At 38.2% G+C, this 55,597-nt stretch overlaps 4 protein-coding genes across 7 annotated transcripts in view; 1 reads left to right on the top strand and 3 right to left on the bottom strand.

Annotated features, from left to right (window-relative positions):
* Nucleotides 1–239: 239 nt before the first annotated feature.
* On the bottom strand, nucleotides 240–42,079 carry LOC125228528. 4 transcript variants are annotated; one of them, XM_048133121.1, is made up of 8 exons: nucleotides 42,026–42,079; nucleotides 34,795–35,271; nucleotides 9,264–9,457; nucleotides 6,326–6,482; nucleotides 5,803–5,968; nucleotides 5,173–5,360; nucleotides 3,597–3,779; nucleotides 240–2,117 (listed from the first exon to the last, which is right to left on the bottom strand). In XM_048133121.1, the coding sequence occupies exons 2-8, from the start codon at nucleotides 34,954–34,956 to the stop codon at nucleotides 1,932–1,934; spliced, it is 1,236 nt and encodes a 411-aa protein (XP_047989078.1). In that variant the 5' UTR covers nucleotides 34,957–35,271; nucleotides 42,026–42,079; the 3' UTR covers nucleotides 240–1,931. The 4 variants fall into 4 exon arrangements, with proteins under 4 accessions (XP_047989078.1, XP_047989079.1, XP_047989081.1 ...); XM_048133122.1 differs by having other exon boundaries at nucleotides 34,795–35,229; nucleotides 42,026–42,073; XM_048133124.1 differs by having other exon boundaries at nucleotides 34,795–35,126; nucleotides 42,026–42,073.
* Nucleotides 21,424–24,960, bottom strand: LOC125228530. The gene is made up of 3 exons (XM_048133125.1): nucleotides 24,086–24,960; nucleotides 22,680–23,201; nucleotides 21,424–21,673 (listed from the first exon to the last, which is right to left on the bottom strand). Exons 1-2 carry the CDS (start codon nucleotides 24,167–24,169, stop codon nucleotides 22,737–22,739), a joined length of 549 nt encoding a protein of 182 aa, XP_047989082.1. The 5' UTR covers nucleotides 24,170–24,960; the 3' UTR covers nucleotides 21,424–21,673; nucleotides 22,680–22,736.
* On the bottom strand, nucleotides 24,974–29,659 carry LOC125228527. Its single transcript, XM_048133120.1, has 3 exons — nucleotides 29,580–29,659; nucleotides 29,390–29,480; nucleotides 24,974–28,336 (listed from the first exon to the last, which is right to left on the bottom strand). The coding sequence occupies exon 3, from the start codon at nucleotides 28,328–28,330 to the stop codon at nucleotides 26,969–26,971; it is 1,362 nt and encodes a 453-aa protein (XP_047989077.1). The 5' UTR covers nucleotides 28,331–28,336; nucleotides 29,390–29,480; nucleotides 29,580–29,659; the 3' UTR covers nucleotides 24,974–26,968.
* Nucleotides 42,080–54,333: 12,254 nt separating the features above from the next.
* Nucleotides 54,334–55,597, top strand: part of LOC125228817 (TNF receptor-associated factor 4-like) — a 12,178-nt gene continuing 10,914 nt past the window's right edge. The window contains exons 1-3 of the mRNA XM_048133503.1: nucleotides 54,334–54,536; nucleotides 54,876–55,021; nucleotides 55,407–55,528. Coding sequence (XP_047989460.1) covers nucleotides 54,495–54,536; nucleotides 54,876–55,021; nucleotides 55,407–55,528 — 310 coding nt within the window. The 5' untranslated portion in view covers nucleotides 54,334–54,494. The remainder of the gene's footprint in view (nucleotides 54,537–54,875; nucleotides 55,022–55,406; nucleotides 55,529–55,597) is intronic.

The following is a 55,597-nucleotide window of genomic DNA, read 5'->3' as shown; positions in this document are numbered from 1 at the left end:
TTTTATTTACCTGCAAACAATCAAAAATTACATATAAAATAAACAAAAATATTAAACTGTATTTCTCGTTTTCACCAGTGTGAAATGAAAGTGGCCAACATGTGCAACCTCTAGATATTCTTCAATTTTCCTGAAAATTGGTTTATTTATCTTTTGTACCAGTGAGACCCAGGGGAACATCAAAGTCACATGAAAATCAAACTTTTGGAAAAATGAAACACCCTAATAGTCCCTAATTTGTAAGCTCTATTTTTGTCACGTTCTTTATTGAATATTGCAGTAATGCGGCTAAAATTATATTGTAGTTATTACCTACGTTTATATAATAATATTGTAATATTTTACAAATTGGTTGAAATTCGTTCTACAATATCAATGTCTACAGACATATTTACAGAAAATCCTAAAAAGATACAAGTATTATGTCGTTCTTCATATACCTATTTAAATAATAGATCCTTGCTTGCTAGGGTTTTTACCCACTGGATCAATATATAAATAATTAAATATAATGCCGCACCACAGTTTTTTTAACTAGGTAATTATAGTCTAAAGAATATTTACCTACAGCATCCTAAACATCAGTCTTGAGAAAGAATACAAATTTAATAAAAATACTATTAGATATTAGACTTATCAGAGTAATGTGGGCATATATATATATACGGGTATTGAAAAAAATGGCGGTACCTCATGGCTCGTACATATACTCGTAAAGCATTGACAAATAGACAAACGAACAAATCTTGATAACATTAACATTGTGTTAGCTTTGTTAGACTGCATATTGAAAGTTATTTAGAATATTTAGAATCTAAAACCATAACATCTCTCTGCCCAAAGATGTAAAGACAAAATGCAGTATTGGACGAGTATCATAATACAACAGCCTGAATAAATACTTATAGCAACAATATACAACAACAAGGAGCCTCTAGAGCCTCTAAAGTCTCTAAAGCCGTTAATACCTAGCAATCATTTTGATAAATTATCTAATACCTAGGAATTATTTTTTAATACCAAACTTCGTCGTTTCGTTTGATTTCTTAAAAACTTTTATCGCCTTGGCCAGACTTTACTTCGATTTTCGATCAGAGATGGGTTAGTCTAGGGAGGATCTTTTTGTACTAATAAAATGCAGCGCCTCTGAACTATGTACCTTAGCATATTGAATGTGAGGTGGCAATTTTAAAAGGTTTATTTCAAATATCTTCTTTACGACTAATTATATTAGCTACTGCTTAGTAAAGATGTACAAATTGTGCTAGTACTTATTAAGTAACACTGCCATAATTTACAACTAAGTCAATGCGTATAGTACTGATATCTACCACGGATCCCTTCTACCAGATGTAGGTTGTAAGGTGTAGATTCTATATCCTGCCTCAAAACGCTGAATCAATTCTTAACAGCCACATAACCAGCCTAGTGTCGGGCCGGCAGTCGGGCGGCACGGCACGTGCTCGGGCCGACGGCGGTGATACGTCACTGACGTGACGTTGACGCGCCTGTCACGGACCAGCTACCAGTTCTACTGACCCTATGTGTGCAGCATGTGTGCCTGCACCGTATAATTGTTATAACTAAGCCTAGCACTAGCAGATCCATATACCGTCAAATACAAGAACCCATCTACAAGATTTACTTTGGAGGACGTAGATTTTACATCCTGCATCAAACACTGGGGCCGGCACGCGGCAGTCTAGCGACAAGTATCCGGGCCGGCAACGACACGTGACGTGGCCGCCACGGACTAACCAATAACCATGAGTTCTGTGGACAAAGACCCAATGTGTGCAGCATGTCATGTCCCGCCGTATAATTGTAATTGAAGTACAATAGCACTGTCAGATCCGTATATCGGTAAATGCACGAACCCATTAGGAGTACTTTTTAGGGGGTAGATTTTACATCCTGCATCAAACAGTGCCTCAACTCTTAACAGCAACTCTTGTGTCGGGCCGGCAGTCTGGCGGCAAGTGTCCGGGCCGGCAACGACACGTGACGCGTCCGTCACGGACCAGCCACGAGTTCTGTGGACACGGGCCCTGTGTGTGCAACATGTGGCATGCGCCACCGTATATGGCGGCGCCTCTTCGCATCCCGCAGGCGTCCATCTGAAACAAATACAGGTTTTTAAGGAGAGTGATTTAGCGTAGGTTGGAAAGGGTGAGTATATGTCCTATTTGCCTTTAAATCTGACGTTAATATGTCAAATTATAAAGGAACACAGCTCATTCTGTCCGACCTCTGATTATTAGCCTGTATGTGTCATGTATTACAGAGTGTATTAGCCCACTCTAGACTGCGCGCGCGAATCACGGCGCGACGCCGCGAACACTAGTGTGAAGCTTTCTGCGTATCGAATCCACACTCTCGTTCGCGGCGTCGCGGCGTGATTCGCGCGCATAGTCTGGAGCGGGCTTATTACGCTCTTGAGATTATAGGATAGAGGTAAAATTTTTACAGAAGTGGACTATTTACAATTGCCACTTATAGGTAACCACTACAGGCCAGAAACAAGTCTGATACCAAAGTTAAAATAAGCCGGTTGACGAGAATATCATTTACAAGTTTTTACTGTCCCGGCTCAAATATAATTGTTAAAGACTGTTGCTAGGTTAAAACAATTCTAAAAGTGAAGTTCGTTATACCAACTGAGGCGGCATTGTCAAAGTCTAATCCCAATTATATTAATGGTCTGGTTTCTCCTTTGCGCATAAAGCTAATTTTATAGCCACCAACTTCCAGAAAGTTTAAGCTCCGTTAAGAGTTGGAATTAAGAGGTGTGTATCGTGGCTCTGTGGTTAGGTAAGTACACATACTGTTCATGTACTTGTGTGTGTAGTTTTATTAAATAAATTAAATTTAAAATCCTATATGTAGATGTTACGTAATAAATCGAGTTACATATAATAGTTATCTAGGTATCGAGTGCTTACAAAAATCCGCAGTGCACAACCCGGCAGGAACAAAAGACTCAAAATTTACCAGTTAAAAAACAAAGTTACAAGTAAAATAAGACAGTAGGTGCAATGGTTTAAAACCGATGAAGAGCATATCAGGCAATGTTCTTCAGTTACCTACATATCCGAATGCGCACACGCCTTTTGGCTGAGCTCGTTCTGCGCAGGGCGTACGCCGAAGGCCGATAGTCCACTTAGTCCACTATCATATGTTTATCATATAAAAATGTTCATAGGCAACATCCTTTTTTTTCACGTTGGATAAAAAGGGAAGCATACAGACCATATTTCTTTGATGAACATATGATAGTGGACTTTCGGGTCGAATGCTTTGCGCGGAACGAGCTCAGCCAAAAGGCTCCGGCACGCCCGGGCCGGTATCACCGGCGCCGCTCTGGCAGGTACAGCCGCCCCATGCGCGGATCCAGGGGGGGGGGGCATGGGGGTCATGACCCCCCCTGGATCCTAGGCTGACCATACAAATAGACCACGTGACCCCCCCCCCCCCCCCCCGGGGCCTGGACCTTTATACCACGTGACCCCCCCTGGGCACGAAGCTGGATCCGCGCTTAAGCCGCCCGTGGGCGCCACATGTGTTCTGTTACGAGTATATTAGGCATCAATTTCTACCTCCCGCCTGGCACAGTTCCCTCCACCGCACGCGCAAACGCCGTTGTGGCTCAGCCCGTCGAGAGCAGGACGCGCGTCGAAGTCGAACGCAACCACCTCGCCGGCCGGGCATGGCTCCGGCGTGCCGGGTCGGTAGCACCGGCGCCGCTCCGGCACGTACAGTCGCCCGCGGGCGCACGGCACCTGAAACGGACAAAAAAGTATTTTAAGGCACTGGTCCCACCGCGAGCTAGTAACCTATGAGCTATCGGCTATAAAAACGAACAAAAGATAAGCACTCCCGTGCGAATAAAAGAGACACGACGATTTTGTTAGCTCACCGCTGGGCGAGTGACTATAAATAAGCATCGCCGTGTCTCTTATTTGCACGGGTGCGACTATCTTTTGTTCGTTTTTATAGCCGATAGCTCATAGCTTACTAGCTCGCGGTGGGACCAGTGCCTAATGAACAGGGAGCGTACTTTTCATGCCGATGACATCAATTTGACGTCACGCTCCATATAGAATGATCACAAATTGTTTTATTGTAAATTATTAATCATTAGTCATCAATCATTTTAAGTTATGAATTTCTTTGCATGGTAATGAATGCAAGAAGGATGGTGTGCTTTACGTTAGAGAGGAATTCTCTTTTCTACGTATTTATTGTAATGTGTTGTTAACAATATTATTTAATTAAATTTATGTATAAAAACAAATCATATAATTTTATTCAAGTTTCACATTTCAAGTAGGTATTATTTATGCCACATGTAAATGGACTAATGTATTTGAAGTAATTTCTCCACGATTAAAATGATTGACGACTAATGATTAATAATTTACAATAAAACTATTTGGGATCACCCTATATGGAGCGTGAGGTCAGATTGATGTCATCGGCATGAAAAGTACGCTCCCTGCTAATGAACAATATGTGCCTTGCATCATCAATTCATCATATAAATTACTGTCTTCTAAACAACTTCTAAAGCTTCTTTCTGCCGCTTGTACGAAGTCGTTTTATATTTGGACTATCACACATTGGTCCTTCATCGTAAGAAATCTAGCACGTTTAGGCACTGGTCCCACCGCGAGCTAGTAAGCTATGAGCTATCGGCTATAAAAACGAACAAAAGATAGTCGCTCCCGTGCAAATAAGAGACACGGCGATGCTTATAGTCACTCGCCCAGCGGTGAGCTAACAAAGTCGCCGTGTCTCTTTTATTCGCACGGGAGTCCTTATCTTTTGTTCGTTTTTATAGCCGATAGCTCATAGCTTACTAGCTCGCGGTAGGACCAGTGCCTTAAGCGCACGTAGCGACATCTGCGCCATAAAGGCTGATGGGTTTTTAATTTTACGTTTAATAAATTTGGAAACTGGCCAATTAAACATGGGTCAATAATAATACTCGCATAGTGTCAATCCGCTGTCAATCATGTCAATGAATAAGATAATGATTTATGTGAAACGATAACGAGTACCTACCATGCGTATATTTGCGAAAGCTGTAGTAAGTACGAGGAAAGACAGTGATGTAAGTATTGTTTAAGTACCTAGATCTGAACAAACAACTGGTAGAAAAAACCAACTCACTTTAATACACCGTCCACCCCTCGCAATCATCTCATCATTGGCACAAGGCCCTCTGGTGTAGAGCCTGTAGCACGCCCCGTCCGAAGCCCGCGCATGGAACGCCTTGCACTGGCACTCGGCCTTCGAGCCTTGAGGGGAAACCTCGGAGATGGAGAATATGTGACCTTTGGGACACGGGCCGATGGTGTCTGAAAACACAAAGAAATAAATAAAGATAAGGAAATAGTTGAAATTGCTGATCTTATCTGACGATCGACCAGCTTGTAACCAAGTATGAAGTATCGAAGTACGACCGCTGGTCAAGAGTAGCTGCCAGCGTTTGCAGGCTCCGCGCTAGTAATTCACCTAACAGCCATCTTGAGGGCAGCGTAACCACATACATGTCAATATGGTCCCGACGGAAGACCAGCGCTGACCCTCGGGTTAGCATTTTATGCTGAGTCGGGACCATTTCGTTGTAACTTATATGTTTAATTTCTTTTATTTGCTGTTTCTGTTTTCTTACTTGTGTATCACGAATAAATAATTGATTGATTGATTGAATATCTTGTGGTAGTGTGACAAGTGGTTATTGCAGCCGGGTAGGAGCAGCTACCCGCACTCGCATGCCACACTCTATGTGCCACTCACCTAGCTCGTAACACATGGAAGTCACTTTGTGGTAGTGCGGCAAGTGGTCATCGCATCCACACCGGCCGCCAGGCAAGAACAGCTGTCCACGTTCACAGGGACCGCGCGAGTAGTGCGCATAGCAGCCCCCGTCTCCAGCCCAGTAGTGAGGGCCATCGGATGCGCACTGAAATGTGATAAAGATTATGTCATACATTTGGTATAGATCATGTTGACAAGTACAGTGTATGTGACTGCAATGTGGCATGGTAAGCTGTTATGTCAGGAAATTAGCTGACCATCGCTGCAGGGTCTTATCAGCGCAATAGTATGGTAAGCATCCTCAATAGATATCGTCGACTATTTGGGCACCATGTGTAGTTATGTTACAGCCCAAAACAAATATGGACGGGTAACACGGGCTCGGGCTCAGCCGGTAATCAGCAGCGTCCGACCTATATAAAACAGTCTCTTTGACGCACTATCATGGAATGCTTCACGAGATTTACTTCGTTAGACATGCAATAGCGACAAAGAAACTCACCGTGCAGTTAGCAACACCGTCGCTACCCATGTCGAGTATAGAACCCGGGTAGCATGGTCCCTGGCTCAACCGGTAATAGCAGCGCCCGTCAGCAGGCCAATGCAGCAAAGTCTCGTCGGCACATTGTTGCGGACGCACGCACATGCCCTGCCGTTCCCTGGAATGGCCATAAAATCTCTTTAAAAATTAATTATAGGTAACTAAAGGTTGTAAAATGATAGAGGAAAACTGACATAGCGTGACAATTTGTGAGCAATAAATACCTAAGCGACCAGCCACTCGCTTCTAAGGACTCGCCCTGACACTACTTCAGATTTGCAACCACACATGGTCACAACACTTGATCAATATTAAATAGTAGGTGTATCGCGTAGTAAACATGAGGTAAGGTCAACCAATTATCACTAATATCATGTTGTAACGATTTGATATTATTTTTAACCTGTAAGTACAATATATTGGTCGCAAAGTAATCATGTTTTACGATAATCTCTTTGTGAAATATGCCAAGAATTATTCGTTTGGCATCAAGTTTGCAAATGTTTAGCGAATGTCGACCTTCGGATACTAATCCTATCAGAAAAGGACATTACATCAAGATTCAATATACATTCTTATTTCTAGTGCCATTGCCACCTGATTTTATTGGAATATAAATGACGATATTTCAAAGAATTATTGTGTAACATTGGTATAGCATTAGGAAATAATGAAAAAACTGTCAGTAAACAGTTTAAAATAGTTGATGAGCAAGAAAAAGTGCACCTATCAAAATTCTATTAAAAATGCATTAAAGTACAGCTAACTGTACGATCCAAATATGATGACATAACGCAACACCATTTAGATGCAGGTAAACAAAACACGTAGGTACAACTTTATGTGTTTACTAATATGTGCTTCTTAACCTAAAACTCTATTAGGAAAAACGTAATCATAGAGCGGAAATCGAAAACATTACAAAACTTGTAAACTTGTATTCCGGAATTAAAGACTACATAGCGACATCGTCGCCTATAAAAATATCTTCGGATACGATTAATACATACATTTAAATGTCTTCCAATATATTTCCATACGAAACAACTTATACGTATAAGCAACATTCTGTGTACCAAGTCTCTGGTACTGTACACAAATCAGTAATTTCCACTAGATGGTATAAAGATCTACATAAATAATTTAAAACGGGTTAGTTACAATGTAACGGTTTTTTGTACGTAAAATTTTACCTCTAATAGAATTAAAGGACTAATTCCAATAAGACCTAGTTACCCTTCGGGTTGAAAGGTCAGATGGCAGTCGCTTTCGTAAAACTAGTGCCTACGCCAAATCTTGGGATTAGTAGTCAAAACGGACACCAGGCTCCCATGAGCCGTGGTAAATGCCGGGATAACGCAAGGAGGATTAAGATTTTAATAGAATTAAAGTACTCAATATTTATACAGGTATTATAAATCTAACTATCGCAATTCATCGCATCGGTTGTTTAAAGTGGTTCACTTTCCATATTTTTTTTGTACTTCATATAAAATTAAAACAAATGCATGATCTAGCGAGAGATAATCAGTGCATAATACAAATGGGGTATTCCTCGAGTTCGTGTGACGTGTGACCAGTTTAATGGCCAACATTTGTCATTTTCCGCTGACGTAACTCTCTGTTGCAACCATTCGTCGGAAACTGCTTAAAATTCAAGATGAAGGTGATGAGAGAGCGACCGGTATTACTTTACTACGATGTGTACCGTCGGCCACGCTTGCTGGCAATGCGTAAACCTTATGGGAGGTCATGACAATATACCTAACTAATATGTGCATATCTTAGAGGAATAATCCTGCTAGATTGTAATATATAAGTACAGTGCACTACTGATGTACAACTTTCTTAAATCTTAAATAGGTATAGTTTTTCAGAGCAAAGGAATTGTGTTAGCTTATAAGTGGAAACTGTTTTGGCTCATGATTTATTGACTATGTTTAACTTTTTGTATTATTATATTGTTTGTTTCCCAAATAAAGAAAATAAAAAATAAAAAAAAATAAGTAAGGGAAGAGTTGTAACTCAATACATCAGTAGACGCGAGTTATTTGTATAGGCATAGTTATAGTGACATCTAGCGACAATCACGCGTCAAATAGCGTGAATTATCAGTACCACTACTCGATACTAGGTGTCAACAGTGTCTCGTCTGCCAAAAATTTAATATTAGAATAGTTTACAGCTTATATTACAAGCAGAAGGAACTAAAAATTGGTGAACATTAGACTCTTTGTTCGTCGCGACATCTATTGACGTAAGTACTGATAATTTACGCATGTTGCATATGTAATTATGTAGAAGATAGAGGACGAACGATTCTCCAATTCTCCATGTAAATGTAAGCTTAATTTTCCTTGGGTTTTAGATAGATAGCTAGTCCCCTATTCTCTTATTTAACATGTAAAAGACCTGACATAGCTTACCTACCCTTTCTTATTGAAGGATTCCTCCACTGGCGCGAAGTACTCTGCTAGTCTGCAAGGCAGGGGGCCTCGAAGAGACGGTAACAGGTAGTAGAGAGGAGCAACGCAGTGCCCTGTCCTTTTAAGTGGGCCGTAAAAGACCTACATAGCTTACCTAATACCCTCTCTTATTGAAGGATTACTCCACTGGTGCAATGTACTCCCCTGGTCTGCAAGGCCCCCCTCGAAGAGCCAGTAACAGGTGGTGGAGAGAGGCATCTGGGCAGTAGGCTTGTGCCGTTTCGTTCGATAATCGGAGCGCTCCGATCTCGTTCAATCCTGCCTAGTTCGAGACAACTAGTTCGCTCTTTTAGGTCTTTTGCTCATTTAGTTCAGTCAGACCAGCGACCACTATGGTCGGAAAGATCAAAATTAATGGGACCGAATAGTGTCAACATGAATAACATGTAAAAGACCTGACATAGCTTACCTACCCTCTCTTATTGAAGGATTCCTCCACTGGCGCGAAGTACTCTCCTGGTCTGCAAGGCCCCCTCTCGAAGAGGCGGTAGCAGGTGGTGGAGAGGGGCAACTGGGCAGTGCCGGGGGGACACTTGCATTCGGCGATGGTGCGCCCTCCCCAACGGCCGGGGCTTAGCTCTTGCGTGTCTGGACAGGGATGGCCTTTCTGGAAAATACAAGGAGGTGGTGTAAAAAAGACGTATGAAAGGTCATGCATAGATGATATACGTAGCATGCTGTGATGCCCCGAGTTTCCTATGCTAATGGCCCAATACAATACTACTATGTAGTATGTTATATATACTGTAGGTTATACAATACTACACTAACCTAACAACCTTTGTTAAAGGACTACCTACGGTAACGTAACGAGAACGACATGCCTCTATTTCTTACAAGGGATCCCTAATATTATGACAACTATTACGTTTTCAGATTTGTGAATTTGCTATTCCTTATCAGACAGGTAATAAAGTACCTACTTAAAATGCGTAAGAGTGGCTAAACGGGGCATGGCAATAAACAAGTGACACGCGAAGTAGGTACATGTACTTTTTGGCACCTGTTACATCTGTACCATCAATAGTGATGTGCCACCAAGAAATTACGCAGTACTATTGAGCACCGATAAGATAAATGATAATACTCATCAATCTCATCATCATGAAATCATTTATCTACAACATCTACGTGCTATGAAAAACATAACTATGGTATTTTTACCATACGAGGGCCGTTTGTCGCTGCTCGGTACAATGGTTTATTTCAATGCTTAACTTGCACTCTAAACTCTATTAGAAAGTTTAGTATGCCCCTTAATGTTGGTGATAACATCTAGGAGTTACCTCGGAGACTTTTGCACCGCTGGAATACCAATTACGAGCAACAACAGCGATCGTATTTTTATTTATCTTTCACATATCTCTTTCACTTATCTTTCACTTATACAGTCAGCTCAACAGAAAACTAACCCCCCGACATAGAAGTGTGTATGCAAAGGTGCTATAAGAATAAAGAGAGATTTCTCATGTTTTTCTCATTAGACCATCATACTTTATTACGTGAGATATACTGTACCTACTAGTACTATCTCAGCGACACAGTCTTGACTGTCCATCGTCTACACCAGTGGTGGGCAAAGTAGGTACGGCCCTTCGGGCGATATCCCGCCCCCGAAAGGATGTTATCCGGCCCTCCACCGGCCCTTCAAAATAGTGTGTTATATGACCAGGTGCCGTAGCCGAATGGCATTTCTGCGACGCAAAACGAAAACGAAACGCCGCGAAAGGTAATACGCAAGAGCGATAGAGATAGATATCTACGAGCGTTTCGTTTCGTGAGCGTTTCGTGAGCGTTTGTGCCATTCGGCTTCGCACCCAGGAGTAAGAGTGCGTTTTTGATGAAAAGACCCTCCTCTAAAATTCCTTCTTGGTCTTCATACATACACATAGATATGGAAAATCTAAAAGATTGAAAAAATACCACCTTTAATATCAGTATGGGTTCAGGGCTAAGTGACAACCGAGTCAGGAAGTTCATCCATTGGTCGTGTTTAACATTGTTTTGATCGTATTACGGTATTACACAACTTGTGGCATCAGTGAGATAAACGAAGTTTGTACAAGTGTACGGCTCCCCTGCTGGCTGTGATTTTATATTTAAAGATCGTTATCAAGGTGCAGTTTTCGTGGCAAATGGTACGGTTGGCAAAAAAAAACAAATACGTACATTTAAATATTGACTTTTTTCTTAACTACAAAATAAATACTTACCTTCTTAGGATTACCTCTACGGTACAAAGCCTTTTCGCACCAACTATATATTTTTAAAACAATATATATACGTCAAACGATATTAATTGTGTCATAAGAATACATTACGCGAAGTGTATAATTATTATTTTAATCCAAATATTTAAATGCACTCTAGATACGACTATGTTATTCAAGAAGTTGCAGTCAAAAGTAGTGCACGAAGTAAGACGAGCACGGAGGAGTGTAATAAAGTGCACGATTAATCCCAGTATCTTCATTCACAGTATGGATTTGACACAATACCCAGATTTTATAACAACCTTCTTGTAACTTCTGTCAACGTGGAAAGGTCATTTAGTTATTTAAAATGATTTTTTATAATCGACGTGAACGTCTGACAGCCAAATTTGTTGAACAAATTTTAGTTATTTATTCAATGTAATTTGGATAAGTAATTATAAATATGTGTATATTTCATAATTTGTTAAGTAGGTATATATATTGTTTTAAATACTTGTGTATTTGTTTATTTGCCAACTATACTTTGCCACCAATACAGCACGCTGATAACGATCTTTATTTATATTTCATAATAGTACATTACGATACACGTGCGGAAAAAAGGATGAAACGAGTGGTGATAAATTAAAACACGACAGAAGGGAGTATTTTAGATCGACACGAGTTACGAATTTCCTCTTCGCGCGTGTATCGTATAGGAACTGTACTGATTTTTTTTTAATATTAGGGCAATCAATCCGTGGACCATCAGACCAAAATTTTATTTTCTAATAACTAAGTATCCAATATTTAGCGAAAATTTTAAGTACTGCATTTTTTTAATTGTATGAAAACTATACATAGTCGTTTAGTCGTAATTACACAATTTGTTTTACAGCAAGTACCTAGGTAGGTACTTGCTGTAAAACAAATTGTGTAATTACGACTAAACGACTAAGTAGATACTTAGATTGCTGTGAAACAGGTACTTAAATACTTACGTATCAGTAAATTTTATCAAATGCCGTTAGACCGTGAATCACTAACTATGTTAGATACTAACGAACTGTCATAACGTACAATCAAAGACAATCCAATTATAAAGACTGTTAAGTTCGTATTTAAAATCTTATTGAAACTGTACTCCGTCACCTTTCTTGGGAACAAAAACCAAAACTTGAAAGAAAAGAAAAATAATATTTTCTTCGGTTACCGCGATAGTTACTCATGAAATAAAACTATGGAAACTATGGACGCTCATCCGTTTCCATAGTTTTATTTCAAAGACAAATAATTTTGAGTTACCTCCTTGTCCAATGTATTATTTTTATCTTCATGATAATTAGCAATAATTTCACATAATTCAATCAACCATTGGAATTAAAAATACGGGTACCTACTACCTACCTGTTTGTGTTTGGCTCAGTATCATCATCGTCCAGTTCGGTATCAAAAAACCGTATTTCTTTATTATTATCTCAGTATTTATTTTCTTTCTTAGGCTAGGTTTTTTATAATATGATTGTAAATAAAAGTAAAATACAAAACCACATACAAAACAATACAAAATATATAAACTCATTATAAAAAACCTAACCTAGGGTGCCGCCAGCAGCGGGGCAGGGCCCAAGCTGCCGGTGGTTAGAGCTGCAGAGAGAGGAACCGTTATTATTATTATTATTAAAGTATCGTGACAACATTTAATTATAAAACCGGCCAAGAGCGTGTCGGGCCACGCTCAGTGTAGGGTTCCGTAGTTTTTCGTATTTTTCTCAAAAACTACTAAACTTATCAAGTTCAAAATAATTTTCCTAGAAAGTCTTTAGAAAGTTCTACTTTTGTGATTCTTTTCATATTTTTTAAACATATGGTTCAAAAGTTAGAGGGGGGGGACGCACTTTTTTTCCTTTAGGAGCGATTATTTCCGAAAATATGAATATTATCAAAAAACGATCTTAGTAAACCCTTATTCATTTTTAAATACCTATCCAACAATATATCACACGTTGGGGTTGGAATGAAAAAAAATATCAGCCCCCACTTTACATATAGGGGGGGTACTCTAAATTAAACATTGTTTTCCATTTTTTATTTTTTCACTTTGTTGGCGTGATTGATATACATATTCGTACCAAATTTCAGCTTTCTAGTGCTAACGGTTACTGAGATTATCCGCGGACGGACGGAAGGACGGACAGACAGACATGGCGAAACTATAAGGGTTCCTAGTTGACTACGGAACCCTAAAAACGCCCCACAAAACTCTGTAACGAGTTTGGTTGCGGGGTGCGTTAAGGTTTTCTAGACTCTAAAAAGCCAACACTTTTGTGAATCTGTATGGATGGTTCACTATCATCAAATGTTTGAGTGTCAGAGTTTATTTAACCTCGTAAAGCCCAATGTACATACTCGTAGTTGTTACAATTTAATTGGAATCTTTCATGAACCGAATAAATTAGCATTTCTTTTGTTTCATTGGTTTATAAAACAAACGAAAATCTAATCTTACCAATTTACTTGTAGAACATGTTTCAAATTAAAAATAGGAAAACTAACCATGGTGGGCCTTACAAGGTTAATATCTGGGCGACCGAGCTTCGCTCGGTTCTATTTTAATATATCACGTCTTTAGATAAAAAAAAACTCTTATAAATACAAAAACAAAAAAAAGACAAAAAACAAAAACTTAATTTCTGACCGGGATTCGAAACCCTGACACCTACGATCTATCTGCGTACATTAGACCGACCTCGTGCGACTGAGCTAAGCGGAATCGATGCGCGCGCGGCGAAATTAAGGACCATATTTTACGTTTACAAATGCGAAAGAAAAACTCATGAAAACTCGAAAATTCGCGTTTTCCGGGATCTAAGGCTACGCTAGATCGATTTTTCACCCCCGAAAACCCCCACAAAACAAATTTCAGCGAAATCGTTAGAGCGGTTTCCGAGATCGTCGGTATATATAAATAAATAAATAAATAAATAAATAAATAAATAAATAAATATACAAGAATTGCTCGTTTAATAGTATAAGATACTAGTCTTTGGTTTGATCTAAGATTGTTGATTGTAGCCTTACCGTCGCTCTGTAGGAAGTATTCGCATTATCTAATCAGATCCAACCCCATCTAGTGCTCGCTATGAATGCATCTTCTGGAGCATTTTCAACAATTAATGTTTAGCAATGATACAATTTGAATGAGTTACTTAAAACTTATCGTATTTAACCTATCATCATCATCCTCCTTGCGTTATCCCGGCATTTGCCACGGCTCATGTGAGCCTGGGGTCCGCTTTGAGAACTAATCCCAAGATTTGGCGTAGGCACTAGTTTTACGAAAGCGATTGCCATCTGACCTTTCAACCCGAAGGGTAACTAGACCTTATTGGAATTAGTCCGGTTTCCTCACGATGTTTTCCTTCACCGCTTGCCTTCTTGAGCTTACCGTGGGACTCAGTCAATCTGTGTAACAATGTCCTATAATATTTATTTATTATTTATTTATATTATAAATGGGAAAGTGTGTGTGTCTGTTTGTTTGACCGTCTTTCACGGCAAAGCGGAGCGACGAATTGACGCGATTTTTTAAAGTGGAGATAGTTGAAGGGATGGAGAGTGACATAGACTACTGTTTGTCACTTTTTAACGCGAGCGAAGCCGCGGGCAAAAACTAGTATTTCATAAATCGTTGGATTTGATTTAGTTTGATGTTTTTTATAGTTAATACTTTCTTCGCGCGTTCTGCTAAATATTTTCAAGTGATTAAACTAGTTCTACTTCTAGTCATTCTACGCGGGAATGGACATATATTATAGGTGTCTGTCACGTAGATACCTCAGGCTTGTGAAGTGCGGCTCGACTAATTGTGGTAACTCCATAAGTTACAGGCAATTAAACTTCAACCCACCCATTCACACCTCTTTATTACTCATAAGCGACAAACTGCATATCATTTTCTTATTTTATTACACAACTTCAGATAAGCATCGTATGATTTAACTAAATATCATAACGCTTGCTTTCTCCAGAATTAAGTAAAATGTACGCGTAAATGTTCATTAGGTACATTTAGAATATTTAATAGTCGGTAGAGCCTTTACCACTACTGTTTGATGTTTTAGAATATAATACTCGATAGCGTCAACGTTATGGAATATGACATACAAGCAGGGGCGGCTCACTCCGCGATTCTATCGCCGTGCTACAAGTACATGCCGGCGGCCGCGAGTTCGCGGCCTAATCAGGGGTGGCACGCGTTCTCACGGAACGCACGTTCGCACTTTCTATTGTTATTTTACGTCGCGTTTTTTTTTTAAGGTTCATATGCGATGTCCGCTTGTGGAATGGCTAACAGTGCTAAGTTAATAGTATAAGATAGACATCATGAATAAAATATGTACCATAGGACATACTTACACAGATCTACTATTGATTATGATTAAGTCTTACGGAAAAGTTCAATAAGGCTTGTGATGTTGGAACTTAAACCAAAATACCTACCTAGAAAGTACCCAAGACTTAAATATATATAATTTTATCTGAGTAATTAATTCGTTTTAATCCATAGGCAACCCTATCATCCAACGCTGCGCACGTGCGGCTGGTTTCTTTGTAAAAATTTTGTAGGCATTTAAAAAGGCGGCATTTCGTGAACATCAAAGCAGTGGGCCTTCTGTACTTGTACTATTATATATTCTGTGATACAAGTATATTTTACATAGTGGGCCCGGAAAACCCGACCAATGATTTTAGCAATGATCAATGATTTTAGCGCCTAAGGCCCACTTACACCATTGAACTCAGGGTTAGTGGGCTGTCATCTGTCAAATTCCATACAAAATGGGTTAACCCGAGGGTTAACCCTCCATATTCGTTAGTGCAAGTGGCTCTAATAAAGTTATATAACATGTAGTCGAAAAACTCTCAATTTAAGAGATTTTTTTTTTAAACAAATCACATATAAAAAAATCAAGTATAGAGAAAATTAACAGCGGCCTTAAACAGTTACTAGACTAGAACCAAAGATTGCATACATTTTGCTTGACATTTAGGCCTGATTTTGACGGCGTGAAAACTCGCATGCGATTTTAGTTACATTGCGGGCTGTTGAGGTTACAAACAATTTTGCACAGCCATATAATATCGCAATCTAATAATAATAAAACTCGTATGCGAGTTCTCGAACCGTCTAAATGGGCCCTAACTCTATCGAGTAGGTAACGTAATGAACAACTTTGTCAAACAACTCATGGTTTGTCAAAAAAGTAAAAAGAATCAAAAATATTTGGATATATTGGGTTGGCACAAAAGTAATGACACACTCTACAAAACTCTATACATTTCCTTTCTTAAGTTAATTGTTTTCGATAATATTCTAGTAATGTGAGGGTATATAAAGCCGCCCTCGTGATTGGTTTAGTTAGATTGAAATAAAATGGACGAGCGACAAGTTCGAACACTTTACTTATACGAGTACTTGTTAGGCCACAGTGCGCGGGCTGCGGCTGACAATATCAACACTGCATTGGGCGCTGGAAGTACAAGCCATGCCACGGTGTCCAGATGGTTTGACCGTTTTAAATCAGGAGACAGGAGCCTTGAAAGTCAGTCACGCTCAGGGCGACCACCTGCATTCAATGATGACGATTTACGCCGCGAACTACAGTCGAATCCTGATGCTACTACTCATGAATTAGCGGAAGCACTTAACTGCAGTCACCACGCTGTGGAATACCATCTGCATGAGCTTGGGTATCGAAAAGTTTTGGCTCGATGGGTACCGCACATCCTTACCGACGCCAGTCGTGCAGTCCGTGTCGCCATCTGTCAATCACTTTTGCTGCGACCCCGACGTAAAGAGTTTTTGACTGATCTGGTTACGGGAGATGAATCATGGATTTATTATGAGAACGATACACGTCGTACTTTTTGGCTGCCTCGAGAAGAAACGCCACCAACTCAACCGAAGCTGAGTCAAAAGAACCGCTAAAAAGTTTTGCTTTGTTCTTTCTGGGACTCGCAAGGCATGCTGTTTCATGAACTATTACACAATGAAACTGTAAACGCTAACAAATATTCAACACAGCTCACCAAACTATCTTCTGCTATCAAGAAAAAATCCGGCCAAGAGCGTGTCGGACCACGCTCAGTGTAGGGTTCCGTAGTTTTCCGTATTTTTCTCAAAAACTACTGAACCTATCAAGTTCAAAACAATTTTCCTAGAAAGTCGTTATAAAGTTCTACTTTTGTAATTTTTTTCATATTTTTTAAACATATAGTTCAAAAGTTAGAGGGGGGGGGACGCACTTTTTTTTCCTTTAGGAGCGATTATTTCCGAAAATATTAATATTATCAAAAAACCATCTTAGTAAACCCTTATTTATTTTTAAATACCTATCCAACAATATATCACACGTTGGGGTTGGAATGAAAAAAAAAATCAGCCCCCACTTTACATGTAGGGGGGGTACCCTAATAAAACATTTTTTTCCATTTTTTATTTTTGCACTTTGTTGGCGTGATTGATATACATATTGGTACCAAATTTCAGCTTTCTAGTGCTAACGGTTACTGAGATTAACCGCGGACGGACGGACGGACGGACGGACGGACGGACGGACAGACAGACATGGCGAAACTATAAGGGTTCCTAGTTGACTACGGAACCCTAAAAACGACGAAGACGAGCCACTGTAATTTTACTACATGATAACGCTCGACCTCATGTCGCATCTACCGTTCGCCAACAGCTGCAGAACTTGAGCTGGGAGACGATACCCCACCCACCTTATTCTCCAGACCTCGCACCATCAGACTTTCATTTGTTTAGAGTCCTGAAACGACATTTTCGGGGTAAACAATTCAATGATTTCCATGATGTACAGGTGGAGTTGAAAAACTTTTTCGAGGCACAGCCATCAGAGTTCTGGGCGAAAGGCATCCAAACTTTGCCGGATCGTTGGCAAGAAGTCATAGATGCTAATGGTGATTACATCATCGACTAAGCTTTTTGTATTGTAATAATAATAAAAAATATAAAACGTAAACCAAGTTTCTCATTACTTTTGTGCCAACCCAATAGTACCTATGTTGTAAGGAAAATTATGGATATTAGATACGTTTATTACCTTCGATATTATTACACTAACCTTATGCTGCGGTCATCCGTGTCACGGTCGTGTCAATGACATGGTCATGAGGATATTTCTAAATTTCTCAGTTTTCTGTATAGTGTTATGATAAGTTATGCAAGATTCTAGTGAACAATACCTATAAGAAATGGAATAAATAGACTTTAACTTTCATTTTTCTACTCTTCGACTTTAATCTATCAATTAGGACACCACAGACTAAACTTTGACACTTAGGCAACTATAATATTTCATTACACTTCACTTTAGTTAACTGAAAAAATTTCAAAAATAGAACTTCATACAAGTTCTATACTAATTTGCGATACCTGGCAAATTTTTCTGCATCTGAAACACATTTTTTTTATATGTCGCGTTATCGACCAATCGATGGTAATTCGATGTTGATACAACGGTGGGTGAACGACGCTATTAACATTTATTTTAACTTGAATGATGATATTTTTCGTCCATTGATGATGAAAATGATGACTCATAGAAAAAGTATTGTATACAATAGTGATATAATTAAGCTTTTCACTCTCGTACCGTACTATTAGGCCACTCAGCTAGCTTCGTGGCCTAAACATGGTATTCGACTGAAAAGCTTTGTATTATATCACGATTGTATAAAATACTATTTTCTCCTCGGACCCTTAAACTTATATGCATTTTATAGCCGTTTATTTCTTAAAATCTTTTACAAAAAAGACCCCAGTTTTCGTGGACGTTTTTGGCCTGTGGATTTGTAACCTTGTTTATTATACATGTGCCATACACGTCAATACTCGTATTACCCGGCAAGGATGTATCAACGACACACCGGTTTTGCAAATTCAGGTTTTTAAAATACTGAGTCAACAATCAACATTTAAGAGCATAATGAACTTGACCGCATTTCACACAGGCAAAGTTACGAACAAAATACATAATATTATGTATGTGAATAATATAGACATGACCTTAATATTACAAAGCTAGATAGTACGCAAGTGTTGAACTTAAATTTTGTAGAGTATTATAATAATTAATGGCAGTCTTCTTTTGGTTGCCTGTTACTATACAGTCCATTAACTTGATTCTCATGGGCTTATTAAAACTAAAGATTTTAAGGTATCGCAGAAAAAGAAACCCATGTTACTTAGCACAGGCTTACCTACGAATATGTTTGACGTTCAGCTAAATTATACATTAACAATCTACCTACCAAAACAATAGATAAATACTACGGTACGATAATATGTTGACACTTCACAGCTCTTTTCAAATACCTACTTAATTTATCAAAACTTAACTCATCTTTATCATAATATCATAAAAACTGCACCATAAAGCTATAAAGCAGTAAGCGGTTAACGAAATTTAGCCCAAATTGAACCGTAACGTAAAAACTAAAGGTTATGTGACATGAATTATCTTCTAGTTAAATTTAATACCTAAACATGCTATAGACTGCGCTGGAAAAAAGGGATCGTGTGTTACATTCCACTATTCACTTTCCGCACAAACTTTTTAAAAATCTGCAAATGTTCATGTTATTTGACCTACCCAGTGCCAGCTAGTAATAAATCATTATCATTATCAATAGCTAGATCTTTAAAAAGTAAACAGAGCAGATGAAATATTATCTGTGTAACTAAGCGGTAACAACTTCAATGTTACCTAATTGTTACAATGAGACTTGCACGCAATGTTTGATCTTCATTTTTTGGGTACAACTCAATGAAACGTGGCTGAAATACAGTCACGGACATCTTCTCCAATACGAACATTGTGGATCAAGTTAGCACTGTGAATGTTAACTATGTAGGAATACTGACTAACCACAGTACCTAATCACTAAGTATACCTATAACATTTAGTAATGACAAGTAAAGCTAGTAAAATACGAATCTTCAAATGAAGAAACTCATATAATTTCGATCGAACTTCACTTCAAGAAGTTCGTTTGATCATAAATTGCTATCGAATTGATCCCGATCTGCCTGCAGGTGTTTTTAAACCAACCGATGTATTTAGATTCAAAGTAAGCTTATTTGACAGAGAAATTGATAAAGCAGACTTTCCACGTGGTAAGTATTCATGCATAATTTCATAGGAGTTTAAAATAAACTTTGCAGTCTATGTTTTCAGCCTAGCTTGGTCTGATGTTCATGCGGTCAAATTCAAAGTTTTTAAAAATATTTGCTCAAATGACGTTTTGAGGTTCGTGACCTAACTACTCGTACGCAGAATCTTTGTTCATTGGCGTGACATTTGAACACAATGGTTAATGGATGCCTTAGTCAACTGAGAGCTGACGAAATATTCAGTGAAAGCTAATGTGATGAAGACGAGTTTGACCGTGGTGTAATTTTGTTATAATTTCAGTATCAACTACGGTGGGTATAGATTTTGTAATCGTCGTTGTGAATTGCGAACGTGGCTTCAAACAAAAGATTGAAAACGAAAGATAATATAGATTGATCGACAACTTCGTCCGTGTTTGTGCTTATTAACTTTTTATGCTCGGCCTTGACCTGTCTGACTGATACGGGAATTAAACGATATAGAATAGAGAAGAACCTTCCTGAAACCTGGAACACAGTATCCTGGAGTACAAGTGAAAATTATGAGAATAATTGTGTATCAACCGTTCTTATTTTCCTTATGAAAATATTAAGATAAAAACCGCATTAAATTCGGCCAATCTCGTATCTCTTACATAGAAACATACGGATCAGATTAGGAACCTCCAGTTTTGAGATAAGTAGGTTAAAAACTCCGACAATTGTCATGTCTACGAACGTTAAACTTAGTGAGTTTATATGAAGTAACCGATTATCCAATATGAAGCCCTTAGAAGGGCACCGCACCGGTATAGTTCCCGAGGTGAGTGACATCGATTGCGCAAGCGCGTCAGGTTCTGCGGGACGACTCGTCTTGTCCAACAAGGAGGCCCAACAGCTTGAGTGTAGGCGAGTTTTGAGCTATATGAACCAATATAGGCACGTATGTCGGCGGTCGATCGTAAGATACGGAAGATCGTGAAATACTTCGGCATATCGTTTTATTGTTCCGACTAATACTTATCAAGAATAAAATTGAGATTTTTTTTTTCGCCACTTTTATGAAATGTGATATTTTTGAAAAAAAAATGCTATTTCTACTCAGAATCACTAGCTATTTCAATCCTAGTAGTAAAATGGTCCCATACGATTGTTTCTTATTTTGTTACATTTTCCGTACATGTTGTGTGGCCCATGTCGCCACCCCTCTCCTAGCCGCCTACGGTACATTTACGAGTCCGTAAAGGAGAAGGATGGCAACTTATTTGTGTGTGTGTGGTCAATATATATACTGACCACCAAACAGAATGCATGGTATACATACCTGACATTTCTATAGATGATTCCTCATCCACGCTCACGCTGTCCCAACCTTCTCGGGGCCAGGTGAGCCTCTGATCTGCTTCGCTTGCTTTTATGTTACGGCGGCTGATTGTCACTCCGTGATCTGTGGGTTTTAAGTGCTCATGAATATGGTATTCTCCTAACAACCGTCCCTTAGAACATACATCATCGTCATACTACTCATACTAAGGATTGATCTTATTCAACCAGACAGGGTACACCAAATACATCTTCCTCGGACGCCTACACGCCCAAGTGGATAGTCGAGACGTACCGCCACACTACGGCACGTCTGTCTGGAGCTCGGCGGGTGTGAGGACGTGCTGAACTGTCAACACCCTCGTACCTATCATACCGACTCTTCTGGAGAACTCGTCTTCCAGGATTGATAACAGTGAGGGCCGTCGGCGTACCTCTCGACCCCCGGCGACCTCGACCCCCGGGCTGAGCCAGGTACGCCGCCGACGTGCCCCTCGACCCCCGGCGACCTCGACCCCCGGGCTGAGCCGAGCACGCCGTGGACTTGCACCTCACCCTCTGGCGATCTAGTCTTACCAGGATTGAGAACAGTGAGCCGTCGACGTACCTCTCGACCCCCGGCGACCTCGACCCCGGGCTGAGCCAGGTACGCCGCCGACGTGCCCCTCGACCCCCGGCGACCTCGACCCCCGGGCTGAGCCGAGCACGCCGCGGTCTCACCATGATTGAGCATGCATGCTTATTCTAAGTGTGTCTACCTGTCACTTACCGGCACCTTTAGCGTGCCTTGTCTGCTGCGCCTCTGGAGAACTAGTCTTCCAGGATTGAGTACCATACTTACTATTTAGATAGACAACTCGGCACCTAGTGGCACCTTTAGTGCGCCTTGTCTGTTACTAAGATAATCGAGGTAATAGCCTTTAGTTAGATATGGAAACAATTGTAAGAGATACCATTACACCACTGTGAGCCACCAAGTATAAATAAATACTTAGCTTTAGTCGTCTCTGCAATATCTGGATAGCACGTGGATCACTTCACTGTGTGTTACACTTTTAAGTACTGGCGCGTTTCTCGCGCCTCGTGGAATGTCTACGTGGCACGTAGTTTGACAACTTTGAGATACTTACTATGGCTCCACCCAGAGGGCGCCGCCAGTGTTGCCGCAGGGGAATATTCTTGGGGCTCTATAGTTTCGCGTTGGTCGCGACACTCCCCACTACAGGCAGCAAAACTGCGACTAAGTTGCTGGTCCACTCCTTAATCTTCTCAAGAGCACGAAGCGCCGCTGCTCTCTTAGGTCTGGACTCGTCGTGATGTTCAGCCGACGCGATGTTCTCTAGGTGGTGCGTTTCAGGATCAGTGTTCTCGCAGAACGTCATGTCTTTGACTGCGAGTGGGTCTGGTTCGGGTATGGACTTAGGCTCAGGCTCGTGTAACTGACTAGATGCAGGCTCTAATAAGACTGAATCAGACGGTATTTCTTCTGACTCGTTTAATTCTGTTAATTGATAAGATTTCTGCTCAGAAGTCTTAAGAACGTCGTTAGTGGATTCTTTCATCACGTCGTCCCTTCTTGTTGGATGTGGGACGTCAGGAACCTGTACAGATTCTTCTACGCTTTCTTCATGTGACGTTTGTTTACACTGTTCCTCTCCATCTTCGATCTCTAACGGGTAGAGATGCGCGATAGATCTTGTATATATTGTATCTCCTACTTGGACCGTGGCTACTCTACATAAACCATCGGCGCCTTCCTTTAAAGATACTATTTTCCCAACTTTCCAATTGATCCTATTCTTCGTGTCGCCTTTTATTTGCACTATCTGACCTATTTTTGGCGTTAATTTTGAAGTCACTCTAGGCTCCTTAGGATGATGGGAGTATCTTTCTCTCAAATTTAGGAGATACCTGTTCTCAAACATCTCTTTGAATTCTCGTAGAATGATGAGCGCTTTCTTCCAACCTTTAATTAGATTGTCTTTGGTTACTGTCCCATGTGACGTAATAGGATCCATGCTCGACGTTTCCATTACGATACATTTTCCCATGGTAAGAAAGTCTGAGGGTTTTAATACGTGGTCAGGTTCTGAATCCACGTAGGTTAAAGGTCTTGTGTTAAGTACTGCTTCTATTTCCTTAACTGTTGTTGCCAGCTGGCTGTCATTCAATAAGTGTTTTTGTAAGGTTTTCTTCATACAATTCTTGGTTAAGCCAATCAACCTTTCGTAAAATCCTCCATGCCATGGGGCTAATTGCGGTATGAATTTCCATTTAATCTCCTTTTCTATGCAATATGGGTCTTGAAGAATTTCAGAAAGTAACTTGTAATGAGCTGCGTTGTCAGATGTAATTAAGGTAGGCACGCCTCTCGCTGATATCATCCTTTTTAAGGCCAGAAGACCTTCTTCCGCTGTTAGATCCTTTACCACTTCCAGGTGAATGGCTCTTACCGCTAAACATGTATAAAGGCTAATCCATCTTTTACAACTGCCATTCCCGTTGTTAACTAGAAGTGGTCCCAGGTAGTCTGTTCCAACGTACGTAAAAGGAGAGCTGTAATTGACTCTCTCTTTAGGAAGAGCAGGGGTTTCTGGTAGTCTATAAGGTCCTCCATCATGTTTCATACATTCAGGGCATCCCTTTAATATCCGTTGGACTTTACTTCTTCCTTGAGGAATCCAATACATTTCTCTTATTTTATCAAGCGTGTGGCTGACACCTACATGTTTGTTCTCTTGATGAGTTTTCATTATAATTTCCTTCGTGAAATCTGACTCTTTTGGTATGAGTATAGGGTATCGTTTGTCGAACGACCAGTTTGCGTTTTTCATACGACCTTTGCATCTCAATAGGTCATCAATGTCCTTGAATACTCCTAAGTTTCGACTTAGATTGGTTTCTTTTCCTTCTACCTCTAGAGGAAAATATTTAGCTTGAATTTCTTTTAATTTATGAAGCTTGTCGTCTGTTGACTGATTATTTCCTATCACTTCATTTGGTGTTATAATTTCCTCCGTTTTCATCGGGTTGACATTAACAACTGGATCTTCTTTATCGACCATCTCTATGTCTTCTTGGAACCCAAGACCCTCCCCTGTCAGAAGAGAACTGGTTGGCTCACTGCCGGATGTGGTTGGCCATTTCTGTGGATCTTCTGTTATAAACTGCGGACCATTCAGCCATTTCTCCTTATCCTCCTCTGCACGAAGGGGTCTTGTGCCTACATCTGCTGGGTTCAAGCTTGATGGTAGATATCTTATCTCCAGGTCTTTGTTTGTCTTGATTTCTTCTACTCGTCTGGCAACGAAGGGAGGAAGTAGTTTGTTAGACTTACACCATTCGATGACAATCTGACTATCGGTCCATAAGACTTGTCTTACTATTTTCTGTTGCAGAAACTTAAGGACGAACTTCGTCAGTCTACAGCCTATCAGTACTCCCAGAAGTTCTAGACGGGGTATCTTGAGGTTATCTTGATCCTTGGTTGGTATCAGACGGGATTTACCCATGATAAAGCTTTTCTTCGAGCCACAGACTAGAAACACCGATGCTGCGTAGGCTTGTAGTGAAGCATCTGTGAAGCAGTGCAGTTGGTAATTCGCTTCCGTTGGTGTCTTCATGTAACATCTATCCACCGATACCTTTCCTATGACTTCTAGGTTCTGTCGGATGATGTTCCACTCTTCTGTTAGCTCGCTTGATAATGGTGAGTCCCAAGATACTCCGGCCTTCCAAAGTCCTTGCAGAAAAAGTTTAGCTGATAATGTATGAGGTGCCGCGTAACCGCACGGGTCATAAATTGATGCGATAGTCTTCAGTATTCCTCTTTTTGTGACTGCTTCCTCTTGGAGGTTGGGCTTCAGTTGGAGGGTGTCCTTTTTTATGTCCCACTCTAAGCCAAGTACTTTTATCTTGTTTTCTTTACATGTATCAGGGACCATCTTCATGAATTCTTCGGAGTTAGAACTCCAATCCCTGAGTGACATTGAAATATCTTGAAAAGATCCTTTTAAACTTTTGTAAAGCTCTATTGCTTCAGCTGTAGTACTACAGCCTGAAACAAAGTTGTCTACGTATATGTCATTCGCTTTCTGCCTGACATGCTGATCTTCTGCATTATTTAAATGTTCTTTAATAGTCGCATTCAGTAGAAACGGTGAAGATATCACGCCGAATGGAACTCTGCAGAATCTTAGGTAAAGTAGGTTATCCTGAGATACTGGTTTAGAGGTATCTTTAAGCCATAAGAATCTGGTAACGTCACGATCCTTCTCGTGTAATGCCATCTGTAAAAACGCCTTTTCTATGTCGGACGTCAATCCTATGTGATGTGTCCTGAATTTGATGAGTAACCCTGTAAGGTCTTCAAGCATGAGTGGTCCTCTGTATAAGCACTCGTTCAGACTCTTGGTGTTCTTGTTACTCTTGGAACTAGCATCATACACGATTCGCATAGGTTTTCCTCGATGACGTACTCCATGGAAGGGTAGGTAGTGAATAGCGTTACCAGTTGACGTTCCTGATGTGGGTACGACTTCTATTATACCCTTAGCTAATTGTTGTTTAAATGTATCGTCGTATGACATTAAGGTTTCTTGGTCCATGCGCTTCAGTAAACTTGACAGACGCCCAAAGGCGATTCCAAAGTTATTAGGTAAGTCAGGCGGATAAGTTATCCATGGCCAGCTTACCGTGTATCTATTGTTAATTTTTACTGTAGTTTCATTAAAATTTTTAATAGCTTCTTCTTCTCTTGTTGCTTTAGGTGAATCACAAATTCCTATACATTCCAATTCCCAAAGGTTTTTAATGTCTCCATCACAAAGAGGTGAATCTGGTTGATGAAGCTTCGTTTCAATACAAGTTTGAGCATAAGTCACTACATATGATTCCTCTTCAAGCTGTGGTTCCGTCTTGCCACTGACTATCCATCCAAGGGCAGAATCCACTAGAAACAAGTTACTATCTAGTTGTATCTTAGTTTCATAAATAATGTTAAAGTAGTAGTCGTTTCCGATTAGAATCTGCACCTGTCCGCTTACAGAACCATCATCCGCCAGTACATAAGACTCGGGTACGCCCCGTAACTTGACATTTGGGATGAATCCTCTTGAAATGCGTTGGACACAGTTAGCTTGTATAACTATCTTCTTATTTGTTCTAGTTACTAACTGTAGAATCACTATAGGACTATGTATTTCCTTCGGAGGATCTTCACCGAAGGTGAAAATTGTCAAGAGACTTTCTTCTTCGACTGGAAGCTTCAACTCCTTGGCCGCTTGAAATGTGACATAAGAACGTTGAGACCCTGGGTCTAAAATTAAACGGTATTTACACAATACATTATTCTTATCACCTAAGGGGTTAGCATAAACAACAGCTGTCTGTAGAGTGGTGATTCCTCTTTCTGAAATAGTCAAGACTGTTTCTTTGTTTTGGGATCCTTTGGAAAATTTGAAGGGCATAAGGCCATGTTGTGCCTTTCCTTTCCTGGGCAAAGTCTACAAGTCCAGTTTTCCTTACAGTCCTTTACAAGATGATTCTTCCTAAAGCATATAAAGCATCTTCCGGTCAACCGCTTCTTTCTTTCCTCTAAAGTAGAAGCGTCCTGGCACGTATAATTGCGGTGTTTGCCGTTGCAGAATATACAACCTAAGATTTTCCCTTTTTCCTTTGGGTTAACAGTTGCAGATCTGTTAGCAGATGTTGCAACATTAGATACGCTCGGTTTGCTTCCTTTTTTGGGTTCATTGGCCCTTTGAAATTTTCCTTTTCTATTTAGTCCTTTTCTATTAGTACTTCCTTGATAATGTTGAGTATTTGAGGTATTATTTCCCTGTTGGAAATGATGCATTCTCTTCGCACGCTTTGCGTTCACATGCAGGGTACCGACAGTGCTGTCATCTACCTCATGTGATCGTTTCCTTCCAGCAATTCTCTCTGCATCTTCCTTTGCAGTGATAATTTTATTCAATTGTTCCCGGAGTTCTTGTGTGGACTCATTCTGAATTTTCAACTTTATTTCGTATATTAAATCCGAAGGAAATTTCTCCAAAATCATGAAACGAAGATGGTTGTGGTTGGTGTTTTCGCCAAGAGACTCTAGGATTTTAAGATTGCGCTCCACCTCGTTGAAAGTTCTTCTACAATCTTCTGCGCTGCTTTTTGCCGCTTCGATTTTGTATAATGTAGCATAGTGGGCATCAATCAGATGAGCTTTCTTGCCAAAACGTTCCTTTAGTAGAGTGACCGCTATCTTATAGTTTCCGTTAGTGGTAGGCAGGCCATCAATAGCTTTCTTAGCATCACCCGTCACTGAAGTTTTAAGATAAGACAGCTTGTCTACATCAGGTAAGTTTCTTGAGTCGATATTGCTGCTAAAACTATCCCAAAATTCGCACCAGGAAAGCACATCCCCGTTATAAACCTGTAGTTGGAGTTTCGGTAGTCGACAAGAGGAATTCACTTCAGGCGGCTTTTCCTGGGTCTCACGGGATACGGTGACTTGGTCGATCTTCGCCTTGAGTTCTGCTAAAGTCTCTTCTGCTAAAAGCTGCTGGCCACTAATCAAGAAAATTTCATCTGATGCAGGAGTTGTAGCTAAACGAAAGTATTCTGATAAATTAGCGTTGAGCCTATTCACTGCAGCTTGCAGTCTGTTATAGACGACCTGAGCCTGTCCTATGTTTTCTGACCGAACCGTACTGGGTATTGTTTCCAATTCAGCACCAATTTTTTCACTGGTGATTCGAAGTCTGATTAAGAGAATCTCGTCCATCTTGTCCTGGAAGGTACAGAAATATATACTATAAACTAGTATCTTTTATTAAAACTCTTATTGGGAAAAGTCTATTTAATTATCCTTCACAAGGATAGGTTTCTGACATTTTCTTTAATTATTTTAGAATGCTACTAGAAATGAGGAATTGTTTATTTTTTATTAATCTATTCTTATTATGGAAAACAACACTCAATAGTTAAAAGTAACAAAAGATTAAAATTTAATTTAATTTATGAGGACTCTTATTTGAAACTTTAATACTTTCACTTTAAAATTAATTTAATTAATGAGTTCTTTTATTTCCAAATTTAAATTATTTCACTTTAAATTGAATATCACTAAAGAAAATTGGAATATCTGTAAACATAACATACACACAGACATGTTATTGAACTCAAATTTATGTTAAGACTTATCACTTCTTATCAGTGCTTGTCAGTAACGTTGACGTTTACACGCAGGTAACTATAATATAACTTTGCACTGTCACTTTCACTCATTCAGCTTACTCATTTGTTTTATTTTTGTATTTAATTTGTATGACGTATTTTAACGAACACTATTGACACAAATTCACTTCTTATACTAAACCTGTAAAGAAGATGTTAATTCACATATACACACAATCAACATAAAAAAAAAACTTTCTCAAAGTTCTTTAAGGAATAAGTAAACAACATTGTGAGTTCAGGAAAAATATGCGAGATATGCATAACATAATATCTCACGATGTTAAAAGCTTCTCTAAACTTTTAAAGAATACTAGAATTCGCCATTTTGACTCCGCTGCAAATACATTTCTTCATCCAAGTTAATCTTCGCCAATAACAAGTACAATGTCAAAATATTCAAGATATCTCTAATAAAACGTAATACGGATGTTAAAACTTGAATATTGACTGTAATATTATTTCTACTTTAGAACTTTAAACACGCCATGTTTCTTTGCCAAAACCACGAAGGTCGTTTTCGCTAACTTTACGGCAAATTAGCTGACGATTGGTTTTTCTTTGAACAAACTTCATGTGATGACGAAGTAGTTATTTAAAAACTTACCGAGGAATTTCTTTTCTCTTTTCTCGTCTAATCCGGTGGTATGTGTCGAGTCCGTGATGGTTCACGGAGGCCGGTTCGTGTTTTTGTCTTCCTATGACGTAAAATACACATATTTTCAATAATCGTACTCATTCACCAATTTAATTCTTCTATAAAGCACTTGAAATTGTACAAAACAACTGCATCTTACCTATAAACTGGATGCAAACTTCTTGGGAACCAGCGCTGTTGCAGCTTCTCCGTAAACAAAGTTTCAAAGTAAAGCGTATTCTCTTCGGGAATTAGTGTTGCCAGCCTTAGTCAGAACTCCCTGATTTCTGACATATTTAACGAATAAACTAACCGTAACTTGTTTCTTCTTCGGTCCTTTTAGATGCATCGTTATTACTTTTATACAAATACTTAATACTAAAATCTTAATTCTAATTAAGTTTAACACACATGTATCAAGTAAAATTCAAAGCGGAAAATTCCTCTGCCCCTTCTTATTTTACGCTTGTCTTATAAGACTTATAAGATATACCTGCAGTATACCATAGGCTAGTGCTTCTCTTCTTATCCCTGAAAAGATCTTCTAGCTTATATACTAATCAATCCAATATAATTACGAACACAAAGACAAAATTCTTACCGACTTATATCTATACACAGTTCAGTATGACCGTTTGACTTAATTACACATTCATCTTATAAGAAAATTCTCATTACTGCCTTCCAAGTCGAATCCGTTTGTAAAATAATTTCTTCTCTTCACTGAAGTTATCCGGTTAATCCTTTCGAGTCGTAATTTTCTCCCGACATTTCGGGTAATCTTCTTACTGTAACTGTAGCAACACTACTTCGTGCTATGGCCGCCGCGATGGCGCGATGGCCGCCATGTTTCGCTTTTGGCCAATCAGAGACGTATTCGTGACGTATCCCGGAAGCAACTGAAGCAACTTTGTTCAATAACATGACCTTTTATTTTTGAATAATGAATTTTTAATTTCATAAATTCGGACGAATACTGAAATCTTCATACTTTTATTTTTTAAACATTATTTATAACAATTGAGCCTTTTTTCTTATACGGGGAATAAAATGTATCTTATAAGTAAGTAAACCATCCTTTAGCCGAGAGAGTACGCCATGATGTATTTTCTCATATCCTGCCGTATTACACAGTCAATGAAATTACTTTATTCTTAAAAGTCTTCACTTATTGAGCTCTTGAAGTAACTTTCATAACTAAATGAGCCAAAATTGATGTTGAACCAGACCCTGTAATTATATGATTCCGCACGTGTACTTAAAGTACAAATCTTGCAATTTTTGTTACTATTGACACACACATGTTATTTTTCTTAGAATAATACGTTTAATGTTAGGATAGTATACCTTGCATTCATTTTAGGTTATGCCTTGATTCTATATCTGTTCAATCCCAGCACTAACCACCATTGTCGCCACCCCTCTCCTAGCCGCCTACGGTACATTTACGAGTCCGTAAAGGAGAAGGATGGCAACTTATTTGTGTGTGTGTGGTCAATATATATACTGACCACCAAACAGAATGCATGGTATACATACCTGACATTTCTATAGATGATTCCTCATCCACGCTCACGCTGTCCCAACCTTCTCGGGGCCAGGTGAGCCTCTGATCTGCTTCGCTTGCTTTTATGTTACGGCGGCTGATTGTCACTCCGTGATCTGTGGGTTTTAAGTGCTCATGAATATGGTATTCTCCTAACAACCGTCCCTTAGAACATACATCATCGTCATACTACTCATACTAAGGATTGATCTTATTCAACCAGACAGGGTACACCAAATACATCTTCCTCGGACGCCTACACGCCCAAGTGGATAGTCGAGACGTACCGCCACACTACGGCACGTCTGTCTGGAGCTCGGCGGGTGTGAGGACGTGCTGAACTGTCAACACCCTCGTACCTATCATACCGACTCTTCTGGAGAACTCGTCTTCCAGGATTGATAACAGTGAGGGCCGTCGGCGTACCTCTCGACCCCCGGCGACCTCGACCCCCGGGCTGAGCCAGGTACGCCGCCGACGTGCCCCTCGACCCCCGGCGACCTCGACCCCCGGGCTGAGCCGAGCACGCCGTGGACTTGCACCTCACCCTCTGGCGATCTAGTCTTACCAGGATTGAGAACAGTGAGCCGTCGACGTACCTCTCGACCCCCGGCGACCTCGACCCCCGGGCTGAGCCAGGTACGCCGCCGACGTGCCCCTCGACCCCGGCGACCTCGACCCCCGGGCTGAGCCGAGCACGCCGCGGTCTCACCATGATTGAGCATGCATGCTTATTCTAAGTGTGTCTACCTGTCACTTACCGGCACCTTTAGCGTGCCTTGTCTGCTGCGCCTCTGGAGAACTAGTCTTCCAGGATTGAGTACCATACTTACTATTTAGATAGACAACTCGGCACCTAGTGGCACCTTTAGTGCGCCTTGTCTGTTACTAAGATAATCGAGGTAATAGCCTTTAGTTAGATATGGAAACAATTGTAAGAGATACCATTACACCACTGTGAGCCACCAAGTATAAATAAATACTTAGCTTTAGTCGTCTCTGCAATATCTGGATAGCACGTGGATCACTTCACTGTGTGTTACACTTTTAAGTACTGGCGCGTTTCTCGCGCCTCGTGGAATGTCTACGTGGCACGTAGTTTGACAACTTTGAGATACTTACTATGGCTCCACCCAGAGGGCGCCGCCAGTGTTGCCGCAGGGGAATATTCTTGGGGCTCTATAGTTTCGCGTTGGTCGCGACAGCCCACACAGTGTGGGGTAACAAAAGAGGAAAGTAACAAAAATGTATGGAAATTCTGGGACACTCTTTGTCTCCCAGTGAGATTGAAAGTACTCGTGATTCTGAGTACAACTGACCTAAAATTCCCTAAAAAATCAAAATAAAAAAATGGCAAAGAAAATAAGAAATGCTCACTTACACACTACATAATTATGGCAAAAAACAGCCATTAAACTCAAAATAATAAATATATAGGTAGGTACCATTCCAAATATCTCATCATAATTTTGTATCACACTATGGATCGAAGACAGTGATACCAATCAGCATATTCATTTACCCATAATACCTGTATATTAATAATTAAGAAATATCCATTGTTGTTGGTTCCCACAGATAAAAAACCGACGTAATTGATGAAAGGCAATGGATCATGGTTAAGAAACCACGATTTCATACAGGTGTACCTTGCTCTATATTGAGTTGTGCAAAAGTAAGTAGAAGAAATGACAGCTTGCCAAAGGTTAGATATGTACCTACATTAACATTCTGATTTACATACGACATTCGACTTACTCTATTGCCAAATAATAAGCTACTTTTTTAGATATTTTCATCTAAAATACGTCGTTAGTTTCAAACAATCACCTGCAATTTACAATAATACAAAATATGATAGTAAGAAAAGATTTTTCCCCTCACTAGCTCGGAAACACGTGTTTTGTCCTTTAATACCAGCGGGTAAAAACACATTTTATCCACTAGTGGGTAAAGTAATTTGACCTTGAATAAAGTCAAATTAACTGCTTTAGACCTGATTTAGAGGGCGTGCGAACTCGCATACGATTTTAGTTACATTGCGGGATGTTGAGGGTACATACAATTTTGCACAGCCATCAAATACCGCAATGTAATAAACGTAGGTGAATCTAGTAATGAAGATGATTTACCACCTGTGGAATTACTGGAAGTAGTGATAAACGCATTTTTTGCGTTGTAGTTTTCTCGCTATAGTGAGGGGAAAAGTTTTGTGTTACACTCGGGTGCAAATGTATTTTACTTCTCGTGTGTTAAATACAACTTTGCCCCCTTGTATAACAAATAACTATTATTTAGGTATCTTTTTTAACCCCCGACGCAAAAACGACGGGGTGTTACAAGTTTGACGGGTCTGTCTGTCTGTTTGTCTGTCTATCTATCTGTCTGTCTGACTGTGTGTGTGTCTGTCTGTGGCATCGTAGCGAATGAACCGGTTTAGATTTAGTTTTTTTTTGTTTGAATGCTGAGTTAGTCGGGAGTGTTCTTAGCCATGTTTCATGAAAATCGGTCCACTATGTCGGGGATTTTTTTTAAATTTAATTTTGTTATTAGGTTATTCAGCTTAGGTATACACCGCTACCTCCACATACATTTCTCGGATGGCCGACCAGCTTGGGCACTTCCCACGATCTTAGCATTCCGGACACACTAATGGAGGCCCAAACACAATCTTAATAAAATTGGACATCTAAAGCAAGACAAATTAGGAAAAAAATACGACGTAAATAAAAAATAGGTATGTCTCAACTTTTTCTTCTACTTATAGGTTTGTTTATCTTGTAGCAAACGGAAAAAATCTGTAGTGGAAAGGATAAAGGGATTTCGTCACTGACGATGTCACCCCTGGCTACAAGATGTGTACTTAATTGTAATGCTCACATTACATCGTCCTTTCTTAATAATAGTGGGTCAGTGGGTAGATCGATCGGTCACGGTCTCTCGTGCCTCCGAATGCACAACTGGTTACGTTGGTATTGAAATCGACACGCAATATTCACTTAGCTCACTAGTGCTTATTGCATTTGGACCTGAGCGCAAGAAAAAAGAAAAAAAAAGAAAAAAGAAAGAAGAAAAAGTAAGTAATATGGCTCTCGTAAATGGAGTATATTAGCTACAGTCTAATAGCTAGCTACTAAGCTAGTCTAGCTGCTAGACTGTGAAGGAAAAACTGAGTGTGGGAATTAATAATAATAATAAAGCGATGATATTCTAAGTGGCAATAATACGGAAATGATTATTAGATACATGATACAGACTATTTGATACATGTGGAATGTCAAATAAGTAAATAATTAGCGTTGAGATTGCATTTGGGTCTGACACCTGAATGAAGGATAAATAGTAAGCAATATGACAGTATCTCATTTATGGAGTAAATTAGCTAGACTATGGTCAAAATACTGTAGTGTAGTGTGTGGGAATTAAACTGATAAAGCGATGATACGAAAATGTTTACTATTTGATACATACGTGTAATGTCAAAAAACATTTAACGTTTAGCTACTGATTCGCCCCACTATGAGCATTGAGCACTTAGCCCAGCGGAGCAGCATTAATCGAAAATATTATTGCTGCCTGTGGATTGAAATTTATTTCTTTAAAACCAGAATTAGACACTTTCTAAACAACTTTAATTACTATGCTACCTGAGCTTCCATTAAATGAATGAATATTTCTATCATGTTAGGGCCATTCGCAAGGGCGGCTCACTCCGCGATTATTTCGCCCAGCGGGTGCGAGTGCAAGGCTCATTCAGTGGTGATGACCTTAGCGCAGCTTAGCGGGACTTGTACTATATATTCTGTACCATTAGTTTGTGTATGCTTACCTTATAAATCGTGTAGCATTTCCCATCCGTTGGCCAGTACAGCATCAGCCAGCCCCTCGGATGCGACGCGCAAGGATTCTTCCTCACGTCAGCCCACGGCGGCGGCAGCACTGCTGCCTGCGACCCGCAGAACAGAGCCGCCAGCCACAACCACTGAGACATTCTCAAAACTGTCCACTTTCAAAACACTGGCCACATGTCACTGCCACTTTAGTTCATATTTCTTCTGGTTTTATGAACTGCTTCATTCATGACTGAGATTTTGCATTTTAATTCGGATTCCTCCACCCAACGACCGACAGACCGCATATCTAAAGTGTCCAGGTTTCCACCTTCAAAACATTGAACACATTTCACTGCTACGTTTTTGCACTTAGTTCATGTCTTTTTAATGCAATTTTGGTAGTTCAATCACCCGAAATCGAAATCGCATTTCTAAAAGCATTTTAGTCACAGCTTGACGCATTGACCTAAAGCCTAAGTTTTGATTGACATTATGAGGTTGTCATAAACCATTTTAAGCTATAATTCTTTCTGCGCGTTATGCAAATGGAGCTACACAATATAATGTAATAGTCAAATTAAGCAAGAGTTTAGATCGGATAATTGATATAATACTTTTGCTAACAAATGTCAAAGCAATTAATCTTCATCTCAAATGTTGCATTAACATATTCTTGTTGTGAGACGAGTACGTTGATGAATGAAAAAATGTTCCTTTGGAGCAGACGACTCAATCACAGTCGTATTAATGGGGTTCAAACTCCTGTTCGACATCCATCATAATCGTCAATTTCGCATAACAAATCAACACTTGTTGATTCTATCAAATCTTCTTTCGATCAACTATTTTTACAACCAAGACTCATGAATTTATTGATTGCAGCAACAGCTTAGATCTACGTTTTATTTGCATTTGTATTTTCCTCTACAGATCACAATTCTCAATCGATTCTCATGAAATTTTGTAACCAGATTTTATGAATAACCTAGTTTTTTATCGACCCAGTTTTTGGAAATTTTGCAAAATGCGTAAATTGACATAAAAGACTTAAGTGCTAATAGGGACTATCGTGATTTGAGCGTGATAATGATTCAATGATTCTTCTTTCTTTCCGTTTCTTTTGTGTTTCCTAAGCATGTCGCGACGAAGGTCTACAGCTCCCAAAGCCACGACTATAGTTTGCTTTGGTTGTTACTGACAGGTGATTGTAGAAATTTTGCAAACTGCAGGATCTTTCCAACGTCAATATTAAATTAACATTAAAAACAGTTCAAGAGTGCAGACGCAATAAATAGTGACAGTGGTCTTTCATACGGACATAGACAGAGGGCTTACCACGAATCTACTTAATTAATTGAATAACATCCAAATTACTTAATTAACATTTATGAGTGCCGCCCTATCTCAGTTCTCACTTCTCAAGAGACAATGTAATTGATTAATTGTATCCAATTACACGAAATTGTCGACAGTTAGTAATCAAAGGTTGATGTAATCTTATTCAATCTTCGAATCCCTTCCAAAATAACTTATGAGTTTGAACTTTAATAGAATTCTGTAACATCGATAATGAGAAATATGAATTAGAAATGTAAATACCTAGCTATGGACAAGTAGATAAATGTATGATAGTCCGTATTAACCCTTAAATGCATCATATATTTGATGGCCCGTGGCTCGATATGTAGCTATCCACAATAACATTTATTGCTTAATTATTATTACTGTTTAATAAACAATTAAATTAAATAAATAATATAATGATTTACTATTTATTATTTAAGGATTAAGATGAGATGGCGGAAAAGTGTAAAAAAACAGGATGATGGCGATTTTTAGTATGTGATTTAGGCTGATTTTTTCGAAGTTAGTAATTAGTTTATGTTTAAACATTTTATCATAGAGGTTTCACAAATAGTGTACCTTTTTAATAGTAGTATTTTTTTTTAAATAAAACTTACCAATAACGATATATTTATATAAATAAGATTTGGCCTATTTAACTTCAAACACTGATTTAGTATAAAAATCGATCGTAAATATTTTTTTATTATTTTTCCCAGAGTCAGAAAACCATTGTCTATCACATATATTCATATCTAGTTAAAAGAAAAATTCATGCATTTAAGGGTTAAAGATTTTGATTTGGGGATATGTCATTCATCATTAAGGGATCAATTAGAGAAGAACTTGATACAATTTTCGTAGTTAATAAAATCAGTGTTAGAGTAATTCTACAATCTTTGACTATAGGTATTATAAGCTCCCTAGCTTATAATTGAACGATTTCATGATACCGGACTAACGACCTTCAAATATCACGCACTGACTTATCCAATCCATATCGTATCAAGACGCACTTGACGCGTGTTAAAGCTCGAATCGGATCATATCCTATCCAATCCCAACTCAATGGCTGCCAAACATTTGCACATTATCATTTTAAAGCGTGCACAGGAACACGCTTCCCAACATTTGATCCCAGTGTAATACACAATGTGCCCGCCAGTAGGCCTAGCACATGATGGCCGCGAGAGTATGTCGCCGCGAGATAGACTACCCGTCCTTATGTCATTAATACAGTTAGAAGAAGACGTGTCATCTATCTCGCGGCGACATACTCTCGCGGCCATCATGTGCTAGGCCTACAGAAGCGTTTCCCATGAATGATCTCTTCCGCTTTTTTCTCACTCCCGGATAACGGTCAGTGCGCCCGCGCCGCTAACGGTTCGGTTACCGTTTGAACGAGCAGCCGAATGTTGAAACACTCCACAATTATTATTAACCCACTTACTTCTTACTGAGATTACGTGTAAGCGATTTGTCGGTGGTGCAAGTCTAAAGATATTCGTGGAATAGTCAGTTTATTATTGACCTTATGTTGCAACAAAATACGCAAAATGAAGTTTCATGTCTTTATTTACTAAGTAGGTATAGATTTTTAATTGTCTATATTGCAGCATTCTATTTCTTTGTGTTTCAAAAGATATATAAGTTTATGTTTATAAATTTATATTGGTTCAAGCTATAAGTACTGTAACTGTATGCCTATTTAAATGGCCATTGAAAATTAAGACAAGTGTGTGATATTTTTTATATACCTATATACCTATACACATATCATATCCAATGACGTTTGTTAAATTATTGAAGCTACGTAATGTTTCACGTTTTCATCCCTATGAAACTGTTAACGTTAAAATATTCAGAGCAAAATGCCGCAGAATAGAAGGACAAATATTAATTTTATGCATGACTCATAAGATGAAAGAATTACCATCCCAAATATATAGTTCGATAAATATATAAATAGTAATTTGTTAAATTATTTAGCCGAATTCGTTTCAAATTTTCATCAGGTTTTCTTGGGAAGGCACAATCCGCTATCTCTTATGATTTTGCAGCATAATTGATCGCAGTTTTCTTGATGCAAATAACACTATAAGAAGTTATTGCAACGTTAGATACCGTAAATTCATTAGTACTTATTGCCATGTATGAGTACTAAGAACGTACCTACTGTTTAATGCCATGGTAAAACACTCGTGAATACATTTGCAATAGGTACTATAGGTAGTATTGCAATGCAATGATATTGGCTAAGCAATTACTTTGAGAAATATGTTAGGTATACAAATATATGTAGGTACACTACTTAATATGTTGGTCTTCTTCTTCTTCATGTACCATCTCCGTCCAGGAGGTCGGCGACCATATGTCCATATGTCTCTCTATTTTCAGTCATGCGAATTTGTCTATGCTCTTCACTTTTAACCAGTCTTTTATATTCCTACTCCATGATATGCGCCTTATACCACGGCCACGCTTCCCTTCAATTTTTGTAAAAATCCCGATATCGCAAAAAATATTGTTTTCTCTTCCTAATTAGGATTTTATTTATATTTTGGTGCCTCATGTAAATTCAGTAATTACATACAAATAAATTCCCCACAAGTTATGTTATATGGCAAAGGGTTGAGAATGCATTCTGTATCAGATAAACCTTGAATAATATATCAATCGTCAATAAATACAATCTAATAATATATGTGTAGGTAGCTAGGTACCTAAATATTTCTGTCCGATAATGGAATAAGTAACAACCGTATTGTACATAGGTACATACATACAATCACGCCTGTGTCCCATAAAGGGGTAGGCAGAGCACATGAAACTACTAAAGCTTCAGTGCCACTCTTGGCAAATAAGGGGTTGAAAGAAAACGAAACTGTGGCATTGCAGTGACAGGTTGCCAGCCTCTCGCCTACGCCACAATTTAACCCATATCCCATAGTCGCCTTCTACGGCAACCACGGGAAGAAAGGGGGTGGTGAAATTCTTAACCCGTCACCACACAGACCGTAAACCGTATTGTAATAGGGCGATATTCAGGTGTAATTTTGAAGAAAGCAACATACAGCAAAAAAGAGTTCGAGTTGCTAATGGGTTGGCAACGCGCATGTGACACTCCTTGAGTTGCAGCCGTCCATAGGTTACTGTGACCGCTTTCCATCAGGCGGACCGTATGCTTGTTTGCTACCGTCGCAGTATTAAAAAAAAAATAACTTTGTTAGTAAACACAGAACATTAAGCAATAGGAAAATGTGCCTTTTCAGACACGCTCTTTGTCTTTCCAGGTCATTAAGGTGCATTCGACTATAAATTTATCTTATTGATTTAATGCCTGGAAAAGCATTATTATTTGTCATCAGTAGCCCACGAACTCCGATATTATTGACTTTTAACTCTCTGATAATCGGCGTTCGGAATCAATTAAAAAGATCAATCAATCATCAATCAATGGGTCAATGAAAAAAAATCAAACTTTTTACAGTAACTTTAAATGTATATTGACCGGGGAATAGACGATGATTACCTTTTTGTTTTGAGTCTATTGAAACTAACCGTGAATAATTCAAAACTTAAACTTACAATGGTATAAAAATGCATAAATGTCACTATGTTATAAATCTTCTCTACCTGCTTATTAAGGTTCATTTCCGCTTTCAGGGCATACACAAAAACGGATGAAGCAAGACGCGTCTAGGTGCAATGGTTGCAAAATGTATTGGATAACGATCCTCTTACATTTAGTTCAACAAAGAGAATAAAAGAGGAAGAAAAGATTAGTAAGGATTAAGAACGAACTTATTTATGGTTTAGGAGAGAAAACGAGTTTGGTTCTTTTTTGTTTGTTTTGACTTGATGACTGATAAGAGTAAACGTACAAAAATCTTCGTCGTTATTTTATCGTACAAATGCCATATATGTGCATCTGCTAAAACTAATAGTTTTGTTGACTGTAAGTAGTCACTTTGTCTATGAGTATTTTTTTTGTGTTCTTATACTTATGTATATATAGGGATCATATATGTATTTTCACAGTGCTTTGGTTTATCTGTAATGCAGTGTTAATTATTATGAATAAAAAAAATAAAAAAAATACTTATTAAGTAGTAGCTAAAGTAGGTATTATATAGATTTTGTAAGTAGATACGTGATTTTATTAACGGGTAATTATATGAACTATTTTATGAACACTTAATTGATGCTTAATAAAATTGTACGTAAGTTTACATAAATAGGATTAGGATTTAGCTTGACTTATGTAAAGCTGGTTTAGCAGTGTTCTACGACTAATCCGTTTTATGTCAATACCATTAGTAAAAAAGCATTGAACTTTTGGTAGTAACTTCTAGAGAACGAAGTAGGTAAATCAAATGTATTTATTTACCAATTTTTTTTTTCAAAATGGTCTTCTTAAACTTAATCCATTTTTTTAATAATATACCTAAGTTCGCTAAATAGAGATATTGGAAACTGGTGAGACGGTTTTGGTAAGAGTCATGAACTCATGACACTGGAATTCAGAAAACGAGGACAAGGACACTCAACAGACTAAAGGATCCTGTTGAAACCTTTCGTTCTTAGCATTTTTTATTTAAGCACGTAGGTAAATCTGTCTCGGCTGGGTGCGAAAAATATAAACGTAACATTTTTTTGATAGGTACATAGAAAATGCAGCTCAAGGTGTTTTCAGTTGATTGGAAGAAATCGCTTTTTAGGTCGTTCTCTGTCTTGTTTTATTTTATTAATGCATGGAGTTGAGATCATTTTAGTATATTTAAGATATAATATAGTATATGCTTATGCTCTGCATGGTAGTATATCCTTTCTGATAAGTTTTTTTTTAAATAATATTAACAATTAAGTAATTTGGTATATTTTAAAACAAAACCAGGTTTGTTTATATTATGTGATATTTTTTTAAATATTATAATATAAACAAAACAAGTACCTAATATATTCATTTAAATTAAATTTCATAAACTTTAAATCTATTTTATACTCAATATTGAGCATCAAACGCCAATTTTCTCGGAACTGGGGGCCGATTTTTGAATGTCTCCTATTCGATTTTGTGAATTTCGTTGAATAATATCTCCACTACTAGCGATTTAATTTCTACTAATTGGATCAAAAACGAGTGGCTTTTACCACGAGATTTAACATTACTAAGTAGCCGTCCTTTTTCAAATAGTACATTACCGGCCGGGAAAATGAGGATTTCCGGCCAAGTGGGTATATACGGCCGAGCGAGCGTGCGAGCGAGGCCGGATAGGGATACGAGGCCGGGAATCCGTTTTCACGCCGAGGCATGTATAGTGCTTTTCTCAAACATACAATGAAATAAAAAAAAATACTCTAAAGGACAATATTTTATAAAAAAAAGTTACTTTGCAGGCCTAGGCCTAAAAAATAATATGAAATCCCTTTACAGTCCTCTCGAGTTGTTGCGCCCAAAAAGCGATACTTTCCAGCCCATTTTAAGGAACGTAAAGACAATATTTCATTGCATGTTTGAGAAAAATAGCATTACGTCGTTTTTCACAGACTTTCGAACGGCGAATTCATGCGTTCGATATTCAAAAATCGGTCCCCTGGTAATAAAAAAAAATTCCCTGGAACCATTTCAAGCATAACAAGATAAAGCAGCATATATTTTAAACTTTCTTCTTGAGTTTTACGAAAATGAATTTTCAGCTTTTTTAACCTAATATAACAACACTCCTCTTTTACTGTATTTCGAGATATTTTACTATTTATTTTATTTAACAAAAGAAAATAATCAGCTATACAAAATATACAAATCATCTGCATATTTGACCTAGTCCGCTCATTGCCGCCAAAATCTTATCGTTTCATAAAAAAAAAAACACTTCGAACCATAAACAAAACTCCGCGTTCGGCCCGAATGGCGCGCCTCAACGGCAGCGCGTCTGTACACCTACTGAGTGAGGCTTTGAGCTTTGGACATTACGGACCCGCAGATAGCATAGATCTTACGATATCAGTCGGCAGATAACGCTGTACACCAATCAACAATGAATTGTACTTGCTGTCGGCCCGATTCAAAGTTTAAGATAATGATAAGACATTTCAAACATTAGCTCTGGATACAATATGGATCGCGGATGTGTCAATTTCAAAAGTAAAGTTTTTTTTTAAATCTTTTTTTTGTCGAGGCTTTGGACACAAAAGTAAAGTTAAAACAAATGATGTCTGAAATGCACACGGTTTTATATAACGCTCAATTCAGCAGACAAGTAGACAAAATTATTTTATTTAACATAACTAAATAAAGTCTCTCAGGATATCCATAGACAGAAAGTTTAATTGGACTTTTTGGGGCAAATACTACATAGCAAAATTTGATATTATGTACGTATTGAAAAAATCACTATAACTTAGTAAATTTATGTACTTTCAGTAATTCCGCATTCCGCCTGAACGGTATGAGCTAGTATGTAAGGAGGTGTACCTACGGGTAAGCGAGAGGGAGATATGTTCCTTCCCGCTCGCTCCCGCGCTCGGCGCGTTTCGTTCTAGGTTTCAATAATTGTTATTAAATTTATGCCCCTGTTGTACACTTTGCTTTTTACTTCGATTGCGAGGAATTAATTATATTTTTCTCGGCAATTTACACCACGAAATTGTCGTAAAGCGAAAGAACATAATAGGTACATAAGATAACCAATTCCCGCCAACTTTTTTTCAACATGTGATCAGAGTTTCAGACGCTTGGTTTTTTGCCAAGTCAAAAATTTTTTAAACGATAAGTAATCGAATCCTATTTTATTTAATTTACTTAATTTAATGACAGAAAATACGGAATTCTAATAAATTATAGCAAAAATAAAATAACCTATCAAAGATTTGTCACCTACACAATTTTATTGCTCAATAAAATTGTGCAATATGTTTTAACTGTTTGTCTCTTGAGACCGATTACCTTAGTCTTAGGCCAGCACGGCAACAGACAGTCTTAAAATTCATAATCTTAAAAAACAAGAGTGTGTGTGGACTAGGGCTTCCAAATACCGGACCTTATCCAATACCGGTATTCATTCCGGTATTGGCGATTTCAATTCCGGGATCCCGGTATTGAAATCGGGAAAATATAAAAACCAAGTAATTTGCTTAAAATAACAAATTTTATTCAAAATCTCGTTACTTTTCATGCGTGTTATATACTACAGCGGAATCTTGCCAATCCGACTTAGTGAGGTGTCAAATCGATTACATTTCCAACTTCATAAGTTTCGATTTCAACCCAAACGGTTCGCAAACTTATGTGGCCAAGTCCGTTCAACTTCTATTGTTTTTAAGTATACATAGTTCAAAGGGCTACGCCCTGTGCTCTTTATTTTTGTTATGAGTCCTCAGTCCCAAGTACGCAGTATAAAAGCAAACGGGAAAGAGCGCCAGATCTCTACTCAGGTGATTCTGTAAGTTAGATATCGCCGCCATATCGGACATTTCACAAGAAGACGCGGCTATAGCAAACCATGTTTTCTGCCAAATCGATCTCTTTAAGCTTGTGCGGAATAGAACCTTTTACATTTTAATAATAACAAGCCTTTGCATATATAACCAGATGGTTCAAACGGCATCCTTGCGACACTTACGTTTGTGGCTGTACAGCCCAATTCGATAGAGGATCCCTCGTCCGCACACACGGCAGGTGTATGCTCCCCCAGATGAGCGGGGTTTAGAGGCTTGCTCGTGACGCCTCATGCGTTTATCATTCAAGGAGGAGAACCAGGCATTGTCGTGCTTGGATTGAACGTCATGGACAACACGGCGCCACGTGGTTCGGTCTTCGGCCAGTCGTTGCCACGGGTCGCATGGAATATCAAATGTGACCATGTCACGCTTCACGCAATCTTTAAAGCGCAGCGTTGGCCGTCCGACCGGTCTTTTTGCATCTACAACATCTCCCAGCGTGGCAAACGAGTCCGCTCCATTCGATACACATGCCCGAGCCACCTCAATCGCCAATTCTTTAGTATGGCTGTGATACTAGGAAGCTGCTGTGGCTCATTCATGCTGTGTTACATTTTATAGTCAGTGTTAATGGTGTAGTTGTGCTGTAGGTTTAACTATAATATCACTTTATTAAATAACAAGCATTAAGAAGCATTTCTCGATTATAGTTTCATCATTGACTTTTGAAATTAGAACATGAGATGATTTTTTTTTAGAAACACATTGTAATCAATATCTGTGGTACAATTTAGTGGTATTTTTGTATTTCGTGGCGCTAGAGGCGCTAATGCACTAATAAAATAAATCCGCCAAATCATTGAACAATTAGCCAAAAAAGCTGAATTGTCCGACATAGATTATCAAAAATCACATTAAGAAATAATCTATGGAATCACACATTACTTTGCGGAAATCCATGATAATCAAAATCAAAAAGATTATCCGCGGAATAGGAACACTTAATTTACGGATTAGAAAAGTATTTTTCTTGATTTTGATAGTTAAGGAGTGATTTCCCAATTTCGGTACAAAGTATAGGGAATCATGTTATGTACGGCAAAGTTTTGAGCTAGATAGAGTTCAACACACTAACGCACACGCATAGTAAAAATAGAGTAGCTACGGTATACGTTAGTTCGTATGCATTAACCAATTTTTTGAAAAGTTATATCTATGATATAGATGCATCAAGGCGATTTGTTTACAGAGGATTTGTGTCCTGTTTCAACTACGTTTGATGTGTTGCTCCTCTGTCACACTTACGTGCGAATTCACAAGTGCGACAAATGTGTCAAAAAATGTTCGCGGCCGACCCTCCTCAATGAATGCTTTTGACACGTATCTTTAATTCTTTATCTAGCTAATCATCGAAAAAAACAATCATTTTCATACAAATATTGCAAAAACACCAAACAGAGAATGTGTCAAATCGAAAAACGAGAGCAAGAAGAAGATTTACGCGTGTAGTAACCATCGTGATGCAGAAATTTAACGTTTTTGATGAGTGATTTACGTTCATTTGGTAGTTACTAAAAATACCGGGATCCCGGTATTACTAAATTAAATACAGGTATTGAAATGTGCCCAAAAAAAGGCGGGATCCCGGGATCCCGTGATACCGGGATCCCGGTATTGGAAGCCCTAGTGTGGACGGTCGCGAAATTGTATGGAACTCCGTGCACTCGATCTGATTTTTGTACTGATTATGGCTTCCCACAGACAGTCTTAAAAATTCATAATCTTAAAAAAAACTTGTAAGATTATGAATTTTTAAGACTGTCTGTGGGAAGCCTATGACTTTATCAAATTATGAATTTTAAGACTGTCTGTTGCCGTGCCGGCCTAAGACTAAGGTAATCGGTCTCAAGAGACAAACAGTTAAAACATATTGCACAATTTTATTGAGCAATAAAATTGTGTAGGTGACAAAACTTTGATAGGTTATTTTATTTTTGCTATAATTTATTAGAATTCCGTATTTTCTGTCATTAAATTAAGTAAATTAAATAAAATAGGATTCGATTACTTATCGTTTAAAAAATTTTTGACTTGGCAAAAAACCAAGCGTCTGAAACTCTGATCACATGGTGAAAAAAAGTTGGCGGGAATTGGTTATCTTATATACCTATTATGTTCTTTCGCTTTACGACAATTTCGTGGTGTAAATTGCCGAGAAAAATATAATTAATTCCTCGCAATCGAAGTAAAAAGCAAAGTGTACAACAGGGGCATAAATTTAATAATAATTATTGAAACCTAGAACGAAACGCGCCGAGCGCGGGAGCGAGCGGGAAGGAACATATCTCCCTCTCGCTTACCCGTAAGTACACCTCCTTACATACTAGCTCATACCGTTCAGGCGGAATGCGGAATTACTGAAAGTACATAAATTTACTAAGTTATAGTGATTTTTTCAATACGTACATAATAAACAGCATTGGTACATCAATTTCCATGAGAAAAAAGTAGATGATGTCATATCTATCTATGAGAACTGAGTGGCGCCGCTGCAGAGCATCCTCTGCAGCGGCGCCACAATAAAAGCCCATTATTTCGTTTCCCGCTATAGGTACAGTCATAACATTATACGTACATACTGTACGTCTTACGAACATCATTTTAACATATAATTAGTTGAATTTCATTATGGTGGCGCCGCCGCAGAGTAGCACACAAAATTTGAACTAATAGTTTCTAAATAAACCATTACTTTAGCAAAACCAGTGGATTGCGCTATATCTCAGCTTAAAGTATCTTCTTCAGCGTATTAGTCATCATCGAACGATAGAAACCAATACAGTCTTGTTGGTTTTGAATTTGTTCAGTATCGGATACATTAAGAACACTTAATTATTTGCTTTTCTAACCAGTTCACAGCGTTATCAGACAGTCTTTCTTACTACTAACTTGTATAGATGCAAACTTATAGCGATTTCTAAATCCAATCTTGAAATAAACTGGAAAGATGTCTGTATTCGCTCCGTGAATAACAATCAGGCTAATTATATTAATTAGGTACGCAAAGCTGTTATTTCAGAATATCAGAATGAATCAGTAATCAGTATCTTTATTGCTTCCATAGGTAACATGGTGTTACATTTCGTTTGTTATCGCTATGAAACCCTGTAGGACAGTGCAATATAAATAATTTTTAAGAAAAAAAAACCGCCTTCCTTTGGGGTTCTGGTGATAAATACTTTCAAATGTTGGATTATGTTATCAATTCGTCTGTATATTTTTTAATGTCTGTTATTCGATATCTCCGTCATTTCTGTACCAATTTTGAAATCTGGATGATTCTGAAGTACTTACAGATGAGAATGATTATCAGAACGGAACTCTAACCAGGGGCGGCTCACTCTTCATCAGCAGTTCCACTGCACCAAATGTCACTGTTCTGGACGTAAGTGCATGCTGTTCTTATAAAAATACCAAAGTCACTATAAGTGTGCCGTTCAGATTTGAGGAGTTACGTTCTGACCATCATGAGCAGTTCCACTGCACCAAATGTCACTATTCTGGACGGAAGTGCATGCTGTTCTTATAAAAATACCAAAGTCACTATAATTTGAGGAGTTCCATTCTGACCATCATCAGGAGTTCCACTGCACCAAATGTCACTGTTCCGTACGTAAATGCATGCTGTTCCTTTAAAAACACAAAAATCACCATATATATGCCTTTCATATTTGAGGAGTTCCCTCGATTTCTCCAGGATCCCATCATCAGAACTGGGTTCTGAGAAAAATGGGACCAATCTGTACGCATATACATTCAATAAAAAAAAATTTCAAAATCGGTCCAGTAACGACGGAGATATCGAGGAACAAACATTAAAAAAAAAATACAGACGAATTGAAAAACCCTTCCTTTGAGATTTGGAAGGCGGTTAATTAAATCTAACTTATCTAAATATGATCGAATATGAATGATCAATGATATTATTATTGCTTTAAAGGCCTACATTATTTAAATATTTTTATACCCTAACATTAAGATCGAAAGGGGGTTCTTCAAAAAAGGAGTGTATAAGTTTGTAATGGGTCGGCAACGCGCATGTGACACCCCTTGTGTTCTAGGCGTCCATAGGTTACGGTGACCACTTTCCATAAGGCGGACCGTATACCTGTTTGCCACCGACGTGGTATTTAAAAAAAGACAGTCAGTCTAGCTACCCCGCCACGTGACGTTATAAGTTGCTAATGAATGAAAACTTCGCACAGGCTAAGGTATCTATTGCTTATACTTGGGTACATTATATATTATATATTTATAGTTTGTATGTAAGTTTATATTATTAGCTATATATTTAAAGGTTTAAACCTATATTTATATATTATTCACTCATATATACATTTTCTTTTATTGGATACATAGGTAATTTGATTTGTGTTTCTTGTCACATCTCTATATTGACAATCCTGCACTAACTAAAGTTTCGGTTTGATCCAATGGTTGACTGGTAGAGAATGCTTTAACGTTTAAGTCCGCCATTTGTACAATTTTATGTCGTGAAATAAAGTTTAAATAAATATCTAGTGCTAATTAGCAAAGCTTGTAATATGTGTGCTAGGCGACCCTTATAAAAAAAAAATTCACGCTGCATGGAGCCAACTCAAAACCTGTCGCAGCTGACTAGTGCATTTAAACAAGCTATTAATTAGTATCCGTACGGGTATAAAATTAAAAATAATTATAGAAAAAAGGTTCGATCCCGTAATGCCGTGTCACGGGCTCTGGATGCTCAAACTATGGCTACCGTTATCCCAGGTTGATCGACCCTAGACAAACACCAATGCTTCCGTACTCTACTCATTCATCGTTCTAGCTACTCAATTACATGCGCAAGCTCAATTATTTGTTCATAAAGCATTTATAGATTCTTTAGTAATACTGTGGAAGTTTTATTTATTCAATATCGTTCCTGGTTAAAAATCAAAGAAAAATTTGGTTCACTGCTCATTCCTATTTCATGATTCCTACATCATAAACTAGCTCCAGACTAGATACAATAAGAATGCAAGCCGTGAGCTTTTATATACAAGTATGGTATGATAGTCCAAAATAATTGTAGGTGTTACAACTCGTCATGTTTTGTTACACTCTGGTTCACCCGACACTAAACTCATCCGCGCTCTTGCGGTCAGGCTACAGTATAAATAGGTACTAAATTACTAATTGGCTAGCGATCGTACTTAGGTACAATTTTTTCTAACGTCGGAATTTGTTCATGAGCTCGATTCGTGTAGGGTAAGTACTCTAAGGAGATTATATTTAGAGGCTATCCTCTACAGTTCTCCTCCTCTATTCTCAGTATGGCTCTCCTATCGGGGTTGGGTTTTTTCTGCATGTACCTACTCAACGTCGAATCTTTCCTAGGTGGTTTATAATAACCCTATAGTTGCTGAGACAGCGTTGCAGCAGCAGTAGGAAATAAGCTATGGCGCTGCCAATATAGCTTAAAGTAGAAGCGTATATTGTTCACAATTAGATCAGGAATAATCGCAGTGATATAGAAGCGTTACGAAGCCTTACATAGCTCCTGAAGTAAATAGGTACTTCTTCCAGCAAACACTTTTATCTAAATAATAATTTTTAAGAAAAAAAAACCGTCGCCTTTCGGGTTCTGGTGAAAGTTACTTGCGAATGTTGGATTATGTAGAAATGTGTAGGTATTTTTTAAAACTGCTTTTAATGCTTTAATTATTAGATGGCAACATAAATGAATATACGTATAACGTTAAGGTTTGAGGAGTTTCCTCAATTCCTCATGAATCCGATATTATATTATAAGAAATCGAAGCTTGACAAACTTTGACTTGAAAACTCAATATGCTTAACAAACATAACTAAATAAATAAATGTCACTGTTCTGAACTTAAATGCATGCTTTTCTTGCAAAAATACCAAAGTCACTTATGAGTGTGCCGTTCAGATTTGAGGAGTACGGTTCTGACTATCATCAGCAGTTCCACTGCACCAAATGTCACTGTTCTGGACGCAAGTGCATGCTGTTCTTATAAAAATACCAAAGTCACTATAAGCGTGCCGTTCAGATTTGAGGAGTTCGGTTCTGACCATCAGCAGTTCCACTGTACCAAATGTCACTGTTCTAGACGTAAGCGCATGCTGTTCTTATAAAAATGGCAATGTCACTATAAGCGTGCCGTTCAGATTTGAGGAGTTCGGTTCTGACCATCATCAGCAATTCCGCTGCACCAAATGTCACTGTTCTGGATGAAAGTGCATGCTGTTCTTATAAAAATACCAAAGTCACTATAAGCGTGCCGTTCAGATTTGAAGAGTTCTATTCTGGTCATCATCAGCAGTTCCACTGCACCAAATGTCACTGTTCCGTACCTAAATGCATGCTGTTCCTTTAAAAACACAAAAATCACTATATGTATGCCTAAATAAAAAACGAGTAAACATAAACATAACATGTCAATAAACATAAACTTGCTAAGCTGCTATAAAACCGAGGTTCCAAGTCGAACATAAACTTGCTAAGCTGCTATAAAACCGAGGTTCCAAGTCGAACTCCTAAATAAAGTCCCAACTTAAATGAGAAGTGAAGACGGAAACGAATCAATGTACCTGACTGCACAACGGATCTCGAGACTCGAGAGCACCCGTGTTGATGAGCTTTTCACGGTTCATAAAACATTTCGTTGGAAGTGCAATTCGTGAGATTCGCTTCCAGACCTCAGTGTACATACTGCAATGGACTAAAAAAGTCTGCTGTAATACGATGTTTCGATGTTTAATCCTGATGAATTACAAGATTGAATGTGAAATTGAGCGAGACATTATAACCAGATCGAGTGACGGCAAGCGGACCATAATGTTGAAGTCTAGCCATTAGCGGTGGTTGATGGACTCTTTCGGACGACAGAAGCGCCTGGAAATTTCACACAACGTAATTTCATATTTTGTACCTTCCTATTGGAAGTAAACAAGAGCTCAATAGAAAGTATTACTTAGATGAAATGTTCGATCTTCAATCAAGCACGATACTTAGGTAGGTAATTAAATTATGCATTCCTAAACCTTATTGCTAATGAATAGAAAATTTAATAACTACCTATAATCGACTTTTTAAGTGTGTTGCTGTTAGTCTGATAGATAATGTTGTACTAGCTTACCAACTAAACGAGCTTATTATCTAACTATTAGTGTCCTTCGGGTTTGCAAAATAGTTTCACTTAGAATAATTTACTACACGGAACTGACAACAGACACCATTATGTTCCTATAACTGCATAACATTTTGTATTAAAGCGTAATTCTTGCAGGGTCCATATTATGTACCTAATTATTTAAGACTATATAATATGTATGCAATAAATGCTTATGACTTATGACAAACAGTTAGTAACTTGGTTTCTTAGTGAGTTGCCACAACACAAGTAATTACCTACACCTGATTTTTTTTATTAGAAATTCTCAGGGTCAATTATCCCCCTTCTGTAAATCTCCCGGTCGTCCCACTTGAGTAGGTTTAAAAAATAAAATACTGCACTCTTCCTCAGTACTCTGATACACGATCATCATGGTCAGAAAACGACGACCAGTATAAGCTCAGTTAAACGATCTTTAGAGAAAAACAGTTTCCTCAAATGAGACAATGTTTGGCACGGTAGGTCATATTAAGTAAGCTTACGGATACGTTTTGGCACTTTTGTTGAATTATAAAATCACGGTAACAATATGGACTTACGTAATAGGTAGTTCTATGAGTTGCTTAACTGAATTTAAGTCGTGACTTACTTGTAATGCATTCAATGACAGTTGTAGCACTTGGCCTAGCGCGAAATGACTGAAGACTAAAGAAAAATTTGTGGACAATGACACCGGATATTATTTCATAGTTCAAATCGACAAGTTTAATAGTGATAAAGTTAGTTCCCTGGGAGAGATTTGAATTCCCCGCCTTTGGAATAGATACTCCATTTTCTCTTACGCACTAGTGCGCACTGCGTCAAAAACCGCGTCAATCTGCACTGCTTTATAATGTAATATACAAAACACAAAAGGAGTATAGGTACATGCGATTTCATCAGCACTTATTGAAATGATATTACCCAATTCATTTCGGCAACATCTTGACTGATTGAAAAGGTGGAGATTAATTTTACTTAGTGTAATCATTTTACCGCTATTCTGATACTGAGGTAAATACTTATGCTAGCGCTCACGTGAACCCACAGATAGCTGCTCAACTAATTACTACATATTATACCTACTAACGTAGTGATCCCCCTTCCATATTAGATTAGCGCGACAGAGATTTTAGCGTTTCATTTATTGGCACATTGGCATCCTGGCGAGCCGGTTCGTCCAATAAGTATACACTGAGGGCGCAGGCGATATCTGCCGATCACCTCACCATTCATTACCATACAATGGAATCGTTGTGTTTAATGCCTTAGCTAACGGTTGTCTGACATAACATCTACACGCCGGGTGAGATTCTCTTTATTATGACCTTGAGAATTTCGCAATAATGCATTTGTCGTAGGCGAGTAATTCCCGAAAAGTTTGTACATTTGGATCACGTCTCCGATTTTGATAAAAATTAGTAGGCTGATAGAGTCATTTTCGGTAACAAAAAAGGAAAGTTTCATACAAACTATCTGGGACATTTTGGGAAACCTAGTGGATCTTGCTCAGCTCCATGGACTCTATCAGCCTACCAATTTTTATCAAAATTGGAGACGTGATCCAAATGTACAAACTTTTCGGGAATTGCTGAAGTATGATAATGGTATGTAAGTAAAGTAGGGTGAAGCATGGTTTTTTTTTTGTTTAGGTGTATTTAAACTTGCATAACAAGAGGCAATAAAACAAGAGTGTTGTTTTATGGAACGAGCCGGAAGGCGAGACCTTTGCACAAATTCATTTGACAAAATTCCTAATTTTCCGATTTTAATTAAAACCACAATCGAAACTCCTAAAACGTAAAAAAAATACAAATCCTTCCTTATCGTTACCAGCCTTTGTCCGTTTTCACACTATCCGATCCAATATCGGAAGTCGGTAGGATTTCAAAGGAAAGAAACAAAGATCGGATAATGTGAAAACGCACTTACACAGTCTGAATCAGATCAATCTGAGGCTTTAATTCCGTTTCCCGGTTTTGCTCGGCTGGCTGAATGCACCAGGAATGCGATGCCATAAAAACAACAATTAATTTGAAAAAAAACTTAACCACTTGACAGTCCATCCCGCGCGACCATTTTCCGGTCAACAGTCCGGATTTTTAAGTGACGCGCGCTGCGCATCCACAACTTTCTACAAAAACGTCTGTATCTTCTAAACTACACAAGGTATAGTTAAAAAAAATACTTCTGCATAAATGAACGTACAGTAATTGAAATAAAACTATAGTGATAGTAAAATATGTATGATTATATACTATAATCAAGGTTAAACTTATGGAATCGGTAAAAAAATGAAGAAATTTTTTATTTGACTATTACTTAAATTACAGGAAATTTTAAGCGATGACCCCTTTTTTTATTACGTATTAGAGAAATATACTATTTTACCTTTATAATGATACCACAACCAACACATACAGTTCTCATGAAGTTACCCAAAAAAAATTAAACAAATTCAAAATCAAACACAAACACGCGGAGTTTGACAAGGCACTGCCGAATATATTTTTTCATTGACTAAATAACGAGCGTACATTGCCATCTATACTTTTTGTAGCAAACTATGTAGTTAGGCTACGTTATTGTATCAAGAGAATAAGTAAATAATGCCGCAATATTTCGCTAGATGTCACTTTAATCAACTGTTTCTCCATCCCCTCCTTTGGATAGTAAGGTATCCGGGACTGTCTGCTGCATATTTTTTTGGATACTATGCTATCGTGGGACTGTCAAGTGGATAGGCTTGCCACAGGCAGTCTTAAAAATTCATAATCTTAAAAAAAATTGTATGCAAATTGACACTGACAGATCTGTCAGTGTCAGTTTGAACTGTCAGTTTGCATACAATTTTTTTTAAGATTATGAATTTTTAAGACTGTCTGTGGCAAGCCATAGGCTGGCAACAGACAGTCTAAGGCTCCCCACAGACAGTCTTAAAAATTCATAATCTTAAAAAAAACTTGTATGCAATCTGACAGTTCAAACTGACACTGACAAGACACTGACAGATCTGAACTGTCAGATTGCATACAAGTTTTTTTTAAGATTATGAATTTTTAAGACTGTCTGTGGGGAGCCTTAATTTTCATAATCTTAAAAAATCATAATCTTATGAAATCAGATCGAGTGCACGGATTCCCATACAATTTCGCAACTGTCCACACACAGTCTTATTTTTTAAGATTATGATTTTTTTCAGATTGATCTGACAGATTGCGAATAATTTGAATTTTAAGAATGTGTGTGAGGCAGTCAATCTTATTTTATAAGATTATGATTTTTTAAGATTATGAAAATTAAGACTGTCTGTTGCCGGCCATATTCAGATTTTTTCAGATTATGGCAAAAAATACGTGTGTTTCGTATTCGAAAAGTAAGAATCCAAACACGTAGCGTGAAACGGAACTTCTCAAACGTCAGTGTCAAAATGATGTTTTGAATTACCTCATTTCTGGGTGTCACTGCTAAATAAGCCTCTTTATTGTTCACCATAAAGTTCTTTTTACAAATATATTTTTCGCGTAATGGGAAATAACATTTAAACTTTGGTGTACCAATGTCATGTTACGTTTTAAACGTGTGACTCAAGTTGAATAAATAATAGCTTGTTTTGCAGTTCCAATTTCAAATTCGAAATGGATTTTTAACTGTGGAACGGAAGTTGAATATTGCTTGCGATCGAAATTCTTCTTTCTTGGCCAGCCATGGATAAGCCACGAACAAAAAACGCTTCAGAAGGAATTGCTGTAAGTGATTATTTTAATTACAAAGTAATTTGGAAACTTCCTTTATTTCCAAAGTTAGGAATGGTTAGGTTCAAGTTTTTTTTTTCTATTTCTTAATTACCATATATCAGACATGAGTTAACAGATTTACGATATATTCAAGGACAAAAGTAACGGGCAAATATCAACATATCCCTAGAAGGGATCTTTTCTAGATAGCCTCCCAGTATGGCAAACTCGTGTGATTTGATAACAACAATTATTGTTTGCTACATACTACACCTGCCATAACCCTTTCTCTAAGATATTTTAACATATTCCTGCATTGTCCCAGTAAAAAAGTTATCCTGATTTTTCCAGCCTATGGGCATAACACCCCTGAATGATATGGTAGCAGAACCTGAGTCCAGGTATGAGTGTCCTGTATGCCTAAACTGGCTTCGGGATCCGGTGATCACAACATGCGGTCACAAATTCTGCAAAAGCTGCATAACTTCATGGCTACAGTAAGTACTTTTTCAATGTGTTCATTGTTTGCTATTATAATGATGATGGTTGGTTTTCCTTTGTTAGTTTTAATTCTTAGCAGTTTGGAATTAAAAACAAATGAAAATTTGTTTAGACTTGAGACTTGTCAAATGCTGCACAATAAATAAAATGTATTAGTATTTGTGTCGCTTAACTTCAAACTTGGGTCAATCCATTCTGCTATAAGGTTGATTATCTTTCAGATCAATATTATATTTCTATATATGTAATGAACTTTAAAGCAGAATAGATTTACCCAAGTTTGAAGTTAAGCGACACATTTGTCATAAAATAAAAATATTAAAAAAAAGGAAGTTATTAAAAAAAAAGTCATACAATCTTTAAATTTTATGTTTTTAACAGAAATAGTGGGCACTGTCCTATAGACAACATAAACCTGAGTATGAAAGTAGACATCTTTCCGGACAACTATACTAAAAGGGAAATACAGGAACAGAGGATGTCCTGTCCTTTTGCTTCTAAGGGTAAGTTAGCATAATATCTCATAATAATTCATGCCTGCACCTAACCTGCTACAAAATTATCAATTATGA

This window comes from Leguminivora glycinivorella, chromosome 8 (genome assembly GCF_023078275.1).
Source record: "Leguminivora glycinivorella isolate SPB_JAAS2020 chromosome 8, LegGlyc_1.1, whole genome shotgun sequence".
In the NCBI taxonomy this organism is placed as follows: domain Eukaryota; kingdom Metazoa; phylum Arthropoda; class Insecta; order Lepidoptera; family Tortricidae; genus Leguminivora; species Leguminivora glycinivorella.
This window is presented reverse-complemented; position numbering and strand designations above follow the sequence as displayed.

Coding starts and splice junctions, on each gene's coding strand:
- LOC125228530 (XM_048133125.1), bottom strand. CDS start 24,169: ATGATGGAGGACCTTATAGACTACCAGAAACCCCTGCTCTTCCTAAAG. Junction 23,202..24,085: donor CTCTCCTTTTACGTACGTTG/GAACAGACTACC, acceptor GAAGATGGAGAG/GAACAGTGTAAACAAACGTC.
- LOC125228527 (XM_048133120.1), bottom strand. CDS start 28,330: ATGGACGAGATTCTCTTAATCAGACTTCGAATCACCAGTGAAAAAATT.
- LOC125228528 (XM_048133121.1), bottom strand. CDS start 34,956: ATGTCTCAGTGGTTGTGGCTGGCGGCTCTGTTCTGCGGGTCGCAGGCA. Junction 9,458..34,794: donor AATGCTACACGATTTATAAG/GTAAGCATACAC, acceptor TGTATTTTCCAG/AAAGGCCATCCCTGTCCAGA. Junction 5,969..6,325: donor ACGGTGTTGCTAACTGCACG/GTGAGTTTCTTT, acceptor ATCACATTTCAG/TGCGCATCCGATGGCCCTCA.